The 72,089-nt window shown below is 46.7% G+C and overlaps 1 long non-coding RNA gene across 1 annotated transcript; it reads right to left on the reverse strand.

Annotated features, from left to right (window-relative positions):
- Nucleotides 1-6,039: 6,039 nt before the first annotated feature.
- Nucleotides 6,040-52,668, reverse strand: LOC119165761 (uncharacterized). Its single transcript, XR_012885293.1, has 3 exons — nt 52,534-52,668; nt 48,144-48,179; nt 6,040-6,309 (listed from the first exon to the last, which is right to left on the reverse strand). It is a non-coding gene; the product is annotated as an uncharacterized LOC119165761 (long non-coding RNA).
- Nucleotides 52,669-72,089: the final 19,421 nt, after the last annotated feature.

Consider the following 72,089-nt stretch of genomic DNA (forward strand, 5'->3'; position numbering starts at 1 on the left):
CTTCGTCCACGCCACGACCCCGTGAAATCTGGTGAATGTTCTTCCTGATCCATGTACCAAATGCCCCCCCCCCCCTCGACTCCAGCCCTGAGTCAAGCCCACACAGTGAAGAGGACGTTTCAAGCCAACCTCAATCAGAGGGCTAGCCGCAGGCAGCGAGGTCTACATCCAAAGTACGGGGCTCTACTCGATAACTTTCGCAAGCCCAAGGCTACCATCACTGCAGCGACCACTATGACCGCCCCTGCGCCAGCGCCCGATACGGTCGTAATGCATCCGCTGAGAGAGCCATCGACCTACCACGAATCATCACGTGACGAAGTGCAGACCAGGCTCCAGACGTATGACCGAGTGGGCGCCGTGAACATTAGTGGGGCTCAGAAAAAAAAGTGAGCCACGTCTACTTTTACCTGGAAGACGCTGGGAGGACCTGGTTCGAAAACCATGAGACGCCACTTCAAACCTGTTATCTCTTCCACGGCGCATTTCTAAAAACGGTCACGAGCGTCGCCCGAAAAGAAAAGACTGCTGCTGTGTTGAAAAGAAGGGCACAGCTTCCGAATGAAAACGTCCCCATTTTCGCAGATTCGTTTGTTCTGACTAACCGATCCTGGCATGATTCAACAAAAGAAAGTCCGTTTGCTCATGCGAGGGGTAAAGCAAGACCTCTTCGTTGAGCTGGTGGGGAACCCACCAAAAACAGTTCAAAAGTTTATCTCAGAGACTACGACAACCGAAAAGACTTTAGAAATGCGTACCCGCCATTACGATTGGCGATCGATGAAAGACAGCTCAGCTGTTCATGCCCTCGACTCTGAAGACATACGTGAAACGATCTGACAGATCTTGCGGGCGGAGCTACGGATGCTGCTGCCACCATGGCAGCCCCAAGTGGACCCGATTGCTGATATTTCCCGCGAGAAAGTTCGGCAATCGCTTGGAGTTTCTGAAGCACCACAGCCTCAGCCGCCGGCAATGAGCTACGTTGCTGCAGCCCGACGCTACGTCCTCCCTCCGCGCCCTCAACAAGATGCTGCTCCGCCGAATGGCCGTCGCAAAGCAACCCGGCCACCACCACCACTGACGCCCTACCGTTCTCCTCTGGGTCAGCGCTACACACCAAGGAAAACAGATGTTTGGCGCGCCCCTGATTACCGACCACCAACTACCACTGTGGGGAGGCCGGCCACAGTTACCGTCGCTTCCAGTACCGACGGATGAGTCCCCGCGAATTCGTCGTAAACGCGCCGCGTCTGCAGCTGGGCGAAATGCCTCGCGACATTGCCGATTACATCACCAGAACGCAGTGGCAAGAACGATACAATGCCGCTCCCCATCACCCAGCCGTTACAACTCGCCGCAACACCGGCCGTACACTGGCCCAATCCATGGCCGGTCGCCTAGCCTGCATCACTTGGAAAACTAAAGACAGCAACCGGTGGAGGTGTGGTTGCTGTACGACGAACTGCCGCAGATCCTCCGCCACCTTCGACGACGCCACGACGAAACCTCAAGAACCCACCGCAACATGAACGTGTCCCTGACGTCTAAACTTCGGGGCCAGAAGACTTGACGACGCAACCTCGAAGCAGCAGTACAAACCGTCGTAGCCGAGATCCGACGCCGCGATCTAACTGCACGTGAGGAGACGAACTAGCGACCTAGACGTCCTCATCGATGGCCACAGCGTCACAGCTTTCGTTGACACCGGAGCCGACTATCCCGTCATCACCGGGGCATTCGCCACGAAGTTGGAAAAAGTGAGGACTACATGGCAAGGCCCAAAAATTTGATCTCGAGGTCACTTAATAACGCCGACTGGTGTCTGCACAGCACACCCTAGCTGTGGCATTGCACGTACGCGTCCGCTTCAGCTACGGGAGAAGCGGGGTTCAATCCCCAGTGCCGGCCGGCCACCCACCGGTAGCTAAACAGGGTACAGGTGGGCTTCGAGGGGCTGTGACGCGTCGCCCCAGTGGTGAAGCTTACTCTGCCTGGAGGAATCCCATCCCGTTGCGCGGGACCCGGCGGAGTCTGCACAGCCAGAGTCACCATCAATAACCAGACTTGTCCTGCGAGCTTTGTCATCTTACAAAATTGCTCCAAAGATGTGATGCTTGGTATCAACTTTCTGAGTCAACACGGCACTGTCATCGACCTGAGGTCAGAGTCAATCATACTAACCTCAGAAAACACGCTGCCGACCCCTACAACGCCAAGGAATCACGCATTGACTCTGCAAGAAGAGCAGGTCACTGTGCACACCTTCCTACTGCGTCGTCATTTCCATTGGCACCGAAAAAGCCGAAAACCTTGAAGACATTCTTGAAGGTGTCCAGCACTTTCTTCTAAACCATCACATTTTCGTCACAAGAGGCACAGCTGAGCTGCGTGACGGCATAGCAAAGGTGGTGCTGACAAACTTCCCTCTCTAATACAGGCACATCGGCCGTAGTACGACGGTCGCCTACATCGATGAATTCGTGTAAGCCAGCGATTAGTTCTCCCTCTTCAATGCTGCCGATGCTGCTGCGATGAACCAAGGTTCCGAACCAGATTTTGATGTCAGCCCGAGCCTTTCGAAGTGCAAGAAAACCAGCTCAAGTCCCTGCTCTTGCAATTCACTGACTGCTTCTCATCATCATCACGAATTCGACAAACCGCAGTCGCCAAACATCACATTACAACAGAAGAGAGTGCCCGACCAATTCGACAAAGCCCGTAACGAGTCTCGGTGCGCAAACGCCATGCCGTGAAGAAACGAGTCAAAGAAATGCTTCGCGACGACATTATTCAGCCTTCGAAGAGTCCGTGGGCGTCACCCGTGGTATTAGTGAAGAACAAGCATGGGACCCTATGTTTTTGCGTCGATTACCGCTGCCTGACCAAAATCACAAAGAATGACGTGTACCCTCTTCCCCATATCGATGACGTCCTGGACCGGCTACACACCGCCAAGTACTTTTCCTCGATGCACTTCAAAGCGGGCTATTGGCAAATTGAGGTTGACGATGGAGATCGAGCGAAGACGGCCTTTATCCCACCAGACAGCCTCTTCGAGCTTGCTTTTTGGTCAGGGTCATGCTTTTTGGTCTTTGCTCAGCGCCTGCGACGTTCCAGCGCGTCATGAACAGCGTGCTGGCTGGATTTAAATGTCAGACTTGCCTCGTGTACTTGAATGACATCATCGTGTTTTCCTCCAGCGCCTTGAAGTGGTACTGCAAGCTATCAACACCCCTGGGCAAACCCTGAAGCCAGAAAAGTGCCGCTTCGCGTACGAGGAGCTGTTCGTCCTGGAACACGTCATTAGCAAATCTGGATTTCGTTCCGATCTGCGAAAAACAGCCGCCATCGCCGATTTTCCGCAGCCCACTGGCCAGAAGGCTGTACGCTGATTCCTCGGATTTGTGCGACAGGTTGCCGAGCCACTAACTCACCTGACGAAAAACAACGTCGAATTCATTTGGGAAGCAGCACAAGAAGAAGCATTTCAGGAGCTTAAACGACGCCTGCAGACACCACCGATACTTGCGCATTTATACTAATACGCTGAAAGAGAAACACACACCGACGCAAGCAGCGTAGGACTCGGCGCCATCCTTGTGCAAAAGGCTGAAGGCGTGGAAAGGGTTATCAGTTATGCTCGCCGGTCGCTATCCCAGGCCAAGGACAACTATTCCACAACAGAAAAGGAGTGCCTTGCCATCATCTGGGCAGCGTCAAAGTTTCGCCTTACCTCTACGGCAGGCCATTTAAAGTTGTGCGTGACCGCCACGCCTTCTGTTGGCTAGCTAACTTGAAAGACCCTTCAGGTCGCCTCGCACGGTGGAGCCTCAGACTTCAAAAATTCGACATGACCATCGTTTACAAGTCTGGAAGAACACACTGACGCCGACTGCTTGTCTCACGCCCCCGTCAAACCACTGCGGCCCGACAGCCTGCATGAGGACAGGTTCTTAGGAATGATTACTCCCGACGAGATCAACGAGCAACAGCGAGCTGACCTGGAACTCAGATGCCTTGTGGAATACCTTGAGGGCAACAGCACGACTGTTACGAATGTTTTCAAAGGAGGACTGGAGTCGTTCTTGCGAAATGAAGTTCTCCTAAAGAAGAACTTCTTGATCCTTCAAGCCGGACATCTTCTCGTGGTTCCTTCAGCAGTGAGACCAGAAGTACTTGAAGCTCTACACGATGACCCGAGGGCTGGACACCTCGGTGTTTCCCGTACGCTCGCAAGAATACAAAAAAAAGTACTCCTGGCCAGGCTTGCCGCCGACGTCGCTCCTTACGTCAGGACCTGCCGTCACTGTCAGCGGCGAAAAACACCACCGACTAGGGCAACTGGTCTTCTCCAGCTCATCAAGCAGACTCGCCGACCACTCCAGCAAATCGGCATAGACCTACTGGGGCCGTTTCCTACGTCAAATTCTGGGAACAAATGAATCGTTGTAGCTATAGTGCTACGACAATCCATTTATTCCCGGAACTCGACGGAGGATAGTACACGCTACGCCGAGACAAAGGCTCTGCCCAAAAGCAGTGCCTTCGAGGTAGCAAGTTTCTTCATCGAGAACATTATTCTGCGTCACGGAGCTCCACAGGTCCTCATTACTGATAGAGGTACGGCTTTACAGAAGACCTAACTCAGGTGATCCTGAGGTACAGCCACACAAGTCACCGCCGGACCACTTCCTACCATCCAGAGACCAACGGCCTCACCGAACGTCTTAATAAGACCACCACTGATATGCTGGCCCTGTACGTCGACATGGAGCACAAGACATGGGACGAAATCCTTCCGTACGTGACCTTCTCGTTCAATACGACCGTCGAAGAAACGACGCAGATCCCGCCGTAAAAGTTGGTCTATGGTAGGGGCCCGGCAATGACGCTCGACGCTATGCTTTCAAACGTCGCTAATGAAGAGAACCTCGACGTCACCACCTACATTCAGCGCGATGAAGAAGGTCATCAACTCGCCCACCTGCGCATCAAGAATCAGCCGGTGATCGACAGCTGCCGTTCAATCTTCGATGAAGCTTCGTGGAGTACCAGCCCAGGGACCACGTCTGCGAATGGACGCCGATACGCCGACGTGGGCTCTGTGAAAAACGTCTGCGTCGGTACTTCGGACGATGCAAAGTAGTTCGATGTCTCAGCCCACTCGACTACAAGGTTGATCCCGACGGCATTACGAACTCTCGACGGCACCGTGCTCGACCAGAAGTCGTCCACGTCGTGCGCCTCAAGCGATTTCATGCGCGAACCTGAGGACTGTATTTTATTGTTGCCGTGCTTCATCGCCTGTACTTATTGTTTACTGTCTTTATTATTGTAGCTTCGTCTTATTATTGCAGCTTCGTCTTTTGTTAAAGCATCAGGACGATGTCTTTTTTAGATGGGGGCAATGCCACGTTCGTTTTCTCAAGTTTGTTTACGCCCCGTTACACTACGTTCAGCGCAAACCACGCACTACGATGTTCGAGAAGCTTCGAGGTTGCAGTAGATCGTTTTCTACGCTCATTTCGTGAACATTGCAGACTATTCAGGAACCTACGTCGCCGCTAATGATAACGCTTGAATATTCTATGCCAAGGGTGTTAATGCCGACACGCTTCGCCACTTGTCAGTTGATCGATGGCCGACATTCTGTTCGCCACTATCAGCGCCAGTGTCTTGTAATGTGACTTTCCTTTTACGTGATCCCATGTTTGGTCAAAATGAACAGTTTATTGTTTGACCAGCAGTCTGCTGACTTTGTTCGCGTCACGACCCCATGACAGTATTATTGTGGATAAGGACCACGAACTTAGAGCTTTCAGTGTTCCACTTAGTCCCTGTAGCAATATTTATACTACGTTTATTTATTTTTTTGCATGCTAGTTGGGATAGCTACACTTTACAAGAATTTTAGAATCTACTTTGCAATATACTACAAGTAGCAAATAGAGCCGCAAAATCCAATAATTTAGCCCGAGCACGAAACCTGGCGTGCAGCATTAAATTCATGTGTCCTTAATACATATAGGACAATAGTTGTGAGGCTATATTAGACTTTTTTATTATACGGAGGTGATACTAAACTTATTTTAAAAAGTGCAGATAAACGTTATTTTCTATCCACTTCCTCGTATTCATCATAATAGTACAATCCGCAATAGAATAGGCAATCATCATAATCATCGAAGCTGTTGCAGCTGGGGCTCTCCCCTATATCTTCTATGCACGTATTAGTGCTGATGTTGTAGTAGAACATGGGCTTTCTTATGTAACCAAGCGTGATATTTGGAGGGCAGTTCCAGCATGCTGTAATCAAAGACAAAATTTAGCATTAAATTCATTCAGCTCTTATCGCTATCGACATAAATATATCCAGTAAAAGAAATTTTCCAATGTAACAAAGAAATTTCCCCTTTTAGCTTCATATCATAGCGTTAAATACTGTATTTAAAGTGAATAACCGATATTTTCATGGCAGTGCACTAAATTTAGCAGTCTTTGCCAAAATAAACTAGCATGACTTCAGTGACTTCTTTCAAATTTTTAACACAAAAGTGTTTTATGGCGGTGCCCACCAGGCATCCGTTGACGTACTTCCCTCACAGAGGTGACGTTGAAATTTATATACTAAGAGATTGCGACGGAAAAAACCAGAAGGCAAGCATTTGTCGCACTGAATCGAACCAGCAACCTCTCGACTTCCAGCGCGTGGCGCCAACCATTACGCCACCGAGTACACGTTGTCTGGAGTTCCGGCAAGACATTCATACATACACAGTTTGGCAGTCTTTAGAGGTTCGAAACTTTAGCGCGTGTTCATTATCACTTGCGAGATGCCGTTACAGGCTCGTGTTGGGAAGGGGGGGGGGGGTGCGCTAGCGTTGGGCGCGCTCTTAAAATCGCCGCTTTCATGAAGCACTATACCTCCAGGAAGCGTGGTTTGTCCAGCGAGTGCGCTTATCAGACATGTTATTCGTGAGAGGATGAAGGTCACTTCGCAGACTGCCATGGCCACATTTACAAAAGGAGCGTGCTGCTGACACACAACACAAGAAGAATTGTGACAGGCGTTTGCGCTTGTCCAGTGTACACTTGTGCACTCGTTTTGCGTGTCTTTCTCTCTGTTTGAGCACCGCGGTTTAAGCGCCGAGCTATGACATTTGCTAGTCCGCGCTCGTCCTGTGTGTGCTAATTTCGTGCGTGCTCTCTACATGAGGTGAGCGCTAAAGCTTCGAGCGGCTTGCTGTTCCTAACTTGATTTGCAATTTGTTGCTGTTGCTGAAACAATGCACAATAGAAGCTCAACGGCATACGTAAAGACATGTTTCACTTCTGTATTTTACAGATTCCTATATAGAGGTATCGGGCACAAATTTCTCAAATGCGGACCATTTTTAAATCGCACGATGTCACGCGTCGTGCGTCGGTGGCGATGTCCACACCCGCACTGCGCATGCTCCAACCTGTTTCCTCCTCCCTTCCCCCTTCTCTCGCCTTGCAAGGCGGACGTCCGCAACGTCAGATAGTAGAAACCGTCTGCTCGAGCTGTACAACTGTTCACTGGCCACCCCGTATCTGTAGGCACAGGATTGCACATCAGCGTCCCACCAATCATTGAAGGCAACGCTTCTTCTTCGTTAAATAAATCTGAATAATAAAGATGAACTAACAATTAAGCATTCATTAACCGTACCAAATAACAAAACAATCATGGAATACCACTCCGCGACGCATTTACTTCAGTTCTCCCTGTGAGAAAATGCAGGCGGCATTTTTCTTTTACACAGACAGTTTATATACGGACGTGCACTATAACGCTATCACGTTAAAACATGTAGCCATGCTAGTCATGACACTAGCTTAATTTTGGTTAGACTGTGTGACGTAGTGGATAGCACTTTTACATATCAAATTGCGCTAGGCGGTAAAGACTTGCCAATGCAAATGCTTCCACGTGAAGGTTGTGGAAACTTTCGTTATTTGATAGTTTATACAACAGATCGCACGGATAATATTCTTGAAACGTTCTTCCTCTGCCTTCTCGCACATTAGCTCAACCACGTACTACCAACAAGCCCAACCCTGGCCCGTCTAGCTATATTATTAGCTCACGTTGACGACAAGGAACAACACGCCTTGTAACTTGATTCAACATGTCATGTAACACTAAAAACACTGAATGGTTTGTTGCTTTATTGATTTAATTGCAACATACGCTACTACTCATTTGTGTAAAGGTGTGGTATAAAAGCACAAAAAATCACAGCATATCCAAGAAATCAATAATAATGAGTGGGCGAAGCATCCATCCGTCTGTCCGTGCGTCCATCCCTCCGTGTGTACGTCTAGTGAACACTCCAAGTACCGCCATGCCACATCTTTTCATCATATATTCATCATATACAAGTACCACCATTCAGCGGACATTGCAAGGACTAAGCGAGAGGTGGTCACCTACTACTACTACTACTACTACTACTACTACTACTACTACTACTACTACTACTACTACTACTATTACTACTACTACGGCCGCTAGATGAAAGAGCGCACGGGTACGGCCCGCCGCGTTCTCCAAAACTGGTGTAGGTAGTCTAGTTCCCGAACCACCGCTGCGGCGCCACCGGGGAAAAGGGGCGGCAGTTTTCACGAGTGCCCATAGAATCGCATGCGCTGTGCGCTTGTGGTAGTTACGATTGAGCGCGCACATTTTTGTGTGACCAGCGAAATTGTCTTTTAATATCCGTCTGGCGTGTGTCCATTAGGTAATTATCGACCTTGCTTTTAGATACCTTCAGCGCTTGCAAATTTTTGGCATTGTCTTACCGGAAGTGGAAACTTGCACACCAATCAGTTCTTGCGGAAATAAGAATTGTGGGCACATTTCACTCGGATCCTACAAGATCACAACTAACAGATCTGGAAGAGCCAGACCTTTCCAATGCATCTAAATTGATTATAGTGACTGTGAGTATGTCGCATCAGAAAACGTTGCTTCAAATTTATTCATTTTGTGTAAAATAAGTAACTTAAGCAGTTGCAGTTGCCACTGTTCCTTTAAGTTAACACAAATAAGACACACTTTTACTTCCACCAAACACTTCTATAGTATTATACAATACAGCATCAGATGCAACAGCCACAAAATATACTTAGCATGTGTGCGATCTCATAACAGTGGACTCGAGCCTCTTTGAAATTTCAGTGACTGTAACTTCAATGCTGACAATTGAGCGAGCAGTTATGAAGCGAATATTTTAAAAAGTGACACGAAAAGAGCAATGAAATGCTGCAGAATGCGAACAAAACTGCTTCCGTTAATGCGCTTTTGAATGTTTTCGTCTCTTTCCATCCCGACGTTCTTATAATAATGCAACTAATTAAAAAGTGAACACATATTTGGAACAAGAAGTGCGAAAATATTTTATTTTTTTATTTATTCTCTAATAAGAAGCAGATCCTGGAATGTTTGTTTTTTTACTTCTTTACACTTTTACATAATAAAACAACGTGACAACTGCACCAGATTGTGCGCCCAACTTTTGGGTTCTGTGTCTATCGATAATAAAACCATTTGTTCGGTCTTTTCAAGTTAGCCTCTTCACGGGCACTAGTGAATCCCGATAGCACTCCAACGAGCTTGTCTTCTGGCAGTCTCCGTCATGCGGTTCTGCCATCCAATACTGTTTATTTGTGCTGCTATGTGTCGTCGAGAAATTGACACCTGTGCTCGTTCAAACGTAAGCACGTCACGTGCACTCGTCTTCACACTTCACCCAGATATATATATATATATATATATATATATATATATATATATATATATATATATATATATATATATATATATATATATATATATATATATATATATATATATATATATATATATATATATGTGTGTGTGTGTGTGTGTGTGTGCTTGAGTTTTTTTAGCAGTATCATGATTTTGTTTCAGTATTTGAGGCCTATTATTGTCAGCGTCATTGCTCTAGATATAAGCTACTCGCCGCATATCTGCCATCTACCTACCTCTCTATCTATCTATCACTCTGTCTCTCTCTCTCTCTCTCTCTATATATATATATATATATATGTATATATATATATATATATATATATATATATATATATATATATATATATATATATATATATATATATATATATATAAATGTCCTGTCTAGTAAGAACTATCAATAAATTAGAATGCCACTTCTATTACTTTCGCAGCCTCCTCAATGAAGTTACGAGGAGGGCATCACCGTGATTGCAGAAACCGCTTTCATCTAGCGTTTGAAGCTTGATTAATTTTCGGCACACTACCGTGTACCGGATAACATGAAAGCTATTAACAATTTGTTTCTTTCATATGCTTTCAGCATATAAGAACTCTGAACGTCTAGTGTAAAGTGTCCAAAAAATAATTGCCGTGCATTCCGGTTGAGAAAACGCAAAAGTGCTGAAGAAACGTCACAAAAATCAAAATACGTTAGTTTAAGACATCGTCATAAATAGAACAACGACTTTGTCACGCATTCAGTGCCATATCATTCAGCTACATGCATTGCAGATTTTTCTTTCAGCCGCAAAGCAAGAAGCTGGTTCTGAAAAAAAAAACACGTCAGGTGCTCGGCACGCACAGGAAAAATCAATTGGCTTTTTAACTAGATAGCGCCTATGTATTCTAGTAAATGCATGATATGTCATCACATTGATAAAGAAGATTAAAAAAAACATTGAATAAAACAACGCAGTGGGTCACTGTTGTGAAACACCAGCTGAATCGCTGCGGCTGCTGCCCTGAGGGAGCCAGCGCCCATCGTTTTTCCGTCCCTCCCGTCCCTGCCCCGTCGTGCTGCAGCGGCCGCAAATGATCCTACGGCTGACACGCGCTCTTCCATCGAAAGCCACTCGACGCGGCAGGCCGCACCGTGCGCTCTTTCATACAACGACTGTGCTATTACTACATACATTGGGGGCCCACGACCCATGGCTTAAGGAGTATCGCCCCTAATAAAGAGGACAAGTATGACAGATCATGCTCTTCAGAGCGACTACCTTACACACTTCTTTATTTCTCGAGCTGGTAGGAGAGGAGCGCAAATCAAATAAAAACCCAAGTAAGTGTCACACCTGTCCCGTTTATTAGGGAGGCGATCGCCGGGCTAATTCCAAGAGCCGAAGTATCGGCCCCCCGAACCGCACCACGAAAGCGTGGACAATTTAGAAGTGGTCCTTATTGGTGCGCCAGCGGACGCCGGCTGTGGCCCAAAGAACAAGACAGAGCCGAGAGTTGATAAACAAACAAAATTATATTCTCATTAACGGCAGATCAAAAACAATACACACGTATGCACACTCCACAATAGTTACATACAATACGTCACCAAACAGACAATGTACTACACAGTACAATCAACCACACTTGAAACAACGGACACAGACAACAATACGCACTACAATGCAGTCGCATGCATTGAACAACCAAGACACTTAAAGACTAAAGAGATATAAAACCTATTCAGTCCAAAGTCCTTGGAACAAAAGTCTGAATGATACTCTTCCGAGAATCACTCACTCAAAGTCCAGCGTTGTTGTCGTTCCGCAGCTCTCGAAGTTCTCTCCCAGGAAACCTCCCGTCTTCAATTGGCCACTCTTCAAACTTCAACTTCTTCGCCGGAACACGTCGGCTTCACACTCGCAGCGGTTGCCACGGGTCTTCGCTCGATAGCGGTAAACACACACTCTTGCCTGTAGCTCGAGCCGTCCCTACGGACCACAAACTTCGCCGACTACACGGCGGACTCTCTACGCACTCTGGCGCTCACTTCCGTCTCCTCCTGTTCTGTCACTACGGGCAGAACCTTCGCCGACTACACGGCGGAATTCCTACGCGCTCTGGCGCTAACTTCCGTCTCCTCCTGATTTCTCGTCTCGGCTGCTCGGTTAAATACCTTGCGCGCGACTTTCCAGAGGTTTCTCGTCATTTCGTCGGCGCGATACGCAGCGAAGGCTGGGGAGAGGCACGAGACGGTTCGACTGCCCTCTCCCGAGGATGATTCACTCGGTCTGACTCCGCCTCCTTCGTTCTAGAAAAATCGCGGTCTTGCTGGGCCGCCGATGTGGGGTGAGGAGGATCGTCTGCGAAGCCGTGCTTCTGCGGGGAGAGCGCGCGCCCGGGAGCCTTGGATGTTTGCTTTCTTTTTTTCTTCTTTTTACCTCGCGGCGTTTCTGCCGCCGTTGTCGCAAGGATTTGGCGGCGCGCTCTTGTTTAGCGCTCGTTCTGTGACACTGCCCCCACTTTAAGAATATTATCTCATAATATTCAAAACCCCACAGACGAGCGCGAACAGTCACCACACACTCTCACAGACTGTAACACCATCAGTCGCTCATGACACTTCACATTCACAATAAATCACTCAATACAATCTTACATTGCAGTTCAATTCCACAGCACATGAAATTTAACCACAGGTACATGCCTACAACACTTCATCACACATTCTAAACAATACAAACGTACAAAGTTCTGTCTATCCCACAATTATACAACACTATACATCACACCATCGCACAGAACACTGACTCGCTCGACATACACTTGAGACACAGGATAAAAAGAACATTAACACAACATATGTCACTCAGCCCTGCCAAACACATTCTGATTCCACCTCAGCACCTATCTTGAGTACTTCGAACAGCGCTTGCGCCCCTTTTTGCGGTGCTCGCTCGATCCCTTCTTGTGCTTCCACGTTCTTTTTCGGCGAGCCCCTTCCAACGACGATATCTGAGGCGTCGTCTCAGCCATCGTTGTCTCTTCCGACACCGTTAACGCGTCATTACATTCGACGGGTCCTGTCTGTTTATTTACCCGCTTGATCATGCCTCTACATTTTGCCCGGCTGGCCAACTCCGTCTCCTTTACACTGTCGGTCGGTTGAGGTCGTGCCGACGTAAGTCCGGTTGCTCGGCCCTTGAACTTATTCGACACGATCGTCTTCTCCTTCGCTGTCTCTTGCACCGCAGCTTCACCTTGGGCTCTAGCGAGATCCGTCACGGGATGCTCCTCCCTTGTATCTCGCGGCCGCTGTGTTGGCGAGGGCTCTATCTTCGGGTCTTCTCCCAAACATTCTGGATCATTCGGCCCTCGCGCCCCGACGATGTTTCCGATGACAAGGTCATACAGGGGGGTCGTCATGCATAAAGCAGTAACCTTCCCGCTGAAGTACGGGGTTTCAACTTCAATTTCTGCTTCGGGAAGCATCCGGACCGTACGGTCAATTAGGCAAACCGGTCTCGTTCTGCCTGTCAACTCTCTTTCCCGTACCAAATTTCTCCTCACGATAACCGTGGAGCTACCGGTGTCTCTTAGAACCGTAATCTTCTTGCCTGCAATCTTTCCAGGAAGCGTTGGCATTCCCTTCGTAACACCGGTTGGCTGTTTTGACATTACAGCCCCCACAATAGGAATTTTCTCCCCATTCTTCAACTCTACGAATCCATCAGTGACGGCATTATTATCGAATTTCGGTGCCGCTTGAACACAGGATACCTGGTGAGTTTGACTCACTCCGTTCCGACATGCATCTGCTTTGTGCCCAGTCTGACCACACTTGAAACATTTTACTGCCGTAGGGCTCGTAAAGATCGTTCGACAGTTTTTCGCGCGATGACCCACTCGGTTGCACAGAAAACATCGCGGAATGCTCTCTGGTGCACGCTTCTTTTCTTCGGGAGCCAATTTCTTCGAGTCATCGGGACAATCCCTCTTGACCTTGGCCAAATTAGTTCCACCTTGCGCTTCCAAGAATTGATCAGCCAATTCAAGCATTCCTTCAAGTGACTCAGCCTTCCTCTCTTTCAAGTACAGCGACAGGCTTGGGTGGCAACTAGTAAGAAATTGTTCTCTAATTAGGAGCTCTCTAAGCTCATCGTACTCCTGTGCTGTCCCTGAAAGTTCAATCCATCTGTCGAAATAATGGCAAAGTCGAGCGGCATACTGCGTAGCCGTCTCCCCATCAGCTGGCTTTCCTGTCCGAAATCTGTCCCGGAATCCTTCCACAGTGAATCTAAATCGCTTCAACAAAGCAGCCTTCACCTTTGCGTAGTTGGCTGCATCGGTCGGCGTCAGCCTACCGTACACACTGAGCGCTTCACCACTCAAGCAAGTACTCAAAGCAGTTGCCCATTGCTGTTCGGGCCAATTCTGGCTCCTCGCAATCGTCTCAAATCTGTGGAGGTACGCGTCTAGGTCGTCCTTCCTTTCATCAAACGCTACGAGCAGCTTGCTTGGGTTCAAGCGGAAGCCGTGATCTTCCCGTTCGCTGCTTTCAACTCTAGCTTGGACGGGAGTTTCACTTCGCTGTTGCAAACGGAGCCGCTCGAGTTCCATCTCGTGCTGCCGCTGCCGCTCCCTTTCAGCCATCTCCGCTTCTCTTTCTTCTCTCGCCCTCTCAGCCGCCAGCTTTTCTCTCTCCAGCTCCAACTTCAACTGTTGCTCTCTTTCTTCCTTCGCTCTCTCAGCTGCCAACCTCTCTCGTTCCAACTCAGCTGCTTTTTCTTCTTTAGCTCTCTCTTTTTCTTCTTTTTCCTTCTGGGTGACCCACTTCCGTAGTTCGGCGCCAGAAAGACCCATCTTCTCACCAAGAGCAACTAACTTTTCGAGATCCATCGTGTCTCGCAAATAAAACCTTGCCGCGTGCAAAAAGTATCTGCCTCACTCAGTCTATCGGAACACTCCACTGCACTCGTTAACGAGAACACTGAACAACACACAAAATCGTTCCGATAGCACTATCAACACTCGAGGCTCTTTCTCACTACTTTGGACACACTGTGCACCAAAAGGTCCTGTTTCGCGGACGCCAGATTAATTGTCACACCTGTCCCGTTTATTAGCGAGGCGATCGCCGGGCTAATTCCAAAAGCCGAAGTGTCGGCCCCCCGAACCGCACCACGAAAGCGTGGACAATTTAGAAGTGGTCCTTATTGGTGCGCCAGCGGACGCCGGCTGTGGCCCAAAGAACAAGACAGAGCCGAGAGTTGATAAACAAACAAAATTATATTCTCATTAACGGCAGATCAAAAACAATACACACGTATGCACACTCCACAATAGTTACATACAATACGTCACCAAACAGACAATGTACTACACAGTACAATCAACCACACTTGAAACAACGGACACAGACAACAATACGCACTACAATGCAGTCGCATGCATTGAACAACCAAGACACTTAAAGACTAAAGAGATATAAAACCTATTCAGTCCAAAGTCCTTGGAACAAAAGTCTGAATGATACTCTTCCGAGAATCACTCACTCAAAGTCCAGCGTTGTTGTCGTTCCGCAGCTCTCGAAGTTCTCTCCCAGGAAACCTCCCGTCTTCAATTGGCCACTCTTCAAACTTCAACTTCTTCGCCGGAACACGTCGGCTTCACACTCGCAGCGGTTGCCACGGGTCTTCGCTCGATAGCGGTAAACACACACTCTTGCCTGTAGCTCGAGCCGTCCCTACGGACCACAAACTTCGCCGACTACACGGCGGACTCTCTACGCACTCTGGCGCTCACTTCCGTCTCCTCCTGTTCTGTCACTACGGGCAGAACCTTCGCCGACTACACGGCGGAATTCCTACGCGCTCTGGCGCTAACTTCCGTCTCCTCCTGATTTCTCGTCTCGGCTGCTCGGTTAAATACCTTGCGCGCGACTTTCCAGAGGTTTCTCGTCATTTCGTCGGCGCGATACGCAGCGAAGGCTGGGGAGAGGCACGAGACGGTTCGACTGCCCTCTCCCGAGGATGATTCACTCGGTCTGACTCCGCCTCCTTCGTTCTAGAAAAATCGCGGTCTTGCTGGGCCGCCGATGTGGGGTGAGGAGGATCGTCTGCGAAGCCGTGCTTCTGCGGGGAGAGCGCGCGCCCGGGAGCCTTGGATGTTTGCTTTCTTTTTTTCTTCTTTTTACCTCGCGGCGTTTCTGCCGCCGTTGTCGCAAGGATTTGGCGGCGCGCTCTTGTTTAGCGCTCGTTCTGTGACACTGCCCCCACTTTAAGAATATTATCTCATAATATTCAAAACCCCACAGACGAGCGCGAACAGTCACCACACACTCTCACAGACTGTAACACCATCAGTCGCTCATGACACTTCACATTCACAATAAATCACTCAATACAATCTTACATTGCAGTTCAATTCCACAGCACATGAAATTTAACCACAGGTACATGCCTACAACACTTCATCACACATTCTAAACAATACAAACGTACAAAGTTCTGTCTATCCCACAATTATACAACACTATACATCACACCATCGCACAGAACACTGACTCGCTCGACATACACTTGAGACACAGGATAAAAAGAACATTAACACAACATATGTCACTCAGCCCTGCCAAACACATTCTGATTCCACCTCAGCACCTATCTTGAGTACTTCGAACAGCGCTTGCGCCCCTTTTTGCGGTGCTCGCTCGATCCCTTCTTGTGCTTCCACGTTCTTTTTCGGCGAGCCCCTTCCAACGACGATATCTGAGGCGTCGTCTCAGCCATCGTTGTCTCTTCCGACACCGTTAACGCGTCATTACATTCGACGGGTCCTGTCTGTTTATTTACCCGCTTGATCATGCCTCTACATTTTGCCCGGCTGGCCAACTCCGTCTCCTTTACACTGTCGGTCGGTTGAGGTCGTGCCGACGTAAGTCCGGTTGCTCGGCCCTTGAACTTATTCGACACGATCGTCTTCTCCTTCGCTGTCTCTTGCACCGCAGCTTCACCTTGGGCTCTAGCGAGATCCGTCACGGGATGCTCCTCCCTTGTATCTCGCGGCCGCTGTGTTGGCGAGGGCTCTATCTTCGGGTCTTCTCCCAAACATTCTGGATCATTCGGCCCTCGCGCCCCGACGATGTTTCCGATGACAAGGTCATACAGGGGGGTCGTCATGCATAAAGCAGTAACCTTCCCGCTGAAGTACGGGGTTTCAACTTCAATTTCTGCTTCGGGAAGCATCCGGACCGTACGGTCAATTAGGCAAACCGGTCTCGTTCTGCCTGTCAACTCTCTTTCCCGTACCAAATTTCTCCTCACGATAACCGTGGAGCTACCGGTGTCTCTTAGAACCGTAATCTTCTTGCCTGCAATCTTTCCAGGAAGCGTTGGCATTCCCTTCGTAACACCGGTTGGCTGTTTTGACATTACAGCCCCCACAATAGGAATTTTCTCCCCATTCTTCAACTCTACGAATCCATCAGTGACGGCATTATTATCGAATTTCGGTGCCGCTTGAACACAGGATACCTGGTGAGTTTGACTCACTCCGTTCCGACATGCATCTGCTTTGTGCCCAGTCTGACCACACTTGAAACATTTTACTGCCGTAGGGCTCGTAAAGATCGTTCGACAGTTTTTCGCGCGATGACCCACTCGGTTGCACAGAAAACATCGCGGAATGCTCTCTGGTGCACGCTTCTTTTCTTCGGGAGCCAATTTCTTCGAGTCATCGGGACAATCCCTCTTGACCTTGGCCAAATTAGTTCCACCTTGCGCTTCCAAGAATTGATCAGCCAATTCAAGCATTCCTTCAAGTGACTCAGCCTTCCTCTCTTTCAAGTACAGCGACAGGCTTGGGTGGCAACTAGTAAGAAATTGTTCTCTAATTAGGAGCTCTCTAAGCTCATCGTACTCCTGTGCTGTCCCTGAAAGTTCAATCCATCTGTCGAAATAATGGCAAAGTCGAGCGGCATACTGCGTAGCCGTCTCCCCATCAGCTGGCTTTCCTGTCCGAAATCTGTCCCGGAATCCTTCCACAGTGAATCTAAATCGCTTCAACAAAGCAGCCTTCACCTTTGCGTAGTTGGCTGCATCGGTCGGCGTCAGCCTACCGTACACACTGAGCGCTTCACCACTCAAGCAAGTACTCAAAGCAGTTGCCCATTGCTGTTCGGGCCAATTCTGGCTCCTCGCAATCGTCTCAAATCTGTGGAGGTACGCGTCTAGGTCGTCCTTCCTTTCATCAAACGCTACGAGCAGCTTGCTTGGGTTCAAGCGGAAGCCGTGATCTTCCCGTTCGCTGCTTTCAACTCTAGCTTGGACGGGAGTTTCACTTCGCTGTTGCAAACGGAGCCGCTCGAGTTCCATCTCGTGCTGCCGCTGCCGCTCCCTTTCAGCCATCTCCGCTTCTCTTTCTTCTCTCGCCCTCTCAGCCGCCAGCTTTTCTCTCTCCAGCTCCAACTTCAACTGTTGCTCTCTTTCTTCCTTCGCTCTCTCAGCTGCCAACCTCTCTCGTTCCAACTCAGCTGCTTTTTCTTCTTTAGCTCTCTCTTTTTCTTCTTTTTCCTTCTGGGTGACCCACTTCCGTAGTTCGGCGCCAGAAAGACCCATCTTCTCACCAAGAGCAACTAACTTTTCGAGATCCATCGTGTCTCGCAAATAAAACCTTGCCGCGTGCAAAAAGTATCTGCCTCACTCAGTCTATCGGAACACTCCACTGCACTCGTTAACGAGAACACTGAACAACACACAAAATCGTTCCGATAGCACTATCAACACTCGAGGCTCTTTCTCACTACTTTGGACACACTGTGCACCAAAAGGTCCTGTTTCGCGGACGCCAGATTAATTGTCACACCTGTCCCGTTTATTAGGGAGGCGATCGCCGGGCTAATTCCAAAAGCCGAAGTATCGGCCCCCCGAACCGCACCACGAAAGCGTGGACAATTTAGAAGTGGTCCTTATTGGTGCGCCAGCGGACGCCGGCTGTGGCCCAAAGAACAAGACAGAGCCGAGAGTTGATAAACAAACAAAATTATATTCTCATTAACGGCAGATCAAAAACAATACACACGTATGCACACTCCACAATAGTTACATACAATACGTCACCAAACAGACAATGTACTACACAGTACAATCAACCACACTTGAAACAACGGACACAGACAACAATATGCACTACAATGCAGTCGCATGCATTGAACAACCAAGACACTTAAAGACTAAAGAGATATAAAACCTATTCAGTCCAAAGTCCTTGGAACAAAAGTCTGAATGATACTCTTCCGAGAATCACTCACTCAAAGTCCAGCGTTGTTGTCGTTCCGCAGCTCTCGAAGTTCTCTCCCAGGAAACCTCCCGTCTTCAATTGGCCACTCTTCAAACTTCAACTTCTTCGCCGGAACACGTCGGCTTCACACTCGCAGCGGTTGCCACGGGTCTTCGCTCGATAGCGGTAAACACACACTCTTGCCTGTAGCTCGAGCCGTCCCTACGGACCACAAACTTCGCCGACTACACGGCGGACTCTCTACGCACTCTGGCGCTCACTTCCGTCTCCTCCTGTTCTGTCACTACGGGCAGAACCTTCGCCGACTACACGGCGGAATTCCTACGCGCTCTGGCGCTAACTTCCGTCTCCTCCTGATTTCTCGTCTCGGCTGCTCGGTTAAATACCTTGCGCGCGACTTTCCAGAGGTTTCTCGTCATTTCGTCGGCGCGATACGCAGCGAAGGCTGGGGAGAGGCACGAGACGGTTCGACTGCCCTCTCCCGAGGATGATTCACTCGGTCTGACTCCGCCTCCTTCGTTCTAGAAAAATCGCGGTCTTGCTGGGCCGCCGATGTGGGGTGAGGAGGATCGTCTGCGAAGCCGTGCTTCTGCGGGGAGAGCGCGCGCCCGGGAGCCTTGGATGTTTGCTTTCTTTTTTTCTTCTTTTTACCTCGCGGCGTTTCTGCCGCCGTTGTCGCAAGGATTTGGCGGCGCGCTCTTGTTTAGCGCTCGTTCTGTGACACTGCCCCCACTTTAAGAATATTATCTCATAATATTCAAAACCCCACAGACGAGCGCGAACAGTCACCACACACTCTCACAGACTGTAACACCATCAGTCGCTCATGACACTTCACATTCACAATAAATCACTCAATACAATCTTACATTGCAGTTCAATTCCACAGCACATGAAATTTAACCACAGGTACATGCCTACAACACTTCATCACACATTCTAAACAATACAAACGTACAAAGTTCTGTCTATCCCACAATTATACAACACTATACATCACACCATCGCACAGAACACTGACTCGCTCGACATACACTTGAGACACAGGATAAAAAGAACATTAACACAACATATGTCACTCAGCCCTGCCAAACACATTCTGATTCCACCTCAGCACCTATCTTGAGTACTTCGAACAGCGCTTGCGCCCCTTTTTGCGGTGCTCGCTCGATCCCTTCTTGTGCTTCCACGTTCTTTTTCGGCGAGCCCCTTCCAACGACGATATCTGAGGCGTCGTCTCAGCCATCGTTGTCTCTTCCGACACCGTTAACGCGTCATTACATTCGACGGGTCCTGTCTGTTTATTTACCCGCTTGATCATGCCTCTACATTTTGCCCGGCTGGCCAACTCCGTCTCCTTTACACTGTCGGTCGGTTGAGGTCGTGCCGACGTAAGTCCGGTTGCTCGGCCCTTGAACTTATTCGACACGATCGTCTTCTCCTTCGCTGTCTCTTGCACCGCAGCTTCACCTTGGGCTCTAGCGAGATCCGTCACGGGATGCTCCTCCCTTGTATCTCGCGGCCGCTGTGTTGGCGAGGGCTCTATCTTCGGGTCTTCTCCCAAACATTCTGGATCATTCGGCCCTCGCGCCCCGACGATGTTTCCGATGACAAGGTCATACAGGGGGGTCGTCATGCATAAAGCAGTAACCTTCCCGCTGAAGTACGGGGTTTCAACTTCAATTTCTGCTTCGGGAAGCATCCGGACCGTACGGTCAATTAGGCAAACCGGTCTCGTTCTGCCTGTCAACTCTCTTTCCCGTACCAAATTTCTCCTCACGATAACCGTGGAGCTACCGGTGTCTCTTAGAACCGTAATCTTCTTGCCTGCAATCTTTCCAGGAAGCGTTGGCATTCCCTTCGTAACACCGGTTGGCTGTTTTGACATTACAGCCCCCACAATAGGAATTTTCTCCCCATTCTTCAACTCTACGAATCCATCAGTGACGGCATTATTATCGAATTTCGGTGCCGCTTGAACACAGGATACCTGGTGAGTTTGACTCACTCCGTTCCGACATGCATCTGCTTTGTGCCCAGTCTGACCACACTTGAAACATTTTACTGCCGTAGGGCTCGTAAAGATCGTTCGACAGTTTTTCGCGCGATGACCCACTCGGTTGCACAGAAAACATCGCGGAATGCTCTCTGGTGCACGCTTCTTTTCTTCGGGAGCCAATTTCTTCGAGTCATCGGGACAATCCCTCTTGACCTTGGCCAAATTAGTTCCACCTTGCGCTTCCAAGAATTGATCAGCCAATTCAAGCATTCCTTCAAGTGACTCAGCCTTCCTCTCTTTCAAGTACAGCGACAGGCTTGGGTGGCAACTAGTAAGAAATTGTTCTCTAATTAGGAGCTCTCTAAGCTCATCGTACTCCTGTGCTGTCCCTGAAAGTTCAATCCATCTGTCGAAATAATGGCAAAGTCGAGCGGCATACTGCGTAGCCGTCTCCCCATCAGCTGGCTTTCCTGTCCGAAATCTGTCCCGGAATCCTTCCACAGTGAATCTAAATCGCTTCAACAAAGCAGCCTTCACCTTTGCGTAGTTGGCTGCATCGGTCGGCGTCAGCCTACCGTACACACTGAGCGCTTCACCACTCAAGCAAGTACTCAAAGCAGTTGCCCATTGCTGTTCGGGCCAATTCTGGCTCCTCGCAATCGTCTCAAATCTGTGGAGGTACGCGTCTAGGTCGTCCTTCCTTTCATCAAACGCTACGAGCAGCTTGCTTGGGTTCAAGCGGAAGCCGTGATCTTCCCGTTCGCTGCTTTCAACTCTAGCTTGGACGGGAGTTTCACTTCGCTGTTGCAAACGGAGCCGCTCGAGTTCCATCTCGTGCTGCCGCTGCCGCTCCCTTTCAGCCATCTCCGCTTCTCTTTCTTCTCTCGCCCTCTCAGCCGCCAGCTTTTCTCTCTCCAGCTCCAACTTCAACTGTTGCTCTCTTTCTTCCTTCGCTCTCTCAGCTGCCAACCTCTCTCGTTCCAACTCAGCTGCTTTTTCTTCTTTAGCTCTCTCTTTTTCTTCTTTTTCCTTCTGGGTGACCCACTTCCGTAGTTCGGCGCCAGAAAGACCCATCTTCTCACCAAGAGCAACTAACTTTTCGAGATCCATCGTGTCTCGCAAATAAAACCTTGCCGCGTGCAAAAAGTATCTGCCTCACTCAGTCTATCGGAACACTCCACTGCACTCGTTAACGAGAACACTGAACAACACACAAAATCGTTCCGATAGCACTATCAACACTCGAGGCTCTTTCTCACTACTTTGGACACACTGTGCACCAAAAGGTCCTGTTTCGCGGACGCCAGATTAATTGTCACACCTGTCCCGTTTATTAGGGAGGCGATCGCCGGGCTAATTCCAAAAGCCGAAGTATCGGCCCCCCGAACCGCACCACGAAAGCGTGGACAATTTAGAAGTGGTCCTTATTGGTGCGCCAGCGGACGCCGGCTGTGGCCCAAAGAACAAGACAGAGCCGAGAGTTGATAAACAAACAAAATTATATTCTCATTAACGGCAGATCAAAAACAATACACACGTATGCACACTCCACAATAGTTACATACAATACGTCACCAAACAGACAATGTACTACACAGTACAATCAACCACACTTGAAACAACGGACACAGACAACAATATGCACTACAATGCAGTCGCATGCATTGAACAACCAAGACACTTAAAGACTAAAGAGATATAAAACCTATTCAGTCCAAAGTCCTTGGAACAAAAGTCTGAATGATACTCTTCCGAGAATCACTCACTCAAAGTCCAGCGTTGTTGTCGTTCCGCAGCTCTCGAAGTTCTCTCCCAGGAAACCTCCCGTCTTCAATTGGCCACTCTTCAAACTTCAACTTCTTCGCCGGAACACGTCGGCTTCACACTCGCAGCGGTTGCCACGGGTCTTCGCTCGATAGCGGTAAACACACACTCTTGCCTGTAGCTCGAGCCGTCCCTACGGACCACAAACTTCGCCGACTACACGGCGGACTCTCTACGCACTCTGGCGCTCACTTCCGTCTCCTCCTGTTCTGTCACTACGGGCAGAACCTTCGCCGACTACACGGCGGAATTCCTACGCGCTCTGGCGCTAACTTCCGTCTCCTCCTGATTTCTCGTCTCGGCTGCTCGGTTAAATACCTTGCGCGCGACTTTCCAGAGGTTTCTCGTCATTTCGTCGGCGCGATACGCAGCGAAGGCTGGGGAGAGGCACGAGACGGTTCGACTGCCCTCTCCCGAGGATGATTCACTCGGTCTGACTCCGCCTCCTTCGTTCTAGAAAAATCGCGGTCTTGCTGGGCCGCCGATGTGGGGTGAGGAGGATCGTCTGCGAAGCCGTGCTTCTGCGGGGAGAGCGCGCGCCCGGGAGCCTTGGATGTTTGCTTTCTTTTTTTCTTCTTTTTACCTCGCGGCGTTTCTGCCGCCGTTGTCGCAAGGATTTGGCGGCGCGCTCTTGTTTAGCGCTCGTTCTGTGACAGTAAGATAAAGCATATGAAGCAAAGTGACTGTCTCGAAATGTTTATGTTTTAAACACCGGCTCAAAAATATAGTGTGACACCCGATTGTCACGTAGAATTTCTGTACTTGCGTGACAAGTCATGTAGGCACACATCTGCTTTAACGCACGTTTTGAAACGTCGCACCTCAACATTCGTTGCTCAGATGAGTCTTATTTTTTCGTGAAAAAGGAATAGCTATGCCTACCCTGGCAACCTTATTCAAATATTGAGCTGGAATGAGAGTAGCACGGAGAATTAAAAAGTTTTGGTTAGGCCAAACACAAAAACGAAAGTGCAACACCAGCATAGCACATGCATGCCCACGCACGAGGGATGTGCTGGGCCAGTTTGTGCAAAATTTTATTACCACTTTTTTTTAAGTCCGATTTCTTATGTGCTCATCGCCTAAGGGCATCTTTAAATAGCTGGTACTTGTACCCGTAATATTGTCACTGCAAACAAAATAATTGATTATGTTTTAATATTCTTTTTTTACAAGATGCGGATGTCTTTTTGTGGGATTTTAATAAAAATCGAAGATGGGGTTTTTGGAATATTGATTTTTCAATACACTTGACATTATTGAAAGTTTGAGACCATATATGAAAATATGTGTTTGAGGTACAGCTATGGTACTTAAAGGCAACATTGTAAACACAATGTTTTAATGGGTCACAAAGTTATGAAACACTAGCTTGTTTAGCTTGGGAGAAAAATAAATTCCAAATACAGCAACTTGAAGAAACTGTCAACTGTGCAGACACTTTGAATAAGTAGTTTGCTTCAGCACACAGGCTTCAAACAATGGTGCCTCACTCCCCTTTACGCGTAAATCTATTAGAGGAAAATATTGTCTTCATCAAGTTAATATTTGTGTTTTTATATTGTTGTTAACTTTCGAGAATGACAAAGAACAAACGCGGTCCCTCCGTACAAATTAAGTTCAATATTTTTTTGCTCCTTAATTGTGCTGGTAATAAAACAACAAAGCTTACTTTCTGGCTACTGGGGGGTATGTGCACGAAATATAATGTAAACAATCATATCTAAAATATCAACTCTCGGACCCATGTCGATCGCTCGTGGAATCAACCTATTATGTTGTCTTTCTCTGTCTTACTATTTGCAATCGCTATCAGAGTTATATCAGGCCACGCTGTAGCGGCGAGTGGGTGGATTCGTCTAAATTCGGTGGCACATTCCCGTATGCAAATACGTTTTGCGGAAGCCCACAATGGGACGGAGTGGGTATAAGAGAAAAACGATAACCACCCGGTTTGTGGCACGAAGTCACAAGGAAATGGGTATACATCTCTCAGAAAAATAAAACCTTCTTAGTCGCTGAAAAACTCGTCCTGGTCGGGGGTTTGAGCCCGGAACCAGCGCCTTTCCAGGGCGGTCGCTCTACCAACTGAGCTAATCAGGAAGCTGACAATTAACAGCGTGAGGGCAGATTTATCGACAACTTGAAAAACACAGGCAAAAGCACATGGCTGTGTGCTTGTGTCCCTCGAACAGTCCAAAGTCGCTTGGAAGTTTCTGAAAGGCGGCCACTGGTAATCACCGCGAGTCAATGATGCGCGAAGCGAACCTGCATGTTTACTTTCAATAAAAAATATTTAGTCTGATATATATATATAGATATTATATCAATTAGAGTGCAGTGTAATTGTCCTGTCAGGTCAATTGTTTGAGGGTGGTAAGCTAATGTCGTGTTATGAACTTTCTCAGAAGTTTTTGGAATTTACTCAAGAATTGTGTGCAAAAAGGCCTTGCCTCGGTCACTCAAAAATACGCGCGGTGCACCATGATGCCACACAATGGCTTCTAAAATGAAGGGGGCAATGTCTGAGGCAGAGATAGTGCGTAGAGAAGTGGTCTCCGCGTATCGTGCGAGTTGGTCGATTGATGTGACGATCTAGGGTGGCTTGCTGTCGTTACGGGAAGTGGTCCGACGAGGTCTATTCTGACAATGACAAAAAGGGTTCCGGATATGAGATGGGTTGTAATTGGCTAGCAGGAGCTGAAGGGGGTCGTCTCCGGCGTTGGCAAAGTGCGCAAGAAGGGATATAAGTAGCCACAAAGGTAGAAATACCAGACCAAAAGGAACAGCTCCTAACGCGGTTGTAGGTCTTCTGAAAACTAAAGTGACCAGCTGACGGATCGTAGTGCATTGCTTCGAGAATATGTTTTCGCAGCAAACGTGGAAGTACTAACAACCGTGCACCTATGGGCATTTGTATTGTAAATATAGCGCAGCAGTACATTGTTCTCTAGTTTGAACTGCCGTAGCTGACGACGTAATCTGGTATAAGTTATAAGGTATAGAAGGTGAGCCATTTAAGTATATCGTGACACGGTTACAGTTCGGGTCGTCTCGTTGACACGAGGCAAACTGAGCACTGCTGTTAAATGATAGCGACTTAGCAACTACCAGGCGTCATAACGTGGTCGTCGAAGAAGCCGCTTGATCACCTGAGGGGCATTTAGGGTGCGTGGTCGGAAATGAAAGTGGCAGAGAGCAGCGAAAGAGAGAGCGTCGACACCCTGATGCTGTTTGCCAGACCTGTACACAACGTTAAAAGTGTACTCTTGCAAACGAAATATCTAGCGACAGAGGCTTCCAGACAAATTCGTCAGTGAGGACAACCAGCATAAAGCATGGTGATCGGTAATCACAGTGACGTGGCGTTCATACAGATATGGTCGAAATTTCCGGATGGCCCAAACTACAATGAGACATTTCTGTTGTGTTATCGAGTAGTTCTGCTCCGCAGATGCTCGCGTGCGGCTGGAATACGCAACTACTCACTCATGTGAAGTGTCGTCGCGCTGGAGGACAGCACTGATTTCGTGGCCGCTTGCATCTGTGTGCAGAAAAGTGGGTGCACTCTCGTGGAAGCGACAGAGGACAGGGTCTGACGATCAGGCACATTTAACAGCTTGGAAAGCACACTCGCACTGATCAGTCCAAATGAAGGCCGTTACCGACGTGAGACGCTTGGGCGGCCCGGCATTGGCAGCAAAGTGACTCACGAAGCTATGTAAGTAAGACGCCATGCCAAGAAAACTTCGCAATTGTTTTTGATTGCCTGGACGAGGAAAACAAATGATGGTAGCAACCTCGTCGGGGTGCAGTCAAACGCCATCTTTGCTGACAAGGCGACCCAATACTTTAATGCTTGTACTGGTGAAGTGGCACTTCGTGTTGAGCTAAAGACCAGCGTTTGAAATTTCCCTTGAAAGTTCATGCAAGCACTGCAAGTGCTGAGAAAAAGTGAAAGAATAAATGACGACGACGTCTAAATAAAATAAGCAGATTTTTCACTTGAGGCCACGTAAAATGGTATCTACCGTGCGCTCGAATGTTGCCGGAGCGTTGCATAACCCAGAAGGCATGCGTTGAATTCGTAAAGCCCGTGAGGAGTTTGAAAGGTTGTTTTCTCCTGGTCTGCCTTGGGCATAGGTATTTGCCAATGGGCGGATAGGAGGTCGAGACTGTATAAATACTCTAAGCCTCTATGCAGGGCAACAGATATACATCTTTTTCATAATCTTATTAGGTGCCCTGTAATAAACACAAAAAAAGACAGAACCATCCTTTTTCCGGACCATAGTATTGAAACATCGGTGGGGGAAAATCATGAGACGTTATTTTGTCGTGTAAATGTAGCATCCTACTTTGCGCAAAAGTGAGGAGAAATACAATGTTACGGCAACTTGTCGATATCTTGTAACGCTACGTGGAACCGTGCACTCAAGAAGAGTGAGATTACGCTGTGTTTATGACGGAAAAAGGAGTGAAAAGGTACCTCACTCGGAAAAACGCGGCTGCGTGGTTTTTACACTAGACGTACAACGCAAGATGTTTCTGAAATAACAATTTCATGATTTCCTGGTTCATTTTGGTACAGCTAGATGGCGCCACCAATCCACCTATTGTGGGCTCACATGTTTACGACTTCGATGCTCAAAGCCACTCTAGTATTGGTAATCCAACTGAAACGATGTATTCGTTATTGGCACTTGCACTTCAGCTTATTCCGACTCAAAGGCTGGAGTTTCCGCTATGCGGATATCGTGTGTTTCTACAAAAAAAGTGATTCTTTTTAGAACACGTCTCGCTCGTCTCAGTGCTTTTCTGAACTTTTCGCTGCAGTTGTGGGGTGTATTGCCCCGTATGTTGCAATAATGAATGTACAACCTCACGAGGTGACGTCCGACTCCGGTTCGACCGCGGCCACTACCTCGAGGAGGCGAGGAAACACATCCAGTGAGAGCGATGATACTGAGCTGTTCTCCGCATCTTGCGACGAGTCCTCAGACGACGGCTTTCAACCTGTCCCGCACCGCTAGGCCAAGCGATGGATCATCAATCCATCGCCGGTGTCAAGTACAGCCACCTTGAAAACGGCGCCCCAGCCATGGCCCCATTCCATCCTGTTCGTGCCAAAGAACGCTTCCGAAAGTCTGCGTGTTCTGAACAGGCAAGCGCTTTCGCTATATTTTGAGAACACTGTGCCAAACGAGATTAGAGACGTACGGCTTAATACAAGAAGAAACATCCTGGCTGTCGATGTGCTGCACCCGAGTGCGCTGAGCACGCTGCAACAAGTAACACAACTGGGGAACATTGCAGTTAGGTCCATCATACCAGCCGATGGTGCGACCACATCAGGAGTCATTTACGAAAATTCCAAACGGAAATTTCTATTTACGGAAATTCCAAACGCAGACCTTCCAATACTTATAAAACCAGCGAGTCAAGACAACGTCATTGTCAGCGTTGGACGGCTTGGTAACACACGCTGTGTGAGAGTAACGTTAAAGGTGAGGTGACTGTCTTCCCGCATCCGTGAAGGTTGGCCACTTTCGTCAACAAGCTCGACCGTTTATTCCTAAACCCGTGCAATGCTTCAATTGTTAGAAGATCAGCCATGTAAAGGGCGTTTGCAGGAGCTCCGCAGCGTTCCCCCGGTGCGCCGAACCACACGCGGAAGACAACTGTAGCGCTACCACACTGAGGTGTCCTAACTGTTAGGGTGCTCACAAGGCTTCTTCGAAAGAATGTCCGCACATAAAGAAAGAATTTTCTATTCTGAAGCAAATGGTACGAGACAGCTCAACCCCCAAAATAAGCTGCTGAGAAAATCTGGCGAAGACGAAGTCGCCGTCGAAGGTCTTCACGTCGGAAAGCGCCAACTTCAGGCAATAAGTCGACGCATCAGGAAAGATCGCCAGCTGCAGTTTCGAGCACGGCAAACACAGACGTTGGAAAAGAGCAAAGGGGCAGACCAGTCTCTACAGAAGAGTGGCCTCCATTTACGCGTACACAACGCTCAGAAGAGCCGCAGCAAAAGCCATCTTCTTCAGAGCAAGCTGCTGCAATGAGGGACTTGCAAAACACAGATCGGCAAGTGATCGCTCTTTTGCGACCCTTAACTAACGCCATTCGCTTGTTGTTAAGCAACATGCACACAACGTCAGCAAGAAGTGCATTGCAATTACTGGACGCTTTGAGTCCAGTAATCGCAGCGCTTCAGTGAATAATGGCTCACCAGCCACTGTCTTTCAGAGAAAGGTACGAAAGGCAGCGATTATTCAATGGAATGCCCGGGGACTGAGGTCACGCATCGCCGATTTCCGTCAGTTCGTGTACACCAATAAGTTCCCCATCATTGTCTTCTGCGAGCCAAATTTGTAGAAAGAAATCAGACTTTCTGGTTACGAGTCAATCATGTCGTCTACAATTGCGGACAATAGCAAAGTTCTGATGTTTATTCACCGCGACCTCACCTACATTCATCATCCAGTGTCACCCCACGACGAAAATCAATATATAGGTATAACAGTGAAAAAGAGACTTACCAACACGGTTGTGGGTGCCTACCGCTCTCCGTCAAGCCATTTCAACCGTACAAGACTACAAGGTATCATGTCAGCAACTTCTCACCCATGCATTATAAATGGCGACTTCAACGCCCATCATGAATCTGAGGAAGTTCGAAGACCAATGTTAAACGGAAAAAGTTGGTGTCCTTTGCCTCCGACAACCAACTTTTCTTGCTAAATGATGTCAGTCCAACGTTCCTACGTGGTTCAAGGTATAGCAGCTTCCTTGACCTGGCTTTTGTCTCACGAGGCCTCGTCAGGCATGCTGAGTGGTTTCCAGACATAGAAACGCATGGAAGTGACCACATTCACACTTACGTCAAAATCGAAGGATTGTCTCATGCTAAGATACGCGATAGTGTTCAGAGAGTGGACTGGTTGAAATTCTAGTCTCGCATGTAAGAGCAATGTGAAGCAAACATATCTTTCGACATGGAGGAGATAATTAAAAGCACAATACACGACACTACGTGTACCCTCACTTGCTTTCCCAAAGTAACGGAATTCGACATTGAGCTAGAATGACTTCGAGCAATCCGACGGGGTGCTGAACGAAGATACCGACGCACGGAGGCAATAGAAGATTTACGGATTGCTCGACGTATACAAAAGAAGATTCAGCGCCGCATAAATATACTCGAGTCACAACGTTGGACTGCTTTTTGTGAGTCACTTGACCTACGAAAACCTTTATCCCAATAGTGAAAGACGGTACAAGGTCTCTGCACAAAACCCACTCAGTGGTCACCATTCAGAGCTCTCGCACTTTATGAACAGAGACGCAGCATTTACGTGGCAGAAGACTTCTGTGCCAGAGTATCTGGGCCACTAACAGTGCCCAATAGCCTATTCTCCTCGACTAACCGTTCACAAACACTGGAATCCCGCATGGATATGCCTTTTTCTATCGTGGAGCTCAGATCAGCACTAGCTTTGTGTGGACGCACGTCGGCACCAGGGCCCGATAGAATTTCTTATTGGGCCTTGTGTCACCTGGGTGAACGCGCGAGAATCCTCCTTTTGGAGTTGTACAACAAATCCTGACAAGATAGAACACCCCCGACAAGCTGGAAGACAAGTCGTCTAGTTCCACTTCTGAAGCCAGGCAAGTCACTGTTGGAGCTCTCATCTTATCGTCCGATTGCATTGGCCAGTTGTGTAGGCAAAGTTATGGAGAGGATGATCCTGGGACGCCTGGAGTGGTTCTTGGAGTGTAACAACATCTACCCAGATGCCAAGGCAGGATTTCGGCGTGGTCGAGCATCGATTGACAACGTAGTCGACCTGGTCACTTACGTCTAACACGAGAAAGGCCGTAAGCGTCTCTGCGCATTTTTGTTCCTAGACGTCAAAGGGGCGTATGACAACGTTACGCATGAAGCTGTTCTCCCCGCTCTCGATGATATAGGAGTAGGTGGTCGGATGGATCGCTGGATACGTAGTTATTTGTCAATGTGATCCTTCTTTGTGAGCACTGAAGACAGTCCAACCTCTCCACATCACAGCCACCGTGGCGTCCCCCAGGGTGGCGTACTCAACCATGTGCTGTTCAATCTTACGTTAATTGCTCTCACTGAGCATCTGCCAAGCACGGTCAGGTTATCAATGTACGCAGATGATATCTGCGTTTGGGCATTGGCTGTAACACGCCTGCAGTTACGAGGGAGGATTCAAAAAGCTGCCTCTGAAACATTACGCTACCTCCGAAATCGAGGCTTGGAAAATTCTTCCGAGAAATGCGCCCTCCTACATTTGACAAGAAAGCCTATGGATAAGTACACTATAAGCATCAATGGTCAAACTGTGCCATACGTTCGATCGCACAAGTTTTTGGGCGTCATAATTGACAGGAATCTATCGTAGAGCGATCACGTTTCGTACATGAAGAAACGGTTAATGGACATCTCTAATATACTGAAGTTTTCTGCAGGGATGACTTGGGGAATGTCTCCCAGTGCAATGCTACAGCTGTACAGAGTGCTTTTTTTTGGTTTCCTGCGGAACAGTTTACCAGCATTGACCAATGAAAGCAAAACAAGCCTTCGAACGCTACAGAGTGTTCAGTCCCAAGCACTCCGGATTTGCCTCGGCTTGCCTCGTAGTGCGTCGACAATGGCTACTATAGGTATCGCTGGTGACCACCTCATCACGACACATATCGACGTTGAGGCACTCAGGACACATGTAAGGCATATTGCTCGGACACCGTGCTACCACCTAGCCTCTTTACCAGCAGACAGACCACGTTCGTCATTTTGCCAAACGGTCACCACATATCGCGATTCTTTGCTAACATGCTTCACACCCGCCGCCAGGCCTGCAACTCCTCCCTGGTGCCTTACTCAGGCTAACATCAGGCTAACTATACCTGGCATCTAGAAAAAAATGCAGATATGTCGTCACCTGCTCTTAGAACTTGCTCTGCTCTTGTTATACGAGACGTATCAAGGCTGTATACACGTATACACCGACGGCTCTGTTTTACAGAAGAGTTCAACGGCATGATTCGTTATACTGATAAAAGACACGACAAGAAAATTCAAGACCTCCCACCTTACGACATCAACAGGAGCAGAGCTCACAGCTCTTCGTGCCGCATTGCAATTCATCAGAGATCGACAGCCACAAACATGGACAATTTTCAGTGACCTAAAGGTGGCACTGCAATCCCTTCTATCACCTTTACGCCACGGCCCAAACGAACAGCTGGTTTTTGAGATGGCAGAAAAGACTCACCAATTAATTGAGAAATGACATGAAATAGCCTTTCAATGGCTTCCAAGTCGTTGTGGAATAATTGGCAATAAACGGGCCGATCGAGCTGCCCGTTTTGCCCATACTGAAAGCGATGAAATATCAATTCCGCTTTTCAGAACTGACGCTGCACGGAAACTCCGCATGCTTGCTCGCAAACGCACCGCGTCACAATGGAACGAGTCACATTTCATCCATGCACGGCTAGGTACTTTAGACCCAACTCTGAGTCTTCAAATTCCCCCGGAATGACGCCGACGAGACGCTACTATGCGGTGCAGATTATGGTTGGGCGTCGCGTTTACCAATGCGTACGCGTTCCGCATAGGAATGGCTGACACTGCTGCATGTGACCATTGTGGTAGTGATGAAACAACTTGGCACATTCTGTGTGAATGCCCCCAATACTGCTCGCAAAGACAGTCACTCTGCAATGCACTAGATGAACTGGACAACGAGCCCCTTTCGGAAGAAAGAATCCTGCGCTGCCGACAGGACTTTATGTCGCAGTAGGCTTTCAAGGCGCTCCTGCGCTTCTTGCGTTCAACTGGCCTGTCCAAACGACTGTGATCGGAACTCCCTGAATGTGTGCGCTTGTGGTTTTTTTTCGAATTTATTATATATCTCTGTATCCATCATCTTTCAGACCCTTTTCCCCACCCCCGTACAGGGTAGCAAACCAGTTCGTCTAGGTTAACTTCCCTGTCTCTTCGTTTTATTTATTTATCTCTCTCTCTCTCCCTCTACAAAAGAACGTGGATTTTCGAGATTGGGCCGCAAGCATAAAGCCTATCTGGGGGGGGGGGGGCAGATTACGTTAACGTAAAGGTTTGTGTTCCGTAAAGACGCCCGCATGCACAGATTATATACAGTAACATGGTACCTTAAAGAAGCATACAAACAAGCTAACAGTTTCTAGCTTTTTGGCAGTGCACGTGAAGAACAGGAGAAAATGAGGGCACATATAGACATACAGGGCGATACATGTGTGTGTCTATATGTGTCTTCATTCTGTCCTGTGTCTTACGTTCGGTACGAGGAAACTAATTGAACCTATTGAAAAAGGGTTTATTGGCGACTGTTGCGACGGTGGTCCTACGATGAAACACGATCGGACAAGAGCAACGGTCGAGCAGATGCCGGCGATGATCAGCACGAGCCGAGTGAGCGAAGCCAAGCACCCAGTACCCAAGCGGTGGCGATGTTGTTTGCCAACGATGCGTTTTCTTCTTCACAATTTGCCCCCGCCGAAAAAGAGCCATCCTGGCGACCTAAGAGTCTGGAGGCAGAGGGCTATGATATGGCTTAAGGCGGGCGATGTGGACGATGTCACGTCCACGCCGGCGCATGTCGTCAGATGGGGAAAGTGGTTCGATGAGAAAATTCACCGGCGAGGTTTGCTCCAAAACGCGGTATGGGCCCTCGTACTTTGGAACGAGTTTTGAGGATATGCCGGGGCTTTGGTAAGGAACAGCCAGCCATACAAGTGATCCCGAGGAATAGCTGGGGCTTTGTGAAGAGTCGGCGTTGTTTTCTTTCTGGCGCTGTTGTTCTTGCGACGTAAAGGTGCGTGCGAGTTCACGGCACTCTTCCGCATTACGGGCAGCTTCGGACACAGATGGGCATTCGGATGCGTCAGGATGGTATGGAAGGAGAGTGTCGATGGTGTGGGATGGTTCGCGTCCATAAAGAAGAAAGAAAGGTGAAAATCCAGTGGTAGACTGTGCCGCGGTGTTATATGCGAACGTGATGAATGGAAGAATGCGATCCCAGTTAGTATGATCGGATGTCACATACATGGCGAGCATATCGCCAAGGGTGCGGTTAAATCTTTCCGTGAGCCCGTTAGTTTGCGGGTGGTATGCAGTGGTCTTGCGATGAACAACATGGCATTGAGAAAGCAGAGACGTGATGACTTCTGATAGGAAGGCTCGACCTCGGTCGCTTAGTAGCTCTCGAGGTGCACCATGTCTTAGTATGAAGCGATGAAGGATGAAGGATGCTACGTCCCGCGCAGTGGCACTTGGAAGGGCGGCGGTCTCAGCGTAGCGTGTTAAATGGTCCACAGCGACTATGATCCACCGATTTTCATCTGATGTTGTCGGTAGAGGGCCATAGAGATCAATTCCGATCCGATCGAAAGGTTTGGCAGGGCACGGGAGCGGTTGAAGCGCACCGGACGAGTGGAAAGGCGGTGATTTGCGGCGTTGACAGTCAGGGCAGCCCATAACGAATTTTCGAACGAAATTATACATTCCGCGCCAGTAGAAGCGATGGCGAATGCGTTCGTAAGTTTTGAAAACTCCGGCATGACCACATTGGGGATCGTCGTGAAAGGAGGCGCAGATTTGTGATCGCAAGCTGCGCGGGACAACCAAGAGCCACTTACGACCTTCGGGGGCGTAGTTGCGTCGGTGTAGCAGCCGATCACGAATCGCGAAATGAGCAGCTTGACGTCGGAGAGATCGTGGTACCGCAGTGGTTGACGATCCAGAGAGACAGTTAAAAAGGGAAGCGATCCACGGGTCCTTGTGTTGTTCACCGGTAAAAGAGTCGAGGTCGAGAGATGCGACGGAGTTGGTACCATTGGTTTCGCAGGCCGAGTCGGGAGGTAAAGGCGAACGCGACAGGGCGTCGGCGTCAGAATGCTTGCGTCCGCTGCGATAGATGACACGAATGTCGTACTCCTGGATTTGCAGTGCCCACCGAGCTAGGCAGCCAGAAGGATCTTTCAATGTGGCGAGCCAACAAAGTGCATGGTGGTCCGTTACCAGGTCGAATGGGCGACCGTACAAATAAGGGCGGAACTTGCGAAGCGCCCACACTAGCGCCAAGCACTCTTTTTCAGTGACGCTGTAATTGGCCTCAGCTTTAGTAAGTGTGCGACTCGCATAAGCGACGACGTATTCGGAGTAGCCCGGCTTGCGTTGGGCGAGGACGGCGCCTAGACCAACCCCACTAGCGTCTGTGTGAACTTCCGTTGCAGCTGTTGGGTCGAAATGCCGAAGAATTGGAGGAGATGTTAGCAGACTACGGAGCGTGGCAAACGCGACGTCGCAGTCAGAAGACCAGGATGAAAGGTCTGCATCACCGCGTAGGAGGTTGGTCAGTGGTGACATGATCGACGCAAAATTTCGCACGAAGCGCCGGAAGTACGAGCATAGTCCGACAAAACTGCGTAATTCTTTCAGTGTAGTAGGTTTCGGGAACTCAGCGACTGCTCGCAGTTTTGCAGGGTCGGGTCGAACACCATCCTTGGACATGATGTGCCCTAAGATGGACAGCTCTTGCGCGGCGAAGCGGCACTTTTTAAGGTTCAGTTGGAGCCCAGCGTTGGTTAAACACGTCAGCACCAGTTGGAGCCGACGCAGATGTGTAGGAAAATCGGGAGAGAAAACGACAATGTCGTCGAGGTAGCATAGACACACAGACCACTTCAGTCCACGCAGTGTGTTGTCCATGAGTCGTTCAAACGTGGCAGGAGCATTACAAAGCCCAAATGGCATTACGTTAAATTCGTACAGGCCATCTGGTGTAATGAACGCAGTTTTCTGGCGATCAGCTTCTGCCATAGGAACCTGCCAGTATCCAGATCGTAAGTCTAAGGAGGAGAAGAATTGGGCTCCTTGGAGGCTGTCAAGGGCGTCGTCGATGCGCGGTAATGGATAGACGTCTTTCCGCGTCACCTTGTTTAATCGCCGGTAGTCGACGCAAAATCGAATCGATCCATCCTTCTTTCGAACTAGAACGACAGGAGATGCCCAAGGACTGTGCGATGGTTGAATAACGCGACGGCGTAGCATCTCTTCGACCTGGTCGTTGATGACGTGACGTTCTGCTGCAGAGACACGGTACGGTCTTTGACGCAATGGCTGGTGCGAACCGGTGTCAATGTAGTGGTGCACTGCGGAAGTCCGACCCAATTGCGGCTGAGAAACGTCGAATGAATTCGCGAAGTGCTGGAGAAGATTAAGAAGCTCGGCGCATTCATGGGCACTTAAGGTGTCGGCGATGGAACTCGAGAAGGTGTCACTCGATGAGCATTCCGGTGGGGAAAGGGCATGAAGTTCGGTCGAGGCGCTACTGCACGATTCGTCTGGCATGTTAAGGAATAAAGAGGAATCGAGGTACTCCACTCGACCGAGACATTCGCCGGCAAGTAGCGTAAGCGGTGCAGAAAGGGGGTTGTGGACGAAAATATTGCTTCGGCCCGCAGTGACGTCGAGTGTAGCGAAAGGCAAGGAAACGGCTCTGCGGCTCATGAAAATGTCGGAAGGTGTAAACATTACTGTAGCGTCGTTATGGTCATCGCAGCAAACAGGGACAACCGCAAGAGAGGCTGGCGGAATTTCAGTGTCTTCACGTACGACGAGTTTTGGAGACCGCTCAAGAGTTTCGTGCAAAGGTTCATCATACAGGTGCGAAAATTGAACTTCAGCGCGTGCGCAGTCGATGACGGCATGATGTTGTGACAGGAAGTCCCACCCGAGGATAACGTCATGCGAGCACACCGAAAGGACGATGAACTCGACAACGTACATAGAGCCTTGGATGAAAATGCGGGCTGTACAGGTGCCGAGAGGTCTGACTGGCTGTGCGCTAGCCGTACGAAGCGATAGTCCAGAGAGCGACGTGGTCACTTTGCGTAGGGAGCGGCAGAGCTGGGCGGCTATAACAGAAACGGCAGCACCTGTGTCGATGAGGGCAAATGTAGAAACACCATCGACAGATATGGCGACGACGTTAGCAGGTGAAGTGCGAGGACTTGGGCATTTCGATGACGGCGCAGTTCTTGCCTCTGGAACTGCGGCGTTCAGTTTTCCCGGTTGGAGGAAGCGGGTCGGGGACGCATTGGGGACAGAGATCGCCTGCGAGGAGACGGCGAGCGGGAAGAGTGAGTCGGAGCTGGGCGCTGGGGTGACTGAGACCCGGGAAGATTAGTGTAGCCATACTGCGGTGAAGGATAGGGAGCAGGTAGGTGCGTGGGCGGCGGGTCATACGGTAACGGCCAAGTAGCGTTGTGTTGCGATTGGAAACGACGACGACAATATCGTGCCACGTGTCCTGGAGTACCGCAGGCGTAGCAGATTGGTCGATTGTCAGCAGTGCGCCAGGAATTGCTGACTCGCGGTGCAGCCCAAGGTGTCGAAAGAGGGGTAGAGTGGGGAGCAACTGCAGGCATGGGTGGCAAAAGCTGCTGGCGGGGTCTGCTGCGTACCACCTGGGCATAGGTAAGAGGCGCGGCCACGGGCTGCATAGCCGGCGCATGGGGAACTGTCACGGCCACAGGCTGCTGGTGGGCAGCGACGGGAACAGCCTGAGCTACCTCTTCGGCAATAACGTCGCGGAGTGGTGAGGGCAGACGAGAGGACGGCGGCTGCTGCGTGAAGGGAATCAACGACAGTTGCCGAGCTACTTCTTCACGCACGAAGTCTTTAATCTCTTGCAGGGTTGGTGCGTGGTCGGGAACGGAAGTGAGACTGGAGAGCGAGTCGGCGTGTGAGGAAAATGGCCGAGTCAGGGCGCGCTGCTTGCTCAACTCGTCGAAACTTTGACACAAAGTAACAAGTTCCGCAACGGTGGCAGGATTACGGGCGAGGAGCAGCTGATATGCACCGTCATTTATCCCTTTGAGGATGTGTTGAATCTTCTCCGACTCGGGCATGGTGGTGTTCAATCGGTTGCAAAGTTCAATGATGTCTTCAATGTAGCTTGTGAAAGATTCCGTTGGTTTTTGTGCGCGAGTCCGCAAGCGTTGTTCGGCTCTGGACTTGCGGACAGCGGGTCGGCCAAAAACGTCAGCGAACAACGTTTTGAAGATGGACCACGTCGTAATGTCGTTTTTGTGGTTGTTATACCACATTTCGGCTACGTCAGTGAGGTAAAAGATGACGTAAGTCAATTTGTCCGCGTCATCCCACTTGTTGTTTGCGCTTACCAGTTCGTAGTTAGCGAACCAGTCTTCCACGTCAGTCTCATCAGCTCCGCTAAAGACTTTGGGCTCTCGCAAACGAAGAACACCGGGGTTGCTGGGGGATGGAGTGGAAGAGCCAGGTTGCGCGTTGTTGGTAGCCATGATGGTAGGTAGCGTTCGGTTGCGCAGCTCCAGGTTGAGGCGACGGCGAATGGCAGCACCCAGGTTCAGGCGACGGGGAATGTCAGCACCTCCACCAATTGAAAAAGGGTTTATTGGCGACTGTTGCAACGGTGGTCCTACGATGAAACACGATCGGACAAGAGCAACGGTCAAGCAGATGCCGGCGATGATCAGCACGAGCCGAGCGAGCGAAGCCAAGCACCCAGTACCCAAGCGGTGGCGATGTTGTTAGCCAACGATGCGTTTTCTTCTTCACACTGCCAACACATAACAGATACATGCAATGACATCTGTCAATCGTCTTGTTCAAAAACAACACAGCTATGTCAACTGTTGCGTAGTGTTGTGTGGTGGTGTCTAGCTCTGGCCAACTGCTCAAAACTGCAGCTTAACATTTACTAATAGCTGGGAATGCTAGGCTTGCGACTGCTAATCTTCATCAGTGATGCTGACCTATTGGCTAGTGAGCTCCGTCTTTGGCTAGTGGAGGCTGATTTGTGGCTGAAGTTGAATGATGCTGTTAAGTACTGTTCAGTGTTGACTACCACCAACTGCATTTTGCTGCTTGAGTGCTGATTGGTATAGAGCTAGTAAACGCAGAGCGGGTACTTTTCAGGGTCTCCTTACGCATTCTCCTTAGACCACTGGAAGACAAAAGAGAGAGAGAAAAGACTTTATTGCGCACAGTGGGTGGGCAGTATGGTCTTGGTGGATTTGAATGGCAGCTCCGAGTCCCTGGACTCGGGCGACAACTCGGCCAGCTGGACAGCCCAGAGCTGGTTGTTCAGCCTTGAGCTTTGGGGGGCCGCCTCAGTAATTTTTTTCTCAGCCGATCCAGCCTCTCAACCCACGGAAAGCCATCTGCACGTAACGTGGTTTTGCAACACCTTCAGAACAGGAGGGAGATTACCTGGTTTCACGTTATGTCCACAATCAGCCCACCCTTGACCAAGCGATGATTTCATGAGGTGGAGTCACTATGCGACGCCACAACAGAGTCACTAATTTCGGCGCTCTGTGACGTTATTAGAGCGTCATATGATGATGCTATCATGCAGTGATGATTTTTCCATCAATCCTGCTGGCGCCGCCTACACGGGAAAGCAGTCATTTTTCGCACCGGATGAGGTATCAAGGCGTTTCCCTTAAAATTTCGCTATGCAAGTGACTGTGCTCACTTTATTATGGCTGATTATACCTGTTTTACAATCACACAAGCCACTGACAGAGCCTTCCATTACACAACTATGTTATTGTGACAAAGGAACCAATAATGTTTTAGTGTATGGCTACTACGACAAGCAAAGCGCCGATATTTATAACGGTGGTCGTCAAGTCTGAAAACAAGCAAAGTTCGATCGTACGAATGTATACTAAATAAGCGTGAATTTTGAAGTAGACTGTTGCAAAAACGGTTTGATCACAATAATAATTCACAGTCTATGGGCTTTTATATAACATAATACGTTTACTTACCAGTGCTTTAGGGATCCGAGCGTCTACGTTCGTTGTCAAAAGGTCTCGTCACTGCCACTTCGGCCACTGAGTTCACGCATTGACCACTCTCTATTCCTGTATTGTGAACCTCGCCATATAGTCTCGCAAGCGTCAGTCTGGTTCAGCGAGGGGAGAGTCACCTGTTAACCGAACATAAACGCAGGGGTGCCCGTCACCCGTCTTTTCTGCGGATGCCGTGATGGTTCGTAGAAAATGTGAATATCTTTAACATAGATAGAGGCGCGGCCAACGCCGAAATTCGGTAAATATCAATTGTTGTTGGATATTCTATCGTATTCGTATTATTTTTGAAGGTTTTCTTAACAGTTGAAATGAGACGCGATTATTAGGTTGGGCTACACACGTGCTAGAAATTTGTGAGAGTTAAATAAGGGCTCCTTACGCGTTTGTTATGCAATTCGAGCAGCTGCACATATTGTTGATGTTTCTGATGATGATAACTCCGTACGTCCTAGCACTTTGTAGCAGGTGAGCCATCCAATCGCCCGCTAGTTGCGATATTGACATGGCAACACCCTCGGTCGGAAGTTCTACTTTTCTGTCACACAACGTTACATCTGTTTGAGTGCTTACTCACACTATATGACGCATTTCTAGGGGCTTCTGCTTCTCTTTTCTTTTTGCGAAACAATTTCAAGCAATGGCGTATAATGAGAGGATGTTTAATGCATAGGTTGTTGGATTCTATTCCTATTATGACCGGCTTCAGTGGCGTACCAACTCTTCCGTGACGGAGGGGGGGTGGTGGCGGGAAGGTCCAACTTACCTCACCTGTCATATATATATATATATATATATATATATATATATATATATATATATATATATATATATATATATATATATATATATATATATATATATATATATATATATATATATATATTGCAATAACTTGCAGATAGCACATAAGAAAAGGATCGTATTTACTAACGCTTCGGCCGTGGCACGGCCTTCGTCAGAGTAAGTAGGTATGATACAATGCAGCCGCTTTTATAGGCTCACGTGATGAACTCTCGGTATAGCAGCTAGGACAATCAAAGTAAAAAATGGTAATCTGTCAGAACCTTGTGTTGACATTACTGACATGTGACGGGTGCATGAATATACAAGTTTCAAATTTCCTTGCGCATCGACACGTGGGGCACAGTATGGTTGGCAGGACATGTAAAAGAGCTCAGAAGCAAAGAAACCACGGTTGACTAATATACAATTTAATATACACTAAAATATTTTACTAATCTAAGAAGTCGTGTTGTTATAGTGCGAGGCAGGTGAGCTTTCCTACGTTTTCATTGATACCTGAACGAATGGTGTTAAATTTGTGGATCAAGAAGGATTCCCTCACTTCCCTATCGTGATTTGTCTTGAAACCGGACTGAATAATAGTGACCCTAATTTTGTCGAAACCATGGCCAGGCATACTGACGTGCTTCGACAGCGGTAGATTAGGGAGGCTTACGGCATGTGCACGGTGATTATTAAAACGAATTCTGAAACTTGTCTCTGTTTGACCTATGTACTGAGCACCGCATGTTGAACACTCGAGAAGATAGATGACGTTGATACTATCACACGTGTAGTTCCCATTTATCTTTAAAGAAAAACTGGACGATGTACTTGAAACTGTTTTAGATGTCGTCATGTGCGCGCACACTTTGCAACGTGGTTTGTTGAAGGGATGACAGCCTTCATGATGTGAACACGTGGTTTTAGATGAGGTTAGTAAATCACGAAGGTTCCGCAATCGTCGGTAGACCACGCGTGGTTGTTCTGTAAAGATTCCTTTGAGCCGCTCGCTCTGTATTAAAATGTTAAAATGTTTCTTTAAGATATGGTTCACATTTGGAGCTGAGGCCGCATGTGACCGATTGTGACTTCGGAGCGCGCTCGAAAAACAGAGCTATCCAGCCAGCATAATCACAGATGCCATCAAACGCGCAGAAGAGCTTGACCGTTCAGGCCTGCTGAGTACTAACAAAAGACCCAAAGATTGTTCGCGGACTAATCTAATTTTGACACATGCGGCCTCAGCTCCAAATGTGAACCATATCTTAAAGAAACATTTTAACATTTGTTGAGGTATGGTGAGGTATGGACAGATCTTCATCGTATTCTTTGAAACGGGTGATCATTTCTTCTTTGATCTTTTTCCAAGACTCATCGTTGTCGAAGATGCAGGTGAGGTAAAATTTGAATGCCTCACCTGAGATGTAGCCAGTAAAGTTGATGACGATCTCCCGTTCCGACCCCGATGCAGCGGTAGCGTGGAGCTCGAACAGGTTGAACCATTCCTGTACAGGTCCATCGTCCATTGCTCCGGTGTACTTGGGTAAGGGAAGGTCGGTCGATGATTCTGTCATGATGCTCGTCGATGTGTACTGCTATATGCTGGTTTGGTAGTCCACTTACGGTCAGGGTGTCTTGCGGAGAACCTTGTCGATGATGTGCGACTGATGAAGGGGCTGGCAGGTCTTCATGCTGTCGACTTGGTGTGACGCAAAAGATGATTAGGTGACGTGGCCTGGCTCATACCCCATGTTTATTCTATACTGCACTTCCTTCGCGGCCTCTACCAACAATCGCTTCATACGTCACATGTATATATATATATATATATATATATATATATATATATATATATATATATATATATATATATATATATATATATATATATATATATATATATATATATATATATCAGCAGAGAGAACTTCATTGACGTGCTCGCACATGGATATAAATTTGCATACAAAGAGGTGACCCGACACGCATTCTTAGATACCACGAAGTTGAAGTTCAATCATACTTTAACAGGCCAAGGACCCAATTTCCACGTTCAATATGTGACGCTCATCTTGCTATCAAGCATATTTCTCAGATTATGCTTTGGCGGTTGACATCTACAGATACCACAAAAGCTTAATAAATTCATCATGGAAGTTAGTCGTCAGCATGGAAATGTACCAAGCGTAAACTAGGATACATTAACGTCGAACGGAGCTATAGCTGCCAAACACCAAAACATATATTCGGCAAAACTTTCTTTGTCCGTAAACAGTAAAAATTAGATTACCCCTGTAAAGGCGCGTTTTACTTTCGTGTTGTATGCTGATGCCTCTGACAGAGGGATCAACCATGTTTTTTTTTCAAGAAATGATTGCTGTTACATTTTTTTCACAAGTATTATACACTGTCTTGTATATATTCAGGCATTCGTGTAATGTAATTACCCTTATTCGCTAATAGTCTGAATAATGTATCTCGAGCACGCAATTATTATTAATATTGATATTGTTATATTACTGTTACTCAGTTATAATCAACTTCTCCATTGTTTTCTCTAAAAGTGTATCATGTGTGGTGTTAGAGGCGTAGTCCATTGTTTACATTCATTGTATCTGGATCGAAATTTCTTAAAATACTCCCAGGCGTCTGCATGAATGCACCAACACAAACGGTGTAAACAAAATTTTCTTTTGAGAGAACAAAAAATGGGCGATTATAGCGTTAAACTATCTTTCATTTCTTCCTTTCGAAATGGTCGTTAGCTGCATATTGAATTCAGTTGAGTTTATTGCGGAAAGAGGTTGCGCGAAGACCAGACGAAAACTCTAGACTGAGCAGCTTGAGGGGAACCTTGAGAGAATATTGGTGTAAACAGTCTTTGTCATGCACACTGCACCAGCTTGTTACGCCAGGCAACAAATGACGCAAAAATGATCAATCACATAATGACCACGTATGCATGACCACGCAAAAAATAAGTACATAAACTATTTTATACTGCATGCCGTTTTGCATTGGTTCTTCCACATTTAAAAGTTTCTGTGTGCCATAAAATTGCCTGCTTGTTACTAGACGTCCCGAAACCGGAGAGCATCTCTTTCAATAAGTAATTCAAGTACTCTAGCGGCCAATACCATAAGCAGGGGCTACATATAGCAGCTGGTGAGATGGATTATGAGTTTAATATAATATTTCCACATGCAGCATTACGATGTTTAGTAGTTTTTGCGCGTATACGTCTTTGTGGGCTCATACTTGCTAAGAGAAAAAAAAATAGAGAAAAATAAGCAGCACTGCGCGTGTGTACTTTGCTTTCCGAGGTGTATTTTGAGCTGTAAAGGACAATTCAAGTTCAGTGAGAAAACAATTCGCCCAATTCCTGACTAAGCCTCCATAGTGCTAAAGAACGCCAGGTCTCCGAGATAGGCGCAGAACAGTCACCGCGTAAGCTAGAAGAACGGCCTTTCAGAGCCTTTTCTAAACACTCATAGGGTAGGTGCTGCAAGCACACTTGCTTGATACCCACTATGGCTATAATGGTTAATCTTTTTTTAGTAGGCCGGCTTTCGCTGTGCTATTTGTGCCTGAAGTGGGTATGCGCCACAGTTGATAGGTGAACAAGAAGAAGCTTTTGTAATGGGTTGGAGCATTGGACGACCCACTCGTTACGCCATTCACACTGCGCGATGACGGGTTGGTCTTTCGCTGTTTTAAAACGTTTTCTAAGTTGTATTAACGCGATTGCTTTCTCTACATCAAGCCTGCCTAAGGCAAGATTGCCAACGAGTCCCACGCAAAAGCGTGGCTCAGTAAGAGGTAAATCTTACTGAGCCGCGCTGGTGCGTGGAACTCGTTGGCAATCTTATGGAATTCGTTTTTTGCCTTGTGATAGCTCTGTGCAAAATTTGGGTTATATTTTTACTCGGTCTTCATTCGGTTTGGCGTAGTATGCTATAGTGCAGACACTGTGATGCGAGAGTTCTATCCGTTAATGAGTGTTTCGTGGAAGCTGTTATAAAAGTTCGACTACCGACTGTGCACTTTTGTCATCATTCACACCACACACATCTTTCACGGCATGGTCATCATTTTATTACTTGTATGTTCTTACCCGCCTTATCGCGAGGAATTTTATGGCCCTTATACGGCCGCTTATTGTTCATATTTTTAGTAAGATGAAATGGCGCTCTTTGGCCAACAAATGGCCCTTGCACCAAAAAACACCATATATCATCATCATCATCATCATCATCATCATCATCATCATCATCATCATCATCATCATCGACTACCGACTGTGTTGAAGATGTAATATGCCTGTTTGATGCGTTATCACGCATGAAACACGTGTGATAGTGATTGTCATATTAGCTTGACCTGTAGTCAAGAAGGCAATAAATAAGGAAAAAACCAGCGTGGCTCCGTGGTAGCATATTGGGCTGGCACCCAGCGGACCCGGGTTCGAGCCACACTGTGTCATTGGTACTAGCTATTTTTTTCTAATTTCGTGCGATGTGGTTACGGACACCGGTGGCGGCGGATAACTACGGCACCGCGCGTGACCCGAATTCTGATTTCATAACACATTTCGCTGTAAAACAATGGTATTTAACCTTCGCTCTGGTCCGGTGGGTCAAGTTTGTGGGGCAAGCTTAAAAGCTGCGCTTCCTACCGAGCACGAGTTCACTGCTTTATTTGTGGTCAATTTGCTATGGCTCCAATTTACCATAAGCAAGGCTGATCAGGTTTATCATAGACTAAAGCGGAAAAAGTTTCTAGCCTTTCAGTACGGAAAAACTTAAACATCAAAAACGATTTGTCACACGCATCGGCTCGCAACAGCTTCGACATCGCAGGGGTGATGGTATATTCTTTTCGAAGAAAATTATTTTCCGGAAGCAGCAAATGCTTTGACCGGTCCCTAAACAGTTTGCTCGTTCCCATCGGTAACTGCATCAACAAGTCACAGCAGAATGAAAGCATCAACAAGTGATGTAATAGTACAGGGCCCCGCTCAGCGCTTGCCTGCTCTGCAATGCTACAGCACAAAACGCGAAAACGTCACAGTGGCGACCCACACCGCAAAGAGCCTGAAAGAACAATAATCACAGTGAAAATGCTGGCGAAATTTTGCTGTGTCGTAACATTGCCTGATAACATTTTCATTCTCCCGTAATAATGAAATTGAGTGATTACTGTATCGATGTGAAACTTCGGCTTACTTGGTTAGTTTCCCCAGCATACAGCAAAGAGTGACCATGGTGCACTGTCGAAAGGGCTCAGCCCCCCAACGTTTCTCAGTCGGGGGGGGGGGGGTTACGCACCTCTTGCCCCCTTTTCCTGGATGATACGCCTTTGACAGACTTTACTATATTTTGCATTCGCGAGCGAAGCACGTTTCTCGTTCATTTTTGTTCACAACCAATGACGGCAATGCTGACGACAAGATTTCTTTGACACAAGTTCTTTAACAGTATTGCAATAATATACAAGCTAATGTGGTTAATATATTGTCACGGGTACGGGAATACCGCTCTGGCAGAGACGCTGAAATGACGCTGAAGGGACGACGTTTTTGTTGTAGTGAGGCGGAGTCTGGCTTGCTGTGTTGACGTTGACTAGCATTCTGTTTGCTCTGTGCAGTGTCATCTCGCCCTGATACTGACTGACGACCCCTCAGTAAATACTCCCCGTAAGATATTTTTCGGTGGAGGTGCTGGGTAACTCCTCGTATCAATATATTACAGATGTGCTGGCTACCCAAAGTTCAGCCACTTCAGTGAACACTTACTAATTATTACTACTAATTCATAAATACCAGAAGATCACTTATCAACCTACAGCCCACTCTGATAGGCCTCTGTTGAGCCACACTGAGCCGTCTTCATGAAACTAGGCTTTTCCCGAAGAGTCAAGTCTGTTCGGAGTCCAAATAAGAAGAATAATTAAACTTGACAGCAGCAACCTTTAGGCCCTAGCTGAAGTTCAATATTGTTACGTTTGGCCCGGCAGTTCGTCTCAGCAGACGTCATTGTGTGTAAGCCGGTATGTAAGAAGGCTTTCTCCTCATCGGAGTAGAGTAGGCTAGACGCTGTCCTGTAGAGGTTCCCAGTAGTGGTCGGGCCTCAACGAAAGCTTCGCGAGACAACCTTTTTTTTTTAACGGGCTCGAACAGCGTGGGACGGCGCCAATGTGGTGGTTCTCTGGAAGTGTACACCTCGACTCGGCTGTTGTCGCCGACGCGAAATTGCCACAAAAGCAACGACAGCCCGGAAGCTTGGGAATGCGTCGAAGAAGCAGTTTTCAGGGATCGAGCGGACTCGCTTGTTGGATTCCGTGCCGTCTGGTTGTGCCCTCGTGATCTCCGGCGTCAGCGTAGCTCTGGCCGACTGGGCTCGCGCTACGTCATCTCCTGACGCCGACGACCTTCAACGACAGTGTAGGTCTGACCGACTCGTCTTGCTCTACGCCATCTACTGACGCCGACAAGAGCTCTCGCAAGTGGTGCCCTGTGCTCGGACTCCTGTGACCGTGTTTCCATCTTTCCTATATCTCCTATCCCCTCGATTTGTCATAGCTCTCTCTGGCTTACCACCTCACGCCTCTTCCTCTTTTTGACATATTTACTCCTAACCTTTTAATCCCTCCTCACCCCCATTCCTTGTGAGCTAGTGTTGAGGTGTCGCTCGATGAAGCAGACAGTTACGGGGATCACTTTTCTCTTCCTTTCTCTCTTAAGAACCACTTCCAGGGATCGAGTGTTTGGACTGCCATGTTCGAGAGAGTTTCAAAAGCCTGTAGCTGAAAGCAGCCATGCAACACTGCTGACGTTCGGGTCAGTGGCCATCTCCCCGGAGGAGCTCAACTTTCTCTCTCCGGACTCTACCTCCTCGCCCTGTGGTGCCTTCAAGGCATGGGCCAGGTGCGTCACTTGTGCTACCATTGGACAATTTCGACCAGACGTGTGGTGCAATAACTGCGCCCTTTCTGGTGGATGGACCACTGAGACTTTGTCACCTGATTTGTGGCAAGAGTGGTCACCGTCTTCTTCGGATTTCCATGTAAGGAACGGCGGGCTATATAAGCCGAAGACATGTTATTAATAATCTCTGAATCCATGTACAGTTTCATCTTTCAAATATCACGTAAATAAACATTCGTTCTTTCTCTCTTAATGCGTCCCCTCACTGGTGAAGATCGGCTATGCGGACGACAGCGGAGAGCCAGCTACCCTAAAGGAAACCCACCGTACGTACCGTCGACCTCGGAGCCTTGACAATATATAGACAATCAGATGCATAATCTTAATTTCAGTACCATTAAATATAAGCGCTTCTGTTTACATCCTGTGTGACACAAAGGTGTAATCAGAAGTTCTCAGGCCACTATTGCATATAATTTATAGGAGAATGGCCTTTAAGCATTTGAACACTCCTGAATATAATACATCGAAAACCAGATCACGTGGAAAAATGAAGCCAAATGCTAGGAATCAAGGTAGCTTACCATCAGGATACATACAGTGAACGCTTTTGTTGCACTCTGTAAATAATAAAATGGAGTGTATATTATACTGCCTATCATGAAACAAAACGTTTGCATCAATATGTTGTTCTAAGGCAATTAAAGTTTCTTGGCTTCATACGTCCAAAATGTCACATCGAAGCCATAAAACACTTGCAAAAATACGCAGGTGAACGACAAGCTGTTACCGTAAGATCAGCGCAGAGGAAACAAAGACAGTGGTGTTTCATCAACGTAACAATTCAAACTAGCCCTCATCCAGTCTAAAATTTCTAAAATAGAAATACCATCTTTCACACAGCTTCGCGTACATTTCTTCTAAACTATGTGACGGGATTGTCAAGTACCGCGCGCAATAGGTACCGCGCGTTTCTATCATAAGTACCTCCGCACATCTAATAGTATGATTTCACTTATTTCAGCGTTTTTTCTCTAGTTCAATACGCAATACTACTCCAGGGTATGACTTCAGCTGAAAATATTCAAAACTGTTGGTGTTAAAAAACTGCCAGCTGACCCGCCAGAGGTTACAGCATCAACGTGCACGAAAGCTTGCCTCCACCCTGTACAATGCTCCTAAAGTGGTCTCACAGGGCAACTCGCCAGCACCATGTCTATATATCTGTGCTAGGAATGTCTCCAAAATATAGCACCGTATTTGTGACACACCTTCAGCAATAGAGTAGAGTCCTCGACAACACAGCCACGTGCTGGCTAATCTTTCCCGTCAGTCACTGCAAACTAGCTGATACGTGCTACGCATGTGCAGTTGGCACAATATCTTTGGCATGCTGCTCCATTGTTTGCAGAACTGACAACTACAAGAATTGTGTTTTTATATAAAGGCTTTGGTGCATATACCTAATTAGACAAATAAAGAATGATCACCATTTAACACAAATGGCGTTCTTACATCAACATATTTCTTGCATAAATTTAGTCACTTAGAACCTTAGATATTTGACAAGAACAAAACTAAATTTGGTGGCCACATGCTGCAGTTTTGTTTTCCAACCATTCTAAATCAAATACACAAACAAAAAAGTTCAATGTATCTATTTGGTCGCTAAATTGGCTATGTGTAGTATTCAAGCGAGTACTTGTGGCTGCCATAAGTTCGCGTGGTTTGATTTTCCTCTGGCTTCGTCACTACTCCTGTGTTCGTTTCTTTTTTTTATCACTAAACCCATGCGAAATATTTCTACAACAACTTTGCTTGTTAATTGTGGCCACCCGCCATGGTGGTCTAGTGGCTAAGGCACTCGTCTACCAACCCGCAGGTCGCAAGATGAAATCGCGGTTGCGGCAGCCGCAATTTCAGTGGAGGCGAAAATGCTTGAGGCCCACGTAGCCCACCGGGGCTCAGCCCTGGTTAACCTCCATACCTTTCTCCTTATGTTCTTTCTCTCTTAGGCGCGCATTTAAGAACCCCAGGTGGTCGAAATTCTCATAGCCCTCTATTACGGCGTCTCTCATATTCTTATGGTTGTTTCGCGAGATTCAACCCCTACAATTAGTATTAATATTATTATTTTTGATCATGATTGTTCTCTCACGCTGCTAAATGCATTTTTTGCTGCACTCTGCTCGCGATGTCATTGCGAATAACGTCAAGCACATTAAATTCAGTATACTAGTGGTGCATGTGTGGCCATAGGCACATTTCGCAGTTTTTAAAACTGTTGTACTGAAATTGACTTCTACAGCACAGAGCTTTATGATATCATCTTTGCACATGAAGTAATGATATTGCTATTTCTAAATACAGTGGCATGCATCAGGAGTTCAAAAAAAATGTAACAATTTAGAGTCACTATTTTCTCCGCATATGCAAAGCAGATGTAAACAGCAAAATGCTTGTTTTTCATTGCTCTGGGGAAAGCGAGAGATTTAACCTTGTCAATGATATGGCCGCTGAATTTATATCAGAGGCTTCAGCGATGAAGAAATTGTCTGGAATTTGTTCAAGACTGCACAATAGCAGTTCACTGGCGACATAGTGACAAAACGTTCGAGCTCTATAGGCGATGGTTGTCTGTATGAGGTCGTTTAGTATGAGGTATGCATAGTGGACTGTTGTTATAGGATGCAGTGTGTACAGGTGCTGCAAAGCGCACAGTGAGGACCCATTCCGCCATTCCGACGAGTCAGTTGGACGAAAGGGGATGCGTAAGACCCGTGCCCGAGAATGCTGAGGAGCGGTTGGTGATGAGTTGTAATAGTCCTATGTTTTGCATTTATAAGTTTCTGGTAGTGATCAACACTGAATATCACGGCAAGTCCTTCCCGATCTAGTTTTGCATAGTTTAGTTTCGCTTTGCTAAACTCTCGGGACACAAAAGCAATGGTGCTTCTTTTCCGATTTCATGTACTTGCGATGGAACAGCGCCAACATTATAGGGTGAAGCGTCTCATGATAGAAGTGGTTTGCGCTCGCCATAGTGAACAAGCACCGAGCTATCGCGAAGGAGTTTCTTTAGCTCCTTGAATGCATTTTGGTGCTCCTTCTTTTATACCCATTGTGTTTCCTTATGCAAACACGTGTACAGTGATGAGGCCCCTATCACTCTGTTGTTGAAAAAGCGGTTGTAGAAAGCAAGCAGGCCTCAATATGCTTAGAGCTAAAATCTATTTTTCTACTATACTGCATCCATGATTTTAACCTTCGCTCCAGTTGTATGTACACTTTGTTCATCCATGCGATGTCCTACAAACTTCACAATTCACCCCTCCCCCCAAAATCGTAATTTGACTTTCTGTAAGTGCAGGCCCATATTACTGAGTCTTCACAACACTTGGTCTTGCCTTTCGTTGTGTTGATATGGCGTTTCTTGACACAATAATGTCGTCGAGGTACACGCTGGGGCCAGTAATTATGGTGAGAGTTGTCTCCGTGATTTTTCGGAATATTCATGGTACTCACGGTTAAAACTTTTGCAGTGTTTTAAGTGACCGGAAGTGGCTGACAGGCTTGAAATCGCACAAGCGCTGAAAACATTCTTCCAAAGTAGCGTGCCTTCGGAGCATGCGCTGCTGCTCGGTGCTCTGGCGGTGGGATCTCGTGTGGCCTAAACCGAAACTCACGCAGAACACTGAACCAGAAACTCACGAATAGGACATGTGGGTCACCACTCCAGAAATAAGGTCACAGTGAAAGACGCACACACATATTGAAGCGTGGCATGCCCAGCGCATTTCACGTCACAGGGTTCGGAAAACTTCACATTCGTTACAAACTGTTCTGCTTTAATTACCTGCAGTACGCCAGCGATGTCTGCAGAAAGAAAGAGTTGTGCGAAACTATATGTTAAGAAAAAAGTTACCTCTAAAAAGCAATAAAGAACTTGTTTCGCTGCAATGACGAAGCAAATATTTATCGTTATAGCAACAAAAGAGAATGTTAGACAAAATAGGGTGAACAGTTAACGTTTTTTGGACCCGATCTCACATAACTCCAAAGAACGCTTGTTTAAGCTAGTATAGTTGCTATAAGCAGCGAATTGACTTTCATGCTATCTGGCGTCTCAACCTGAAGTGGAGAGAGCAGAGCACGTGTATCAGTCGTCTACTGACTTAGTAGAAATTGCACCGGTGCCAGCACTCACCATCGTGCCACGACAGTCAAAGTTCGTGGTCGCTCCTCGAGTGACGCGGCGTGCTTCCTTTTCTCGCCACCCCTATTTCGTGATTTTTAGCTCTACGAAAGCTGGGTGATGTGCTTCTTGTATTTTTGAAGATGAATGTGTGGCAGGCGTTGCTTGTCGGGCAATGTTATCACCTCCTACGATGAAAATGCCCAGCTAGTGTCAACTCTGCTTCGGCCACATTCATTCACAAATCTTGTGAGCCTTTACTTGGACGTAGAATATGCACTGCACGAGCAATATTAACATTCTGTGCGTAATACGGGACATGACAGTGACTGCGACAGCAAAAACAGGCTGAGTGTCTCGTATAATTGCTATGGCAAAAAAGTATGAGGTATCCTTGATTCCAACCGATGCATGACGCGTGTATTAATTATATCAAGTTTAAGAATGGAGAGATAAAAACGAGTATGCGAAAAAATCACGAACACTCGATGTGTTGCACCTCATTATGAAAACGTAATAATTGAGATTTTTATGCTGTACAAGTACAAAATATCATTTTTAGATTGTATTTTACAATACATATCAGGGAAGCGTGAAAGGTGGGACCGATTGGGATCAGCATTATATAGGCTGCATTTTTTGGCTCTTGTCAAGTGAAGATTCATAGCACGCATATTAGGGGGTGGCAGAATTTCTATAGATCCCTTTGCTAAGTGGCTGATGTGGCATGAGCGATACCATGACATGAAATGTCAATGCACCGGTGGTTCAAAACTTACCAAATTCAAACGCAGTAAGATTGACTTTAGCGTTTTTGGTTGCAAAGCCATAGCCAAGTGCGAATGTAAAAAGCGCAAGCAGGACCGATTTATGAATCATGGTCAACTCACAGAAGCGCATAGTATACATAAAACGTGTATGAGTCTGAACAGCTGCCTAAATAGTGGAACAATACGTTAAGGCCACGTGACAATAAAAACAAGTTGGAAACATTCATATTGTCGCTACCTGAAGGTAGGTCTTTCCGTACCTAAAGGTAGGTAAGTTTTTCTGTAGGTCTTTAAGAACGTCTGTAAATGTCATAGCTATTGGTACTTGTTTATTACCACTGTGTCCTGATATTGAAGTTTTATCTATTTAGCTTGCCACAATTTTTCCACATGACCTCGTGTATTTCATGTGATGAGTAAAAATCAAGCGCTTGTTTTTTTTTGTGTCTTTCATGTTTCGCTATTGACAGGCAAGCTGCGGCTTCACCTGACTCGCCTTCTCAAAAGCAAACGTTTGCATCTGCCACTTGAATCCGCATGGAGGGGTTTCGAGAGCAACCATATCTTGTTTCTTGTGCTGAAAAAGAAAGGTCTCTTTATGTAGGTTCATACTCGGAATGTCTCACAGTGAAAGTTTTGAGTTAGTAATTTAGTGTGTCAGTTCATTGATGAATGAAACATCTGCTTACTTTGTTTTCGAAGCAAGAGTAAAGACTACCCTTTCTTAGTCTCGTCCATCTGCGCACTGTTCACGCCCTTTCTCTAATCGAGTAAGAAATTATGTACAATAATTATTTTGCTATCGGGGAACGATCGTGTTTTCAATATTACCAGCAAGATGGCGCATTGAGCGTGCGTCACCACATTGTCACGGCACGGCGGCGCTCGCTCTTATCTCCCACGCTTACTTTGCCCCGTGGAGAGGAAGCAGGGTGCACTTCACGCTAACGCGCGCACTTATCTCGTGGTGGGGACAATCGTACGTCTCAACTGACCCTGGGCTTTCACCAGAACGATTCTGTTGTACTTACCGGGCGCACAAAGGTCACTGCAATCGTTGCACAGTCTCCGTTCGTGAAAAAGGGTGAGCTTTTCAGACACACCGAAGTAACAAATGAGACGCCTATTCGCCTGTGAGTACGTTTCGTGTGTCATTTGTGCGTGAGGAATGCGGGACATGTTTCGATCTGCTTGCAATTCTGCGCGTGACCTTCCAATTTGTTGCTATCGCGTTCATTGCTTCGTCTTTGCGGCAAAGCTGCAACTTTTTAAAGGAAGCTTGATATGGTACTAGCTAACACGAGCATGCTTGGGCGCAGGAAATGATCGCAATAAGATTTGGTTCTCTGTGTTTTATTTATCAATGTTGCTTTACTTTCAGGAAAACATAGGAGCACTATATTGCTGGAGGCATGATGGCATAGATTAAAAATACAGAAAATGTTTCATGCGAAGTACCACAAAATGGCTGAAAAAGTAACGTAATTACATAACCTTAGGATATATAAAAGGATATTTCACTACTTGATGCCACTACCTCATCAGTTGTATTACCAGAAATGATGAATGAAATACCCCATGTAGCAAAATATACATTTTTTGTTTCGTTTCTCAATCTCTCCAAGGAAATCGTTCTTTTTAGAATCATTTAGTGGAATTAACAATATATAAGACTCTGATTTATGACATCTATAGATGGTTTTATTTTTGTGTCGACTCATTCATTTCTTTACGTATAATGCTAAAAAAGTTTTCAGATACGAGAAGAAATTTATCCGTACCTTCAGCACACATGTATTTGCACAGTATAGCATAGCCACACCTTTATATTTATTGGCATATTGTAGTTTGTACCAAACACGTCGAGCGGAATGTTCTTTATAGTACTGTGTGCGATTCAATAAGCAGGCTAATATGATAGATCTTGAGACTGAATCTTAAGGTGCATCACGACGTGCTTCACATTTCTGTCGAAAGAGCACGAACAACGCTGTGCTTGATATCAAAGTTAGCACTCAGGCATTTTCACTGTTTGCATACTGCCGGCTGCAGCAAGTCGTTAATTTACCGGAAGCACAGCTCACATACACTCTCCCCCACAAAAAAAAATGTCTTCCAAGTCTGCTAAAAGACGCGCACACTTCTTGGTAGCTTTACCGCTTTCGTGAGGTACAACATTTTTTGCACTTTGGCGTCATCGACCCACTTTTTTTTTACATAAAGCCTTTTCAACCGAATAACTGACCGTTGGTTACTCTGAAACTATTTCAAAATCATGTTCACAGAACCTAGAATTGCTCTTTGGAAACAAATTCCCAAAGCTTTCTGTTACTAGAGGCTGCTCGCTGTTCTTCGGTATTCACGTATGCCGAACGTCACCTCATTCTCACAAATGCCTCACATTTACAGATCTTGAGGTTATTGCGAGTGCTTGTTTGTGGCAATATAATAAAATTATTTCCGCTCTCTCTGCAACATTTAAGCACCGCATGAGCTTTACGCAACCATATTGGCTGCTTAACACAAGGATGGGAACCCTTAACAGCACTGAAGAGTGCAGAGTAATATTTATGTTTTTATTTTCACACCAGTTATCGGTTTTCTTCCAGGCGCCAAATATTAGATGCAATAGCACATGTCCGCTAATAGCGTGCTATTATCTGTCTTGAATTCATAGGGAAGGATGGGGCTCACATTATTACCAATTGTGCAAAATAATTTGCTTATAGGTGAAGTGAAAAGCGCTTCGTGTGATAGCAAAAACGCAAAACGCACAAAGGACTTGAAAAATTAACGCGTTTGAGTTAGTGTTTACTGCTATGGTCTCAAATGTTTGAAATCAAGAAAATGAATTCTGATATTCTAACAATGGTCGACGTTTTTCTCTAGGTGGGGAACGCTTCTCACACGATACCTTTGTTATTTATTCATTTCACGTCTTCAACGCATTGTGAAGGACAATAGTGTCTTATTCGACAAATTATCTCACAAATCGGTTCATTTCTTTAGAATAAGACACTCATAGGTTAAAGGAGTTCCGGTTCATGTAACAATACCTAGTAGATCGAACATAGCTGAATTTGCCGTATAAAAGCTTAGAAAATAAAATGCATTTCAATTAATCTATACAACTGTAGCCTAAAACAAAGCGAGTGGCAGTAATCCGATGAAAGAAGACCACATCGTAGAAATACCTTATGATTCCCTCAATAGGAAAACATTGCTATCAATGAAGATAAAACGTCCCTGAGTGTGAGTTACATGGGGCGGAAACAACTCCATAATGACCTCTATACCAATTTGTTGACCAGAAAATTTGTTTATGAGCACTTTCTGGTTTTGTTATCGTATAACTACTCGGCACATATTATAGGCACGTCTGTACTTTTTGCTAGAAGCCTCCAGGAGGAAGAATGACTTCCATGTGATGTTGCAATAGCCCAGGAACATTTACGTGTTGATGACAGTTAATCGCGGAGGTAAGGCTTGTTTATCACTCCTCTTACAGGAGCTTTAGTAAATTGGTATGCCTTTTTTTGGTGTAAGCTTCCGGCAAAATAAGGCATCAGTGGTGAGGTCGTCTTCTCATTACCCCAGAATTGCGCTATAAAACATTTATCTTAAGTCTAACAAGAATTGCATAAAAGTGAATATGAGTCAAGTTAGATATATAAAATACTGAGCATTGAACGCAGAAAAAGTTTAGATGAATTAGTGCATATACCATCACAACTATTTAAAAGGAATACTTACACCGCGAACGCACAGAATAGTGACTATAGGCCACCGAAAATGAAAATGGGAAAGTTACGTTGGGTAGGTCTGTTGTATTCAAGTGTTCAGCTACGAAGAATAAACTAACTCCATGAAATATGTTTAGTATGAATTAAAGATTTCATTACACTTTAGAGTATATACAGCGTTGCTGCAAGCATTGCTAGGAAAAATGGGTTTGAAGTACATGTAGAAGTTTCAAGAATTACGCTGGACGCTATCTCCACGATCCTATTGTTCTATGAGCAACCACTTCTGTGTGGCCGGACACCACCCTCATAGTGACAGGCTTACTTTCTGGACCTTTTAAAGTTTTTTCCTGAAAGGTTCTCCTTCTGGTAAATCCAGCGTTTGTGATGTCCTAGTGTTGTGCACACGAGACATCAGTGAGCAGTTCAAGAGTTTTTGGGAAATCGCACCCGAAGTATGCTAGCCTTGTCCTGAACATGATGAGTTCTATGGGTAGACATTCATTCAGTTTTGGGACGAATGAATAAAGCTCAAGCTGAGACATGTATATGCAGCCGTGCTAGGGTAACAAAAAATAGACAAAGCGCAAGCAAGATTGTTCCTCAATTCACACTTGTCAAAGGCAGTCATTGATGGACTGTGTTAAAGACATAAACGTAGAGGAGTTAGTTTGACCTTTCGCGGAAGGGAGCACCTAAACATCAAACATGTTTGGTTAGAAGAGGTTGCCAAAACATGAAGTTACTGAACGCGAAGACTTCTGTGATGGCCACTGCTTGCCCACTTGGAAGCAGGAAGGGTGGCGTCGCACAGTGCTCAAGTCTGGTGGGGCGCATATTGATCGAATGGCCACTGATATTTTTGGTGCAAGAACACTCAGAATTTAATGCGATGCTGAAGACTGCTGTTTTTTAATGAGGCCTTGACTTTCAAATATTCATCATATTCTGCATTTGGAGGGTTAATTTTTCATTCACAAATTAGCTGGCAAAAATTTAGTGCATTCAATTGAGTGACTTTTTATAATGAAATATTTTTGTAAAGACGCGACCTGCCCAAGGGTTGGGTTACAATACTGCGGCACTCGCATTCGCGCGTCAGCATTGTGGCGAAGCAAGATATTCCGTAGTCAGCTGCGCTTCGTATTGAAATATTTACCTTTCGATATCTTGGCATGAAATTAAACAATTCGCAGTGACTGAAACTCGTGTACAAGACGACATCACTGCTCCCTCCTGCCCATAACGTCATGCACATTACAGAAAAATGGCGGGCGCCGGCGGTGGGTGGTATTTACAGAGAGCAAATTACAGTGCTTGTTTTGCACTGAAGTATTCTTTTACGGCCTACTTTTGTACTACTTATAGGCGTAGGAGACCCTCTACTACTAGTTTTTGTTGATAATGACAAGTTGTTGAGGAACCGGGTGATGACCCTTTTAAGGTTGCTGGTGCGCAACGCCAGGGCAGATTAGTCATCCTTAGTCCCCGTTTTATGCAAGAGATCTTTAATGTAACTGCCATATAAATGGGTCGAACATGTGAAGATTCATATTTGGGAACATTTTCAAATCAACAAAAGACACAATGAAACAAGTGATGCTGTATTAAAACCTAAAAAAACACCAGCCCAGCACGGATAGCACAGCACAGCCACAGCGAAAGCATGAAGAATGTCCTTTCAGAGCCCTTTCTAAACACTCTCTGGGTGTTGAGAAAAGGCTAGTGGGTACCCAGCACTACGCCCTAAATATTCATAATTTTGGCATAGTAGGCAGATATTCATTATGCTATATTTAATCATTCTTCAGAGAAGCGTGGTATCCGCTAAACATTTTCATAAATTTTGTGTTAGATTCAGTGGCTGACGATGACGAAGAATAACGTTTGAAGTGGTTCTGTGCCACACTTAATAGGTGAAGAACAACAAGCTTTTGTAATGTGTTGAATCACTGTATGACCCACTTGTTTCGCTATTTACATTGTGTGACGCCTGGTTGTTCCTTGGCTGTTCAGAAATGCTTTCTTACTCTTAATAACGCAATTAATTTCCCGACATCAAGCCTGCCTAAGGCAAGTTTAGAGTATTTATATCTTGTTACGGTGAGATGCCTTTATTTATGAGAGATGATGAACGCGAGAGTCCAGAGATCTGGTAGATCACCGCTCGTGCCAACCTCGTTCTTCTCTTCATCCACGCGTCCCCTCAGTATCGTAGCAATTCCCCCTTTGCAGACGATGCCCATCGGGCGAGTTAGGCTTCGTTGCGACGATGATAGCGTTTTAAACGGGTGACATGAACGACGTTGGTTTCGCTTGAGCGGCGGCCAGTTGACAACAGCTGATTTATCACGTACTTGACATCACTGAGACGTTCCAGGACAACAAACGGACCAGTGTAGTTGGCCAGAAACTTTTGGCAGAGGCCGCGCTTGCGAAGCGGTGTCCAAAGCCACACCAAATCCCCTTTCTCAAACAATACGTGCCGGTGACTTCTGTCGTAACGGTTCTTAGAGCGTTTCTGGGAGACGAAAGTTGGAAGACAGGCGATGCGCCGGGCCTCTTCTGCGCGCAAATGGTTTCGGCGAGCATAGGTTTACCAGTCTCGGAAAAAGAAAGACTAGTGTCGAGAGCTGTGCGGGGTTGGCGTGCGTAGAGCAGATGAAATGGACTGTATCTCGTTGTTTCGTGCTGTGCAGTGTTGTAGGCGAAAGTTATAAATGGCAAGATCGCGTCCCATGTTTTGTGTCCGGAATCAACATAAATGGAAATCATGTTGACGAGAGTCCTATTAGTTCGTTCCGTCGAACCATTAGCCTGCGGGTGATACGGGGTAGTGTGATGAAAACGCCACGAAGCGAGACGAAGGAGGTCTTCAACTACATCAGCGACAAATTGCCGCCCGCGATCACTGATGATGACACGGGGGAATCCATGGCGTAGTATAACGTGCGACAGCATGAACTGTGAAACTTGAGTGGCCATTGCCGCAGGATTTGCCGCAGTTTCGGCGTAGCGTGTGAGGTGGTGAACGCCCACAATAATCCATCGGTTGCCTTTCGTTGATCGCGGAAAAGGGCCGAGCAGGTACCACCGACGACGTCAAATGGTGAACCCGGGCGTGCTATGGGATGAAGTAGTCCGGCTGGCGGAGTTGTAGGACGCTTGTGAGTTGACATTGCTCACAGCTTACAACATCTGCAGTCACACGTTTACGCATCTTCGGCCAGAAGAAGCGTTCTTGCGTGCGATTAAATGTCCTAGAAAAACCCATATGGCCAGATGTTGGGTCGTCGTGCATTGCTCGAAGTACGTGTTGTCGCAGGCTGGTAGGCGCAACTAGAAGTAGGCAAGGGCCTACGCCAGAATAATTCTTTTTGTAAAGAATGTCATCCTTCACGATGAAACCACGTTGACCATTCGTTCCGGAAATAAAGAAAGAAGCCAGACTGTGGTCACTGCGTTGCTTTGCTTGAAAGGTTGTTAGGTCAGAAAACGAAGTATCCACTACTGCCAAATATTCATCTAAGTTGTCAGCGTCACACTCGGTTGTCGGAAGGGGAAGCCGTGAAAGGCAATCGGCGTCGGCATGACGACGACCGCTCTTGTAACAGACTTCAAAGTCGTGTTCTTGCAATCGTAACACCCAATGAGCAAAGCGACCAGATGGGTCCCGTAGTCCAGTGAGCCAACATAAAAAATGGTGGTCCGTGATAATCGAGAATCGGCGTCCATAGATACAAGGGTGAAACTTGTGCACGGCGAATATGACCGCGAGACATTCCTGCTCTGAGACAGTATGGCTTCGCTCCGGTTCACTTAAACAGCGACTGGCATAGGCAACGACGTGTTCAGCAGCTCCATGGCGTTGGACCAAGACCACACCGATACCTACACCACTGGCGTCGGTATGAACTTCTGTGGCTGCAGACGGGCATAGTGACGAAGTACGGGCGCTGACGTAAGAACAAACTTGAGTTGCGAAAAAGACGACTCGCATTCCGCTGACTACCGGAAAGGTGCGTTCTTGTTGATAGGGACGTCAAAGGGTAAGCGAGGTCGGCGAACTTGGGCACGAAGCAACGGAAGTACGAGCATAGGCCCAAAAAGCTTCGCAACTCTCGTACCGACTGAGGTTGTTTGAAGCTGCTCACTGCAGCGACTTTCTGGGGGTCGGGTCGAACGCCATGCTTGTCCACCAGGTGACCGAGAACGAGAGTCTCACGGCTGCCAAAGTGACACTTCTTAGAGTTCAGGGTGATCTTAGCTCTCTCAAGGCAGGTGAGAACAATGTCTAGACGATGGTTGTGCTCATAGAATGTACGACCAAAAATTATAATATCATCCAGGTAGCAAAGACAAACTTCCCACTTTAGTCCACGTAATATTGAGTCCATGAAGCCCTCAAACGTGGCTGGAGCATTGCATAGGCCAAAAAGCATTACATTGAATTCAAATAGACCATCTGGGGTTATGAAAGCCGTTTTCTCTTTGTCATTCGGGTGCATGGGGATATGCCAATAACCAGATCTCAAATCCACCGAGGAGAAGTACGATGCCGAATGTTAACAATCAATGACGTCATCAATCCTGGGAAGCGGGTAGACATCCTTTTGAGTAACAAAGTTGAGCCGTCTGTAGTCCACGCAGAGTCGCCATGTACCACCCTTCTTTCGGACAAGAATCGCAGGAGCAGCCCAAGGGCTACACGACTCTTGTATGAACCTTTTCTTTAACATCTCTTCTACCTGTTGAGCAATGACCTTGCGCTCCGCAGATGAGACACGGTATGGTTTTTGCCGGATAGGGTGAGCGGATCCTGTGTCAATCCCGTGGCGAGTACGTGACTCGGGTACACTTCTTTGCTCCTCATTCTGCGCAAAGTCAAATATGATAGCGTGCATCGCAAGGACTTCAACCAAAGCTTGACGTTTTTCTGATGATAGCGACTTGTTCCCCATACTCCGAAAGTTGGCTTCTGTATAGTGCGTTGCACGAATAGGATCTACGCTCTCGTCACTTGAAGATGCTATAAAACTGTTCGCAGTTTGTTCGAAGGAGGCGAGTCGCAATCCACAGGGTAGCATGACAGGTTCATTTGAATAGTTCGACAGCCATTAGGCCGATCGCCTATCACTGATCGACAAAACACAATGTGGAACGAGCACATTTTTCTTGGCGCTATTGAGAGGAACGGGCTCCACAAGAACATCAAACCTGCTGGCGTCCGAGGCAGAGGCGTCCACGCGCACGTTCTTCATCGAGTTGGGCGGCTAGACAACATCCTCAATGACGGTGATAGATCCTTGGCAGCGCTTGGGATCGTCAGTAAATGCCGATAGCATAATCTCGCCAGCACCGCAATCTACAGTAGCACCGCACTTGCTCAGAAAGTCAATCCCCAAGATAATGTCATGGGTGGAGCTGGTCAGGATAGCGAATTCAGCCTCCAACACCTTGTCACCCAAGGTGACACTAACAACACACACACCGATCGGGCACAGCGTCTCCCCGCTCACTGCACGAAATGATGCACAACTGTCCCAGCGAAACATCACTTTATGACCTAGCCGCAATTTGAAGTTAAGACTCATCACTAAAACAGCTGCTCCAGTATCTATCAAAGCCATCGTAGGAAGTACATCCATAAGCCCGGGGACCTTGTTTTGCGTCATAAAAACGGGTGGAGAAATAGGTGGATGTAGTGAAAAATGTTCGACGACCTCAACTCAATTGGCCGCACCACCTAGTTTTCCGGAGGCGGGGAAGTGACGCGTCAACCAGGACACTGGGAACGGAACTGGCGTGTTGTGGGGGGTGTCAAGCTTCACTCGGAGGAAGGCGAGTCGTTGCGTAAGTTCCGGTGGAAATTGCGTACCACATGTGTATTACGGTGAGTGGTTTGCTGAAAGCCATCCGCAACGTACGCGTCCCGCATCGAGCGCCTACCACCGCGCCAGCAGTTTTGTCGAGAAGCTGATGATCCCTCGTAGTAGCGCTGCTGGGGCGACGCCTCTGACCACAGAATCGAGCTACATGTCCACGGAAACCGCAGTTATAACACATAGGAGCCTCACGCATGTCGCCAAATTTTCCACGAGGCGTCATGTACCCATGATCGTCCCACGAAGACACCATTGTAGGTGGTTGGCGGGAGGCGTTCTGGAAACCACGGTGATGATAGTTGTCGGCTGGGGGCTCTGGTGCTCTTGATTGGGGCATATCATATAGCGTGGCATCAACGGCAGCACACATTGCGTCGTATGGCGGGGAGACGTTGCTAGCATGTGCCCTCGGCAGGTTGACAACATACCGTCGTCCAAGTTCTTCGCGTACGATTTGCCTGATCATCGAGGCAAGATCACAGGATGATGTTGGAGAAACGTCGACACTTGCAACGGTGGTGACGTTGGCAAGCCTACTAAATTCGGGAGTGATGCGCCTAGCCTTCAGGGTCTCAAACGTGCGGTAGTGTTAAATTACGTCCGCTACAGACGCCAAGGTGTCCTTGCCGATGAGGAAATTGTAGAAGTCCTCAGCTACCCCTTTGAGGAGATGCCCAACCGCCTCATCTTCTTTCATGCGTGGGTCTACAGATTTGCACAATTTCAGAATCTCCTCAATATACGTTGTGCATGTTTCACCGGGGACTTGAGCACGCTGCATCAAAGTTTGCTCAGCGCGCTTCTTCAGTTCATTAATGGGTCCCCGAAGCAGCTCGCTATATCTTTCTCAAACGCTTCCCAGGTCGTTATTGTTTCTTCGTGGTTCTCAAACCACAAAAACGCCGTCCCTTGAAGAAACAATCCGACGTTGGACAACCGGGAGGCCACATTCCAACAAAGGTACTTACTCACACAGTTGAAGTGTTTCAGCCATTCGTCGACATCTTCTCCGACCATACCAGAGAAGCTTCGTGGTACCATGTGTGTGGGCCACGTAGCACCAGAAGAAGAGTGTGTGGTGTCACCGTCAGCAACCAGATTCACAGAGAGCGGTGGTAGACCAGCCAGTCGGCGGCTTCGGCGTAGTTCTTGAGGTAGCGCTTCCGCGATCGTTCGCCTAGGATCGCTCCGCTGTACCCCGCACCTTCCACCAATCTTGTTACGGTGAGATGTCTTTATTTACGAGAGATGATGAATGCGAGAGTCCAGGTTGGTTGGTTGGTTGGTTGGTTGGTTCCTCAACACCTTGGCGCAACCCACCTAGGGGGATAGGCCATGAATGGGACGGTGCCTTGCTTTTTAAATTAATTCAGTTCTTGAAAGAGAGGGCTAGATTATTTAGGTAATATAGGTAATAATAAAAAGGTGTTAAATTTCTAAAAAAACCTTGAAAAGAAAACATATAAACATACAAAAAAATTATACATAAAACAAATGAAGTTACTTATTTTTAGCATTCCATTCTTTTAGATTCTCGTAAGAAATTTGTAACAGTGGTAAAAACGCTCCTGTGGCTGAATACAAATGCGACTGCGCCAAATTAAAGAATCACCGGAAGTGTCAAGTTTAAACGCAACTTTCATAGGGGTTCTTCTAGTAGATTTTCCCTTTGAGTTATGAATTTTAGGCATGACAAAAAGAAGTGCTCTAAAGATTTCCTCTCATTACAATAAAGGCACAAAGGCGACTGTGCCAGACCCGACCCGTGAAGGTAAAAGTTCAATGAGGGGACTCGACAACGCAGCCTGGTAATCACTATTTCTTCCTTTCTTGATGAACACCACTTGTTCTTTCAAGGGAACTTTAGCTGTGGGAAGTCTGATACAAACAAAGGCGATTTTTCAAAGTTATTGGCCGTTGTGCGTTTTTCAAAGCGTGCTGCTGTGATATATTCCGAAGTAGGCAAAATAGGTAAAACAGGGAAATCAAGAGAAGATACAGCTAGTGCATCTGCATGCTCATTCAGAGCTAAACCTCTATGGCCTGGTACCCAAACTAGTCGGACGAGTCGCACATGTAGGAATGAGCGAGTAGAAAGTTTCTAAGGTACGCGAAAAATTTGGTGAGCTTAAGGCAGTACAGACCGAGAGACAGTCTGTTAGAACGATCACCGCTGATATATCTTGCGGCACTTTACGCAATGCAAGGACTATTCCCAGTAGTTCAGCTTGGTAAATAGATGTAAAGTCAGGTAATCGAATTGAGAAAGCCCAATCTAGAGAGGATGATACGATTCCTACGCCAGCCTTCTCTTCATAAACCGAAGCGTCAGTCGCTATCACAATGGATGTTTCTAGATTGGCCAAATGATCTTCCAAAATGCCATTTATATACTAATATGGTAAATTTTTTGCATTCTTGGGATATATATTGTCAAATTTTATCCTATTTGCATCTACAGTGTTAAGCACAAGTGTTTCCGAAACGTTAACTCTTAAGGGCTCCAAAAGTTTCTGAGTAAATATTACTTGAGGACACCTTAATTTTGGCCATTGGTGGTTGAAGAATGAGGTCTGCTGGTTAATGAACACATACTGTGCCCTCCGCTGAGGTGATGCATAGATTTTAAGGAATGTACGTACTGTTAGAATATGAAATCTTTTGATAAGAGAAGGCAGGCGGGATTCTTCGTATAGGATATTGTTGGCAACATATTTGGGTAGCCCTAGGCATAAGCGTAAAGATTCGCGTTCCAGCAGAATCAGTGGTCGAGTTTTGTAGGCCGGAGCGCCAGAAAACAAAACACAGCCGAATTCTAATATTGGTCGAATGTACATGCAATATATCATAACGAGCACGTCTCTACGCAAACCGGCACGATAAATACTGAGCCTGCGCCGCATCCCTACGGCACGTGCTCCTTTAGCAGCCATGTTTTTTATGTGGCGACTCCAGTTAAGTGTTTCGGTGTAGGTTACCCCCAAGTACCTAACTGACTCTACTTGAGGTATGGCGTCCTGTCGGTAGATTAGTGAAATTCGCACTGGGGCATTTTGTGCGAAAACTATGATTGTACTATTGTTTTTATGGAGGCATAGGTTGATATCCTCCAGCCACGTTTCCAGACTAGTCATGTATGTCTGCAGAATAAGGTACAGTGTGTGAATGTCCGCCGACGCAGCAAAAAATGCAATATCATCGGCTTACACATAGACCTGTACATCTTGCTGTATGGGAATGGTACATAGTAGTGCATTAAATAATAAGGGCGATAGTACTGACCCTTGCGGTATACCTCTCGTTTGCCTGTATATTGAAGAGTTGACACCAGATTGCGAGCAGTAAAATTCTCTATCACCTAAGAGAACATGGATCCAGGCCACAAAGTATTGAGGCAGTCCTAAATTCTGAAGTGAATCTAGCAATTTAACATGCTCCACGCTATCATAGGTTTTTGTTATATCTAAGGTTACCAAAGCGGAGTATTGTTTCTGATATCGAGCAAGTTGAATTCTGCTTTCGAGATCCCCGTGAGCACACCGAATGGAGCAACCACGCCTGAATCCAATCTGACATGGGCTCAGTGTCAGTTTTTCTGACATCCATTGATCTATACGTCTATATAAAATTCTTTCAACAAGTTTTATCAAGTTCGATGTAAGTTAAATGGGCCTGATATTATCTAAGGTAAACCCAGCGCCTTGTTTTTTTAATATTGGAATCACTTTTGTCATTCTCCAATCAGGTGGCATCCAAGAGCTTCTAAGTGAGTGATTAGTAATTTTGAGTAGGCCAAGTGGGGATATTTTATGTACTGATTTTATCACCGATGTCGTCATGCCATCAGGACCAGGAGTCGAATGGGGTAGTGTTCTGACTACGTTTGCTAATTCTGCAGGCGTAACCTCTTCAAAATCCTCAGCCCTTTGGAGAGACTAGGCTTGGTATGAGAGAAGTGTCGTAAAGCGACTTTCTAGGTCCTGAGCTATATCTCCTAGGAGGGCCTTCAGTTCAACTGTTGATGATACTACAGATTCTCTTTTTCTTTGCCCCGGAAGAACTTGCTCAGTTCTCAGAAAGCGAAAAAGTGCTTTTCTATTGACTGGCTTTGACTCACATTGGTCGTTGTTAAATTTGTCCTTCGTATTAGCGTTGGTTCTCTTAAAAATAGCGGCAACATACTTATAATCACTCCAGTTCCTGGGACACTGGTAAAAGATTAATTTTTTCCATGCAGCCTTTCTTAGTCTATAAGCCCGCGAACAGTCCGCATTCCACCAAGGGTTCGTAGACGGTTTAAAGCTTTCAATGATGAATTTTGATTTATTTAACGACTCTTTCGAAATGTCGCTAATTCTGATGGCGTCTAGTTTTGCATCATTCCTTTGGTTAGATAAAGCGCCTCGTAAGGATTTCTTGAAAGTATTAAAGTTTACATGTGTTACGGAAGATCTATTCTAGGAGGTTGTTGGACATACCACCTCGAACAATATTGGCATATGGTCACTACTTGTTCCCGAGTTAATCACAGACCATGATAAGATGGAGAGGTTAGCGTTAGAAAAAGTTAGATCGAGTACCGAGGAGAACTGATTACACATAAAAGTAGGAGTTTTTGTGTTTATGCATATAAAGTTATTATTGTTCACCCAATACCATAAACGTTTGCCATTCAGATCAGCTTTAAAACCCCAAGAAATATGATGAGCATTGAAGTCACCTACTAACACAATATCTTTTTGGCAATAGTGAACTGCAGTATCTAGGACGGAAGAATTTAGAACACCCGCAGGAAAATGAGCATTAATAAATGAGAATGGGAGGGACCCACGAATAGTAATGCTTGTTGCTAAAATCTTGCTTTCTGAAGCCAATGACTGATAAATAATTTTAGCTCTAAGGGCGATTTTAGATGAGATAAATATTGCCAAACCTCCACCCTGAGTTGGGCGGTCAAGACGAAATGTGCGGTAATTTTTAATCCTAAAATTGTTATTTTCTGCAAGCCAAGTTTCTTGTAAAGCAACAATATTAGGGGAATAATTATCGCAAAGTTGAAGTAAGTCTGTAGCTGCTGAAAAAATTGAGCGGAAATTCCACTGTAGTACTTTTAAATTTCCTATTTTGAAGAGATACAAGCAGCACTCACTGCTTTCTCTAAGATGCTATCCTTTAAAAAATCCTTTTTTGATGGGTTTTCCTTCTGATATCTCTTATTTCTTGATTTAGGACTAATTGAGGACCATTGTGCCTCAGGAGAAGCACGTAGTTTTATGTTTCTTGAGTCAGAGTCCATTTGTTCTGGTTGTGAGACATGAGAATCGGAGTCCGAGCTCCAATCTAGGTCCTGTAGAAGAGGCATAATTATTATATGACCAGTGTTCGGCGTGTCTGGCTTTGACTTCGAAGGGCCTGGTTCCGATGGAATATCAGTGCCCTTAACTGGTGAAGGTAGAGTAGGGGCACGGTAGGTTGGTTACCTCCCTGCAATATTTGATTCAACTGAATGCTCACTATTTGTGCCAATGACTCCATTAGGCTCACGAATAGAGATTCCATAAGTTTTTCATGGCCTTTTCCACCGTTGATGTTATTAAATCAGGCAACGACGACTCAAGCATCTGCTTTGCCCGGTTGGCAACGGAGGCATAGCCACGTGAGCACTCAGAAAGAATAGATCGGGCCTCACGCCAGAAGCATCGTTGTTGTTCGATGATTTCTAGAAATTGCAACTCACATGTCCTCATGGGGCAACTTTCATCGTCAGCCGCGTGATTTCCTCTGCATAGACAGCATCTCACCTCTTGGGTTGAACATTTGTCGGGTTTATGTTGGTCAGTACATGTTCGACACCTCACATCCGATCTACATCCCTTGATGGTATGCCCATACCTCCAGCATTTTTTGCACTGCAGTGGACGAGGGGATAGTGCATCTACACGATAAATTAGTGGCCATGCCTTAATTTCGGTTGGTCGAGCCGTGCCGGCAAAAGTCACAATCACTGATTCTGTGGGGACCTTTTTGTTCTCAACGTTTCGCGAGCATCGAAATACAGAGACTGTTCCTGCGGCCGCAAACATTTCAAGTATTTTGGGTGGTGTAAGGCTCAAGTCCACTCCTCGAACCAGTCCCTTCACACAGGCCAAATGGACAGGTACGAAACAGCTCACCGGATTTGAGGCAAACGTTGTGCATTTTAGAAGATCTGTGATGCAGGCCTGGTCCGGCGAGCAGCACAGGATGCCTCCACGCCCAAATTGACGCACCTCAGTGATCATTCGGTAATAATCGGAAATCTTCCGGAGTTATTCCTGAATTAGTTTCGGGTTTTTCATGCGAATAGACTCGCCGTTCGTTGGAAACAGGGCCACAGGAACGCTCTTCAGACCACTGCGCAAAAATAGATCAATTGGAAAATCACTGTTAGGAAGGGAAGCTGACCAGACAGAATATGCCTGGCCGGGAGAGGAAAGAGACATCAGGTTAATAGGCTTAACAGCACCGCCCGATCCGGCCGCTCCCCCACAGGAAGAAGCACGAAGGTGCCCTTGAAGTAGCTGCGGGGGTAGGTCTCAAATTGAAACCGGACGCTGAGGCCTCAGGAAGCACCGGAGGAAGCACCGGAGGAAGCACCGGAGGAATCACCGTTCTCTGTAGATGTACTGCGCTCACAAATCAAGACTTCTTCTGAATGGCGTAAGCACAGAGGCGCGTCTGCCGAGGATCGGCTGGCACGAGGGAAGCCAGGGATGTGATAGATCACCGCTCGTGCCAACCTTGTTCTCCTATTCTTCCACGCGTCTCCTCAGTATCGTAGCAATATTGTTGACAGAACAAAGCTAACCACCGCCCTTGTGAATAACCTTTTCCCTGTACCCGTTTATTGAATGGCATATGCGATTTGTCTGGTCACGATGTATTATTTCTTGTACATAGAATGTCAAATCTCCTTCAGCGAAGGCATTTTTTTTTATACTGCACACTTGCAGTCGGCCAGTGCAGAGTAGAAGTGGCTGAATAAAACGTGGCTAAATGAAAAATCAATATATTTCCTGGACAGTGAATTGTTGACTAAAACCAACCTGAGACGATAAAGCATTGTTTCATTAATTGTAGCGACGCATTTGGTTTTGGGACATTCTAAAAAGAACGGTGAGAAAAGAATTTCCAATCTCAGCTCATGGTATTTGGTCTGACTGATAATACTCCACATGATCTGTTTATGTTGTAAGGACTGTAGTCACTACAAAAAAGTCGTGTGATTCAGAGACACAGTGAGCCACCACGCTCGACGAGATGAGTCTTCCGAGAAGCAGCTGCTCAAGTGCGCAGCGTTGATTGTTCAGAATTTGGCCCTGTTCTGGAGTGGCTTCTCCTTCTGGACGTTTGTGTTTGTTTGCCTCACTTCTGATGAAGTATGTTGTCCGTAGGTCACAATTACTGGTGATCATTTCATGCATTAAAGAATAAAAAAGCAGCGTAGCTCAGCGGCCGAATACTGGGCTAGCACGCAGTGGACCCGGGTTGGAATCTCACTATGCACCACATCTCCTTTATGGTTTTTTTGTTGTGATTTCAAGACAGCTTTCGCTGTGAAAATAAGTTTTATTTCCGGGTGCCATTCCATTGTATAGAGAAAAAAATTTGACCTGAACCGTAGAGGAAAGGACACCATATTAATTTCACTGAGCACAATCCCTCCGATTACGCTGTCACATTTCTCTAATGTTTTTTTTTGTCGCTTGCCAGCCAATAAAGTCAGAACCTTCTCGAAATGTGGGAAGCCATGCTCTTCTCAGAAGACCTGGGCTAACAATGACTTCTCGTCATCGGGGTGATTCATGAAGGCAGCGAGTACCACAGGGTTCCTAGAATGGGGTGACCTCTTAGGCTAGAAGCATACTAGCGTCGCGATCATGCTTTGAACAATTAACGCGTACTTCTAATTCCCCTAAAGCGAACGTTTACCTGTCGTATAGGAACAACCACCGCGCTTTCTTCTTTTCTATACTTTTGCTGTCACATAAAAATGGCCATTTTAGGCATGCTTTCTTGCTTTTAGAGGCGAAGGTCTTGAGGCGTGGGTCTGTCCACCCTCCGTCGTTGTCATACGTAGCCACCGGGATGCGAGATGGGAGATGGCGGTACCTGGAGTGTTCACTAGATAGACGCACGAACGGAGGCCTGGACGGATGGACAGACAGACCAGCTGACGGACGGAAGGATGGATGGACGCACGAAGTGGGTATGTGTCACAGGGGATTCGATATGTGAGGTGGCGGTACTTGGAGTGTTCACTGAATGGACGCACAGATGGACGATAGACCAACTAGATGACGGACGGACAGATGGACGAACGCGTGGACCTACGGACAGATGTACACACGCACAGACGGATGGACGCATGAATGGACGTACGGATGGTCATGCGGACGGACGGAAGCAAGAACGAACAGTTGGGTGGAAGCACGGATGGGCTGACGAACGCTTCGTCCCTCTCATCATCACTCAATCTGTGGTTATGCTGTGATTTTTTTCTCTATCTGTGGGTGTAGTCCTAGAGCGTAATAGCAGCTGTTAATAGGTTAGAATCACTTCCCCGTGTGTTATGGCAGGGTCTTTTTTTTTAATGAAATATATAGACAGAACACGAGAAAAAAGGACAGTTCAGTTTTAGGTAAAACGTGCAGGGACATTTAGCAATGCAGTGAGACAAGCATTCCTGTCAATAGCAGAAAGTGGTCGCCAATAATTAACGCAATCGTGTACCGAGACTTTAAAAATTTTCCACCTTTACTCTCCGATGCAACCCGATTTTGTTATGCATCTTGTATGATTAAAGCTGGTCAAAGGTATCAATGGCTTATTAAGGGCAGCCACGTTAATTGATGTTCAATTGGTTCACATGTCTTTCGTAGCTACTGCGAAAAAAAAACAGTGAAAGTAACGCTTTGCACGACGAAGCGTAAGACTGAACTTGGACGATGTACCGCTTGTCAGCTGCAGAGGTTTCCAAGAGTCGGCGTATTACAGAGAAAAATTAAAATATTAAGTTAGCAGTCCGAGTAGGTCAATGGCTACGTTTTAGTTTTCTCAATAGGCTTGCTTGCTTGCCGGAAATCAGGCAGGCAACTGTGTTTACTCTATGAGGTTTGCAGAAGAGGATTTAAGAATAGAATGACTTCTTAGAATTGTTTTGCACTCAAATTTTACTGTTGTGTCGCGCAACTCATTCATTATGCTGTACATTTTTTGCGCTTCATGTTTTTCATTGTTTATTGCTCTTTCTATTTTTCTTCTGTAAACTGTAGAATGAAATCACCCTAAACACCTCGAGGCAACGAGGCGCTTTGTAAAATGTCAGCTGAGCAAATAATTATTTTCTTGCCTGCTGGCTAGCTGCTGAGGTCGAGGCCACCTTAGTAGGACGAAAGTGCGGTTGTGCAACTTTAAACCCGTTCCGGGTTCTTTTGCTTGGGGAAGATACATTACTTTGCCCCTTCAGGTGCGACCCACCCTACTAGACCTAACGACGTCGTCTAACATCCTAACTCGATCGCCTTGAAGCAGGATCATATTAAACCTCGATTCATTGTTTCGTGAATTGATAATGTCACAAAAGCCGTATTGTGCTACTTGAGGACGACAGAACGTCATCAGCGCCTGTGAAATACCAGTACTAGTTTATGTTTCGCGCGTTCAAACTAACTCTTCCTTCTTTTTTTTCTCACTCCGTGCCCTTTTCTTTTTATTCTTGAGAAAAGGCAGCCAGCAAAGGCCATGGTGATCATCTACAATGGTAAACGGCGGCAGTTCGAATGTGGACGGAATTTCCTGAGAGCGCTAACAAGAGAAAAGCACTCTCTCTGTTTTTGAATATTTTGTTGAGCTGCAGAGAGAAGGCGGCTGGCGTATGCAATTACGCAATCATGAC

The sequence above is a fragment of the Rhipicephalus microplus genome, chromosome 8 (genome assembly GCF_043290135.1).
Source record: "Rhipicephalus microplus isolate Deutch F79 chromosome 8, USDA_Rmic, whole genome shotgun sequence".
In the NCBI taxonomy this organism is placed as follows: Eukaryota; Metazoa; Arthropoda; class Arachnida; order Ixodida; family Ixodidae; genus Rhipicephalus; species Rhipicephalus microplus.